The following is a 69,525-nucleotide window of genomic DNA, read 5'->3' as shown; positions in this document are numbered from 1 at the left end:
AGACCCCACCCCACCCCCACCCCCCGCCGCTGCCTGTCCTTCTCTCTCTGTGTAATTCCAACTTTCAAATAAATAAATAAATCTTTCCTTTAAAAAAAGGGTTTATGGAAATGCATGTTATGAAAAAACTGTGCATGGGTTTCTAACTTTTTGCACCATGACAACTCATCTTTGGATTCCATTTTCTGGGGACGTTCTGCAGCACCCTCACAGCACCTGCTGCCTTTTCCTCAGCCCCAACCAGTAGCACAGACCACCAAGGGAAGGGGGACTCCCGGCCCACTTTCCCACAGGATGCCCTTGGAAGGAACGGTGGCAGCACAGGCACGCGGAGCAAAGCTTCCTCTCCAGCTGCTGCCACTCGGCTCCGCGGGCCGCACAGCTGCCCTACCCTCTGCAGGTGTCCCGGGGCGCCTCGGTTCTGCATCGCTGGATACTCCCCTGGCTCCTCCGGACAGACTCCAGCCTGGTTGCAGGTGGGGACCCCTGCAGAGGACCCCAGGTGCGGGCAGAAGAGGAGGCAGTCCGCGGACTGGCCCCTCCTCCGCTTGGCTTCCCGTCCTCCTCCTCCCCCACCCAGATGTCCCCTCCAGATTTGCTCTCTTCCTGTTTGCTTCCGAGGCCCTTGCTGCGTTCTTACTCCCATTCATCTTCGGTTGCTTCCTTTTTGTTTCTAGGGAAGTCGTCCTTTTTGCAAAGCAAATCCATCTGCCTGTCTTTGCTGTCATCTTCCCAGCCTCCTCCTCCAAACCCTTTCCAAACCCTGTGAACACAAGTAAGGCTTGCACACTGCCCCCTTGAGGTCAAAAGTAGAGGCCAAGTTAGGCACTGCTTGATAAATTACTGTCCTGTATCCAAGCACCAATTCCCATCCCTAATGCACCTGGGGAGGCTGTGGAAGATGGCTCAAATACTTGGGCCCCTGCACCCATGGGAGGGAGACCTGGATGGAGTTCCTGGCTCCTGGCTTTGACTTGGCCCAGCCCTGGCTGTGACAGGCATTTGGGAAGTGAACCAGTGGATGGAAGATTCTCTCTCTCTCTCTCTCTCTCACTGTTGTCCCACCTTTCAAATAAAAATTCAAATAAGTAAATATTTTTTTAAACACAGAGGCACAAGTATAAATAATCCTAACAAGAAAGAATTGCTAGTGCTATCCCAGACACATCCCGGATGCTGTGGGAGCAGAGAGCAGAGGTGAGGGTGTTGGGGAAAGTTTCGCAGGACCAGGGAGGGGGGTGCGGTCATGTGGGCTGCTTTGAAGGATGAGGAGTTCCCCAGGTAGAGACAAGGAAAGGCATCACCCAGGCCGAGAGGCAGCGAGCTGAGACACAGAAGCATAAAAACTCAGGGTCTGTGTGGGGCTGATAAGGAATTGGATGTGGCCAGAACTTTGGGCTGGAGATGAGACTAGAAAATTGGAAAAGAAAAGATGTGGGGATGAACAGAGCAGCCACCACACCATGGCACAGTCCCGCTCAGTCACGGCCCCCCGGGCTCCCTGAAGCCAGGAGTAGCCTATGAAGTGGGAATGTTATTGTCTCCATTTCCCAGGGGAAAGCTCAGGATCCTGGACAACACTGAAAAGCTTCATGTTCGGACCAAGCAAGCGTCATATGCAGATGCGTATTCTCTAAGGACCACTCTGAATCCTATAGTTATCATTGAGGAATTGACAATCCAAGCCAACTTCAACCCGCCCCACAACAGTCATTCACCCCACAGATACCTAAGTGGCAGAGTCATGCATGGAGGTGCCGAGAAGTCCACAGAAAGCAGGGTGCCCAGCCAGCCTGCGTGGGGTCAGCCCTAGGGGCAGGATTCGGCATATTCCAGATACTGTGTGGTGACCGAGCGCTGGCCCTTAGCTACTCTGCCTTTCATGTTGGGCAAGCTTCACTGTATGACGCATCGTCAGAAAACAGTTCCATTTCACAAACAAGCACACTGGTAGTGCAAGATAATTCTTGTATTTCTTTAAACTTCCCCTTCAGATACTGAAAAATCCACTTAGAGTTGGCAGCTGGCCTCTCTCTCTCTCTCTCTCTCTCCCCCTCCCTCTCCCTCTCCCTCCCCCTCTCCCTCTTCCTCTCCCCTCTTCAGTCTTTCCTCCTCTCCCCTACTCTCAGAGACCCTATTCTTCCTCCTCTAGCTCTGACCTGTGATTGTAGGCAACCGATTCCTTCTTTGATTTAGTTCTCTTTTAAAAAAAAAAAAAAGATTTATTTGTTTGTTTGAGAGGCAGAGTTACAGATAGAGAGAGGGTGAGACAGAGAGAGAGGTTTTCCACCCACTGGTTCACTCCCCAAATGGCTATGATGGTTGAGTTGGGCCAATCTGAAGCCAGGAGCCAGGACTTTTCCCAGGTCTGCCATACAGGTGCAGGGGCCGAAGCACTTGGGCATCTTCTACTGCTTTTCCAGGCCATAAAGAGAGCTGGATAGGAAGTGGAGCAGTCAGGACTTGAACCGGCACCCGTATGGGATTGCAGGCACTGAAGGCAGTGGCTTTATCCACTACACCACAGCTCCAGCCCCAGTTGCTCTCTTTTTAGTATTTAATTGTGTGGTTAAAATCACATATATATTTATGGTGTATTTTTTTAAGGGGTAGAGGTGGCTCTCAAGCGTTCCTTGGGGACAGGCATTTAGCATACAGGTTAAGATGTTGCCTGGGGCCTTTGCGTCTCATCTCAGAGTACCTGGGTGGAGTGAGTTCCAACTCCACTTCCCATCCAGCTCCCTGCTAACAGGTACCCTGGGAGGCAGCAGCAATGGCTCAAGTACTTGGATCCCTGCTACCCATATGGGAGAACTGAATGGTGTTCCAGGCTCCCGGCTTCAGCCTGGCCCAGCCCAGGCTATTGTGGGCATTTGGGGAGTGAACTAGCAGATGGAAGATCTCTCTCTCTCCCCTTTACAAATAAAAACAAATAAATAAAGCCTTTAAAAAGAAGTCCTTTAGTTTCAAGATACAGAGCCTATAGGAGAAAGTGGCCCTAGCCACCCCCACTTCTGAGTTGAGACGTGTAAGATATGAACCTCTCTCTGCAGGTACTGATTGCCTTTTATGGTCTCAATCGCACTTACTCCTCCAGAGCCTCTCTTTTCCTGATCTCACCGAAGAAATTCTTCTTCTACCTCTACCTTGTCTGGACTGGGTCTCCAAGAAGGAGTAGGTCATGTTCCTACCCCAGCAACAGAGTGAGACCGAGCAAACCCCCATGTCCAGTCCCGCATCAGTGGTGGATGGTTGTTCTGAGCCGAATGAAGACTGCCATGGGGACAGAGAGAAAGGGGAGATTCAGCCGGAGGCAGCAAATAGAGGCATCGTCCCCCACGTTCCTTCGCCCTAAGGGAAGACAGGGGTCTACACCAGTATCCCTGTGACTGCTGAGACGCCGGATCTGTTCTGTCCTACTAGGGCCATCGCCGCCCCCCGCCCAGTCCTTTGTTCGCTGGGCTCCCGGCCCTGCCATCACCAGGCTGGGAAGAGTCTCCAGCGGTCTCCCTGGATGGTAATGGCTCAACGTGACCACCAGGGGGCACACGGAGACTACGCAGTTCCCTTCCACCAGTTTCCATGGCGCCCAGCTCAGAATGTCAGAGCCGCCGGGGCTTTCGCGCCGAAGGCTTCGCAAACTCTGTGCACAGACCCGCTAAGGAGGCTGCTGTGTGGCTCCTGAGAACGCACCGTGAAAGCACGCCCCCTCTGCCCTCAAGGAGCTCACTACCCAGGCGGGAAGACAGACAGGTGACCCCACAGCAGCAGTTCAGGAGGTGAACTTGCACAGAAAGGGCACTGACACACCACTTGGACAGGGTACAGACTTGGGTCCTGAGGGAAGCAGGAATTCCAAACAGAAGACACAGCGGAGTGAGCCCCACACAGAGCCACAGGACAGCCAGTGCCGGGAGAGAGTGACCGCTTCACAGGGGCGGCAGCATAGCCTAGGAAAGAGGCTGCCCTGGGGGTGGAAGAGGAGTAACAAGCCTGGGACAGAAGTTTGAGGTCAGGGGCCTGCGCTGTGGCTTAGCAGGTTAAAGCCCTGGCTTACAGTTCTAGCACCCGGTATGGGCACCAGTTGGAGTCCCTGCTGCTCCACTTCCAATCCAGCTCCCTGCTAATGCTCCTGGGAAAGCAGCAGAAGATGGTCCAAGTCCTTGGGCCCCTGCACCCATGTGGGAGACCCAGAAGAAGCTCCTGGATTCTGATAAGTTCAGCTCCAGCCATTGTGGCTATCTGGGGAGTGAACCAGCAGATGGAAAACCTCTCTCTCTCTCCACTCTTTCAAATAAATAAATAAATAAATAAATAAATAAATAAAAAGAAGTTTGAGGCCACTTTTTGGCTGCTGTTCACTCAGTCAGTCCACAAACATTAAGCATCCCAAGGCCATGCAGCACTGTTACTGATAATGGTGGTGGTGGGTGGTAATGAAAGGGTAGGAGGATAATGGGGGACACACTGACATGGCTGAGCCCCCAGGACTGGAGTACTGAGTCTGGGGTTCACTCCTCACATGCATCAGATACTACATCTCATTTATATTTCATTTATTTTCACGTTAAAATTATATGATATATATATATATATTTTTGGACAGGCAGAGTGGACAGTGAGAGAGAGAGAGAGAGAAAGAAAGGTCTTCCTTTTCCATTGGTTCACCCTCCAATGGCCGCCGCGGCAGGCATGCTGCGGCTGGCACCCTGCGCTGATCTGAAGCCAGGAGTCAGGTGCTTCTCCTGGTCTCCCATGGGGTGCAGGGCCCAAGCACTTGGGCCATCCTCCACTATACTCCCTGACCACAGCAGAGAGCTGGCCTGGAAGAGGGGCAACCGGGACAGAATCCAGCACCCCGACCGGGACTAGAACCCGGTGTGCCGGCACCACAAGGTGGAGGATTAGCCTAGTGAGCCGCGGCGCCGGCCCTGATATATATTTTTATGCTACATATTTTTAACTTTAAAATTTTATGTACATTTTTGTATTTCATTTCTATATTGGTTTATCTTTTATTTGCATCTTACAACTTTTTAAAATTTATTTACTTTAGAGTCAGAGACACAGAGAGAGAGCTCCTATCCATCGATTCACCCCTCAAATGCCCACAAGGGCCATGGCTGGGCTGGGCCTAAGCTGGGAGTCAGGAACTCAATTCAGCTTTCCCAAGCAGAGTAGCAACCCAACTACTTGAGCCATGACCATTGCTTCCCAGGATCTGCATTAGCAAGGAGCTGGAATTGGGAGCCAGGGCTACTGAATCCAGGCATTCAGGCATGGCTTGCAAGCATCTTAACTGCTAAGCTAAACACCTGCCCCATCTTCCCTCCCCTCCCCTTCCCTTCCCTTCTTTCAATCCACTGTGCTGATAGGGCAACTGCAAACATGGTGAAGTTTCCTAAAACCTACTGGAATTTCTGCAAGAACCCCACAAAGTGTCACAGCGCCAAGAAGGTCAAGGATTCTCCTTGTGCCCAGGAAAGCAGTGTTACGACAGGGAGCAGATGGCTAAGGTAGGCAGAGGAAGCGGACTTTTTTAGAAAAAGGCTAAAACTATAGACGATTGTGCTGAGACCTGAGTGCTCTGAACCCAACTGCAGGTGGATGAGAAAGCTGTTGAGACACATAAGCATTTTGAACCAGGAGATGAGACAGGGGCATGTGGGCAGGGAGGGTGTGACTTAGGACACCCACATTCCATATCAGACTGCCTAGGTTCAAGTTCTGGCTCAGTTCCACGTCCGATTCCAGCTTCCTGCTAGCGTGCACCCTGGGAGGGTGATGGCTCAGGCACTGGAGTCCCTGCCACCCATGTGGAAAACCAGGGCGGAGTTCAAGCTCCTGGCATCAACTTGGCCCACCCGGGCTGCTGCAGTCATTTAGGGAGTGAATCAGAGGATGGAACATCTCTCTCTCTCTCTCTCTCTTTCTCTCTCTCTCTCTCTCCCTCTCTTGCTGCCTTTCAGATAAATAAGAATAAACAAAAATTAGAAAGGGCAGAGTGATTCAATCCTAAGCTTCATTGCTTCATCTTTTGTTTTAGTTTGAAGGCAATAACATCTTGGGGTTATGTACACACACATACACAGAGTGAGTCTCTGCTATATGCTGCTGCTGCTCCAGGTGCCAGGGATGGAGCTGCGATCCGGAATCAAGGTCCAGGCCATCACAGAGTGTTCCTGCCCATGGGGGAGAGAGATAAGGTGCAAGCAAGGACATGCCCTTCAGGTGATGAAGAGTGGTCCAGAGGAAGTCACACAAGGCAGTACGAAAGGAAATCAGTGCAGATTCAGCAGGGTTGGATGGGCTGCGCAAGGGGAGCCTCTTGAGCCGCATGAAGCATCAGCGGTGGGAAGCACAGTCCTTGCAAGAACAGTAGCCAGGACAGAGCCCCTGCGAGGGACGGGAGCTTGGTGAGTCCCAGAGACACAGCGAAGGCCAGCGTGTGGGGGAGTGGGAGCACAGGGGAGCGGTGTGCATGCACGGGGCAGAGGGGCCGCCCTGCATAGGGTCACACATTGGATGGTAAAGGCTCAGAAGTGACTCATACACTTTACATTTTACAAAGACAACTCTGGTGGTGAGTGGATATGGCATCTGCCACCGGCTGGCTGTGTGACCCAAGCTACAGTTCACAGGCCCATGGGAAAAAGTGTCCAAGGATGAACCGCTTTTCTGAAGTCCCCCTGGGAGTGGAGGTGGGGGAGCAGAAGCTCTGCCCCTCCACCGGTGGTTTATGGGTGATACTTCTGGCTGGGGGCAGAGCTTAGGACCCGGAGGAAGGTCGAGCCCATCCAACTGCTTCCATCGTAGCCACACTGTCCCCACTCAGCTCTTTGGAATTGGGCCTGTGCACTTCCCCATTCTGTTTTCCAGAAACTTCTCCATCACAGCCATTGTGGACAGGTGGTCCCGGAAGAGAAGGCCCCGGAGGAGCAAAACCAATGAGGAATAGCCACAAAGCCACGGAAAAGGCCACACAAACAAATGCAAGTGAGCCTCCCTTTCAGAAGGCCCGTCCAGTCATTCCCACGTGTATTTCCCAAGCACCCACAATGCAGCAGGCACCATCCATTCTAATGCCATTCTGTGCATAGTATCTGGAGATCCAAAAAACAAACATGTTTTAAAATAATGGTAGGTCTTGTATAAATAACTGCTATATAAATGAGTAACTAACTTGGTTGAAGATGAGGATTTTTCATTTTAAAAACAAATCGGGGCTCGCACTGTGGCATAGAGAGTAGGGCTACTGCCTGCATCCCATATGCAGTACTGCCGCTGGTTCGAGTCCCGGCTGCTCCACTTCCGATCCAGCTCTCTACTATGGCCTGGGAAAGCAGTAGAAGATGGCCCAAATCCTTGGACCCCTGCACCCATGTGGGAGACCCAGAAGAAGCTTCTGACTCCTGGCTTCAGATCAACCCAGCTCTGGCCATTATGGCTAATTGGGGGAGTGAACCAGTGGATGGAAGACCTCTCTCTCTTTGCCTCTCCTTCTCTCTGTGTGTATCTCTGACTTTCAAATAAATAAATAAATCTTAAAAAAAAAAAAATTAGGCCGGCGCCACGGCTCAATAGGCTAATCCTCCGCCTGCGTCACCGGCAGTGGATGATGGAAGTCATTGGGCCCTGCACCCGCATGGAAGACCAGGAGAAGCACCTGGCTCCTGGCTTCGGATCAGCGCGGTGCACCGGCTGCAGCACGCCAGCCGCAGCGGCCATTGGAGGGTGAACCAATGGAAAAGGAAGACCTTTCTCTCTGTCTCTCTCTCTCACTGTCCACTCTGCCTGTCAAAAATTAATTAATTAATTAATTAACTTGGGGCTAGCATGGTGGTGTAGTGGATAAAGCTGCCACTTGCAATCCTGGCATCTCATATGGGTGCCAGTTTGTGTCCCAGCTGTTCCACTTCCCCTCCAGCTCCCTGCTAATGGCCTGGGAAAAGCAGCAGAGGAGGGCCCCTGTACCAGCATGGGAGACCCAGAAGGAGCTCCTGGGAAGCTGAAGCCAGGAGCCCAGAACTCAATCTGCTCCTTCCACGTGGATGGTGTGGACCCTGTCTTTGAGCCACATCTGCTACCTCCCAGGATGCACATTCACAGGAAGCCGAACAGGGAGCAGAGGAGCTGGAGCTGGAGCTGGTTCCAGGCACTCCCACAGGGAATAAGGTCGTCCCGAATAGCCACTTGACCGCTATGCCCAGGCCTACCCCTACTCCTTCTTATGTAGTGGCTTTGTGCATCTGCAGTTTGGGGTCTGTGGGGTCCTGCATGGCTCCCAGGGACAGCAGTCACTGTCTTTACTCAGTCATGTCCTGAACAGGGGTGACAACTGACACTTTAAAGACGGGTCCAACTTATACACAATAGGAGGAACATCTTTATTTAAAGGAGCTGTCAGATTAATTAATTAATTACCTTTGATTTGTTTTTAACATGTCAAAGGAGGAGTGCTTGAAGGAATGAAGATATTATTCACCAAGCTTTCTTTTAGCCTTATGGACAAAGCTGCGTGCTGACAGTAGACAAACAGTTGTGCGTCCCCTCAAGGAGAGCAGGTGACGCCAACCCAATGGGTAATACAATGTGCTAAGGGCCATAAGAGAGAGACGGACAAGGCTACCCTGGTGCCAGGGTTTGGGTATGGTCTGAGCGGCCCTCAGGCTGGTGCTGTGGTGTAGCAGGTGAGGCCACCGCCCACAGTGCCAGCATCCCATATGGAAGCCAGTTTGAGACCCGGCTGCTCCACTTCTGACCCAGCTCTCTGCTATGGCCTGGGAAAGCAGTAGAAGATGGCCCAGGTCCTGGCTCCTGGCTTCAGATCGGCCCAGCTCTGGCCTTTCGACTGCTTGGAGAGTGAACCAGCAGATGGAAGACTGACTCTCTCTTTCTTTCTCTCTCTCTCTCTCTCCCCTCCCCCCACCACACCTCTCTGTAATTCTGCCTTGCAAATAAATAAATAAATCCTTTTTTAAAAAAGAGAGAAATTTCATGAGCATGGAGAATGTGCAGCCTCAATCTCCCTACTGTGTAGAGGGGCCTTTCAGAAGCCATTGAGTGCAGCCCCATGATTGCATCCTGGTGGCTTCATTGGAAGATCAAGAGAGACAAGAAACATACACAGGAGTGTGCGGCTGGCACTCTCGGAGACCATCAGAGAAAGCCTGGGCCGAAGCAGCAGTGTTTGTCTTATTTGTCACTGTGTCCCCAGCACCCAGTGCAGTGCCCGATCCAGAGCTGGCCCTGAATCCCTGTTACATGACGCAAGGAGGGAGTGATTCCCTTGACCCCTGGAAGATCAGCGGGCTTGCCAGGCACAGGAGAGCATTCCAGGCAGAGAGAGAGCATGTGCAGCAGCAGGCAGGGCCAAAGAAAAAGCTCAGGTCCTCTGTAGGCAGAGCCCCGGGTCGGGAGGGCTGCAGGGCCCAGGGCTGGACAGGTGGAAGGATAGCAAAAGGGTTCCCTGCCTCAAATCTCCGTAGAACTCTCAAAAGACAAAAGGAGTGGAGGAGGAGAAAGGTGGCCCGAGCAGGGTGAAACACAAGAAAGATCAGGAAGTGGGAGCTCGCCTAGCCACCCTAAAGAGGCTAGCAGCTGGCCCTGGCGGAGGGTAGGTGGCCAGGGTAGACAGCAGGCAATGTGTGCATGCTCCTGAAGCCAATGCTGAAATTTCTGGGTTTTAATCTGTAAGCGATAGGACAGGCAATAAAGGGTTCTGAGTGGAGAAGTGATTTGATCAGATTTGTCAGTAGAAATGACTGGCATGGTTCCGTGACAGGTGTGAGAACAGACTGGGGCAGCCCGACCCAGGGCACATCTGTTACAAGGCTGTGGGGAAGGTTCCAGTAAGCAATGAGGACAGCCTTGCACTGCAGGGGGCCCAAATACATGGGCCATCTTCTGCTGCTTTCCCAGGCCACATTAGCAGGGAGCTGGACAGGAAGTGGAGCACCTGGGACTCGAATGGGCACTCATAAGGGATAATTGTGTCTGAGGCTGGGACTTAACCTGCTATGCCACAATGTCGGCCCCAGGGAGTAGCAATCTTAATCCACCTCTTAAGCCAAGATGGAGAAAGGAAAGAAGCTCTGTCCCAGCCCCTTGGGATGTGACTGTTTACAGAATTAAGCACTGTGTTAAACCTGAGCTCCCTGGAAGCCAAGGCAAAAAGGGAAGCATGATGACACACATATCTCTCACTTTTTGTTAAAATAAATATTGCATAGTCAAGGGAGAGAGACTGGCTGGATTGACTGGAAGTGATTAAACCTGAAAGGTGGGGAGTGGATCACGTGTGGAGGATTCTGAGTGCTCTGTTCTGGCGGTGTTGGGAGGGTGGAGGCACCGCAGTGGAATGGGGTGCCGATGCCTGTAAAGACAGCCAGGCAGAGTGGCTAAGCCTGGAAATTGGACTCCCTGCCGAAGCACAATGTGGCTGACAGCCCCTTCTCACCTCTTAGGCCTCCAATGTCCCCCCACTCTGAACACCCACAGGAGTGTCCAGGAGCTCTGTCCAAGAGAAGTTGGGCAGGAAGTCGAGGTCCCCAAAGGGGCCCAGCAAGTTAGGGACAGAGCGGGTGGGACAATGACCGCCCTCTTGCTCTCGGAGTTTGGGCGGTTCTGGTCTGGACAGAATGGTAACTCTCACTCCCAGCGTCCTGTTGATTCAAGCACTTGTTGAACACAGGGTCTGGAGCACCAGCTCTGGGGCGGGGAGGCGGGAGGTGGTGGCGTCAGGGCCCTGTCCTCTGGTGGGAAAGACAACCAGCTCTCACCACAGAACCGGTGGCCATTACTCCCAGGCAGGTGCAAGCCTCCCCCCCGCGGAGCAAAGGAGCAGGAGGGGAAGACTTCTAGGGGGTGGCAAAGGACTCCCTGGCCTGGCTTTCACCTGGGCGTGAGGGGGCGACGGACAGCGGGGAGACATGGCCGGCCAATGGCCAGTCCACGACCTGGAATCGTGCCCCCTTCTCTGTGCTGTGTGAGTGCTTCGATGTCCATTATCTCATCTTTGCAACAACCGCGGGAAGATGAGAAAGATAGCACGTCGCGAATGCCCCCGTTTTGGAGCTGGGGACAGACTGTGCGGCCTCGCCCACCAACCGCAGGAGGCGCGGCAAGTGCCCTGATTCCATCCAGATGCCTAGCTCCCAGCGCGCGGTGCCCCAGGCTGGCGCGGTCCCCGCAGCCCCCTGCCCCACCGCGAGCCGGGCACCGCCCCCCATCCCACCTGCAGGCTGTGCCGGGCCCCGCCCTCTGCACTCGGGGCGTCGCGGGGAGTCAGGGGTTAAGCCCCACGCACGGCCCGGTGGCCCCTTCCCCCTCCGCAGCCCCCGGGCCTCCCCTCGGCGCCGCGCCTGGAGCGTGCGTCCGGGAGCCCGGCACGAGAGAGGAGGGGGCAGAGTGGGCCTGCGTCTCGGGTGGCCAATCCACCGAGTCCGCCGTGCCCTAAGAGGAGGCGCCAGCGCCGCGCCAGCGCCAGGCCGGACTGCCGGCTTCCCGCGGCAAAGTACAAATGCGCCCGAGCGCGGCGCCTGGCGCCCTGGGCGTGCACAGCCGGCCCGCGCTCAGCCTCCCCCGCGGCCGCCGCGCCGCCGCCGTCCCGCCGCGCGACCCCGAGCCCCGGGAGCAGGGGGCGCCAGCCCCGCGCGGCGCGCCCCGCAGACCCCCGCGCTCGCCGCTCTGCCGCCGCCTCGGCTCCCTCGCACCTTCTCCAGCCGCCTGCTGCGTCCGCTCCGGCCGGACGGTCCTCCGCCTCCGCGCCCCTCTGCCTCCCGGCTCGGGGGGCTCTCTCCACCGTGCTCTCACCGCCCCTGCTCTGCCTCGGCAGTCTCCCCTCGCTGTCTGCCGACGCCCCGACCCCGGGCCAGGAAGGATGGTTCCCGAGGTGAGGGTGCTGCCCTCCCTGCTGGGACTCGCGCTGCTCTGGTTCCCCCTGGACTCCCAGGCTCGAGCCCGTGAGTAGAGGCGGAGGCTGGGTGGGCAGGGAGGGCTGCGGGCGAGCCCGGGACCTGGGACTCCCCCGGGCCGTTCTGACGGCCGTCTAGGCAGCACCTGTGCCGGCAGGGTTGGAGACTTCTGAGCGACCAGGACGGCCCGGTGAGTCCGGGGAAGGGGGCGGGGGGAACCTAGGGGAGAAACTTGAGGGGGCTGCAGCAATGGACTTGAGCACGCTGGGCGCTGGAGGCCGAGGGCTGTCCTAGGAGGGCGCCGGGTGCGTGTGGCTGCAGGTAAGGGGTGTGATGAGTGCGGAGTGGCTGTGGACGCCTCTGCGAAGAAGGAAAGAGCTAAGGAGGCTGTCCTGGGTGTCTTTCTTTTTTCTTTTTTTCTGCTTTTCGATCCTCATTACACTCAGGTGAGAAAGCTCGGGCTGAGGAAGGGGAAGGAGCGTGCTCGCATTGCTAGAGCGAGGGAGCCATGCGAAGCCAGGACCCCCTGGTCCCGGAGCCTCTGCTTTCCCCTGCTGCGCAGGATCTGGAAGGAACTCTGATGTGTAGAATGGGAGACTTGGGGAGCAGCAGGCGCGTGATGGAGCCCTGGGGCTGGACAGCACCCAGCCCCACCGCACCCCCGCTGGCTGGCGGGAGGTGGGTGTGCGAGCCTCAGTTTCCTTATCTGTCACATGGCAGTAAAAGTCTGAGGGCTGTCGCGAAGTTTACATTGGAGCAAATGGGTGCAGGGTAGCTGCTGAGAAAGGATTGGGTCCCTAACTCAGGCTTCTCCACTTAGACGCAATGTCACCTCCAGCAGGTCCTGGAATCTCCCTGAAGCTCAGGTTCCTTGCTGCCCCTCAGCGGGCTGGCGGGCCCCCTTCCTGCCCCTGCCAGGCTCCCGGAATGCCCCGAGGATGGGAAACCACGCCAGAGATGCTCCCAATGACAAGGAAAGAGCTTAGGTCAAACCCTGAACCACCTGCTAAGAAACAAAAGCCAAAAAGGGGCCGGGGGGGGGGGGGGGGCTTGCTGCTGGGCCACACAGGGCAGACCCCCACCTCCCAGACCCCCCATGCTCTTTCTGCTGCACAGCGCAGTTCCTCCTTCCAGATCTTTCTGTGTGGCACGGACCTTTCTGGAGCCAGCGTTGCTGGGTTTTGTTTCAGTCCTGTGCCAGCAGGCTGCACGTCGGTCCGATCAGCTGTGCCCTGCCAGCAGCATGAGACTGAGAGGAGTCTGTACTGTAGGAGAGAGCAGTGGAAAGAGCCCAGTGGTGGGTTCAAGTCCTGGCTCTGGCCCCTGTCGCTGTGTGAGTCTTGGTTAAGTCACAACTGCCCTGAGCCTCAGTGTCCTTCTCTGCCCCAGGAAGATTCTAACACGGAGCCTGAAGGGCTCTTAGGAGGCTGAAAGGAGGCAATGTGTTGAATGTCTCCTCTTCCTCCTGGAACCCCAGGGGGGTTTCCTCCTAACACCTGCCTGTTGTTTCTTAAGAGAGGCTGAGCACAGGACGTCCTCCATGCCTGCCGCCCTTCCACTTGGCACCGTGTCCTTGGCCCTCAAGCTCTCCCCAAGATGGCCTTGCCCTGATGCCTCTTGGAAAGATGGTCTAGACTCAGTCCCAGGTGCAGGACTGCTCATGTCCCGGCTGTACCTCTCTGCCTCATATTCTGCCAGCCCTTCACACCCTGCTTAGGGCACACCTGGGGTGGACTCGCCGAGTTACAGTGAGGAGGACTGATGCTCGGCGGGCAGTGTTAAAAGTCAGTCTAAGATGTCAGAGCTGGAAGATTCGCCTTTGCAGCTGCTCCACTTCTGCCATCAATTTCTTGATCTTTGCAGTTCAACTGAAGCCCAGAAAGGGCAGTGACTTGCCACAGGTCACACAGTAAATTGATTAAAGAACAGAACAGAGACCTGGATCCTGGACCCCGGTGTGTCCCTTGTTGGCCGTGTGAATTGGGACAAGTCCCTTCCCTTCTCTGAGCCTCATTTTGTCTTGCACGGAAAATCTTTGCATCTAGAAAGAGTCCTGTGCCAGGATCCTTTCTGAAGGCCTCCTGTGAAGGCCCTGGTCTTCCTTTCAGTGACTTCAGTCTCCTGGTGACTTCTTAGATGCCTTCCAAAGTGGTGCCAGCAGGGAGAAATCTGGTCTGTGTGGAGCCAGCCTCTGGAGGAGCCAGGCCCCGGGGCACGTGGGGGCTGCCTGCTCCCCAGTTACAGAACAAGGCTCTTCAGGCCAAGGTGGTTCTCTTACAGGCTCTGCTTCCAGCTGTAGCTTGAGCCCCAATTCCAATCCAGACCGAGTTTCAACTCCAGCCAGAGGCTGAGCCCTAATCTTACAATTCTGACCACAGATTGGACCCCGATTCCACCCCCAGGCTTGAGCCCTTACCCATGCTGGGTCCCTGACCTGGCCACTGACTGGTACTGACCCCAGTGCCAGGCTAAGCCACAAACACGAGTGATGTTGGCTGCTCTGAACGCCCCTTCCCGCTGTGGGGTGAGGAGCTGACTTCACTCCCTCTCCAGTGCATTCTCTTTGCCAGTGCCTTTCTTTTGTGCTTTTCCCTTACTACTTGCCCCTGTTACATGTCTGGCTTGCTTCCGCTTTCTCTTCCTCCCCAAAGGGAGTCATTTGCCAAGTGAAAACCTTGATCCCTCTGCATTGCCTCAAGGGTTTTGTGACTTATGGGAATTGATAGTGATGGAATCCCAGATCCTAGGAGTGAGCCTGAGGCAGGGAGGGGGCTCCCTTTGGTGTGATGTGTTGCAGAGGGCACACCTGGAATGGGCTCTAGCCCCACCTCTGCCACCAATCCCCACTGCAAGCAGAGCAGGTTGCCCGTGTCTGTACAGTGCAGTGGGTGCACACACATGGATGATCCCCAAGGAGCAGTCGACTTTAACAGCTGTGATTCTAAGTCTATAAGATCCAAAGATGCTGTGGCCTTGATTCTGACCACCCTGACCTTTGGACAAGTGAGTCGGGCAATGGTGTGTGCTCTGCTGCCCTGCCAGACAGGAGTGCTCGGGGTCCTGTGACAGTGGGTATCCATCAGGAAGACCCTGCCCTGTGGCCAGCTTAGGTTGAATTCGGCTGTCTAGATGCGCATCAGGCACTGGGGGACACCTGGGAGAAGGCCTGAAGTCCTGCTCAGCAGGCCCCTGTCTGCCTCTCCAACTGGGCTGGCCTGCAACTCCCTTCTTCCACCAGTAGAGGTCTCTGCCTCACTCCCTGGCTTGCAGGCGTAGGAGCCGGAGCCCGAGCCGGAGCAACAGCTGTGCAGCCGCTCCAGCTGTTGCACCTGTTGTCAGGACTGGCCTCTCAAGTTCCCCCAGCCGCCGGCCCCGGCGCCGGGCTCCAAGAGAGGGAGCTTGAATCCCTTGGATCCCTGAAGAATCCCTTGGACCAGGTGAGGGTGGTGCCCCTGGGAGGTGCTGTGCAGAGATCATTTGAGGTTTCCCCCTGCCTGTGGGCAGGGCCCTATCCCCAAGAGGGCTGTTCCATGGCCACCTTCTGTTACCTGTTCTCATGCTCAGGGGTTCCTCCTTATAGCTCAGCTGAATCCTTCTTTTTGCAAGCTAAAGCCATTGCTTCTAGTCCTGTCCCTTAGGGGTGGGCCTCCCTGTGACCATCCTCGCAGGTGAAGACTGACATTGCAGTTGGTGCTGGCAGGAGCCAGTAACCTTGGGCAAGTCTTGCTCCCTTTCTGGGACTCAGTTTCCAGCTACTTAAGACCAGGGGACTGGACATCATCTCTGAGATCTTCGCTCTCTGAGATGCTACAAATCCAAGTACAAGATGTCCCAGGCATCACAGAAGCCATCCCTCCCATGCCCTGCCACTTAGCAGGTGACACAGTCGCCTTTCCTGGTCTGACAGCCCCCTCCTCTGAGGCCCCTCTGTGCTCCTGTACCGCTGCCACATGCCAGCCTGCAAGGGGTCAAGTTCAGGGAAGAGCGGTCCCTTTGCCTGGGTTGCACAGCTCAGCCACTGATTCCCTTAAGAGGCCTCCCACTTTGGGTGCCAGGGCCCAGAGCACAGCTTATGTCTCCGAGCAGAGCAAGTTTGTTTGTGTGAAGAGGAGACTATAAATAAATAGAGAGGGAGAGAGAGAGGAGAAGAGAGGCTGTGTGGGCGTGAGGCAAGAGATGTAAACCTTCTCACATTCCTGAGCAGCCTGGCTCACCCAGTTTTGCTGAGTTCCTGCAGGCTGGGGACAAGCCAGCCACAATTCTCAACGTCTCTCCATTCTCAGGGCTTTGGCCAGCCTCTCTCCAGCCCAGAAGCTTCTTTCTGGCTGCCTTTTCTGCTTCCTCTTGAATGGATTCCCTTCCACACAGCTCACGCCTACCTGACCCCTCTACCGGCCTTCGTCATAGCGTGAAAGCTTCAAGTCAGACTTCGGGAATGACGTTGGTTGGGAACAGTCTGGAAATTCTGACTTCCACCTGAGGATCATGGAACCGCTCCTCCCCTAGCTGCCCCAGCTGCCGACCTTTCTGCCACATGTTGTTGTTTGGCTTGGCACGTGGTTTGGGAGTTCAGATGGTCGGCAGCTGGTTAGGGAAGGTCAGAGACCGGTTGCTGTTGGTTGGCCAGGGCTAGCGTGCTGAAGGGGAGCTGGCTCGCCCTTGCGCAGTGAAGAGGCCTGGTAGCCGGGACCGCCGGTCAGCTTCTCCTCTAGCACCTCACATCAAGCACAAAACCCAGCGAGATCAGTTCTTGCTCTGAGAGGCTCACAGCTTAGTGAGGAAGACAAACCAACTTAACAAGTACTTCCGACCCACTGTGGCGAGAACGCGATAGAGGTCGGAACTGAGTTCTGAGGGAAGGCAGCGGCCCGGATGTGCCCCGGCCGCACCGGAAGGAGGGCGTGGCCTCCGGCTTCTGTAGGACCGGAAGTTTGTCAAATGCTGGAGATGGGGCCAGGTGCTGCAGGCTAGGGAACCGGCCTGTGTGGAGGGGCCTGGGATGAGAGGTGGAGCAAGGAGACGGTCGGCGAGGAGGAGGGAGGCTGGAAACAGGGCCACCACATTCACCTGTTTAAGCTCCAATTCTCCGACCTCCCCACTGTGCCTTCACCCTCCGCCCATAGCCTAGCCGGTTCTCCTATCCAGCCTGCTCCAAAGGCTTCCTGCTGTGCCCACGAAGCATTTCTTGGAGCTGTACTTTTGCTGTTCGTGCTGCTTCTCTCCTGATCCTGGCCACTGGTCTGGGCCCAGTGTTGTGACCACATCAGCCTGTCTCTGGTCTCTCTGCCCTTGGTGTCAATTCTCCATGCCTGTGGTGACAGTGACTATCCTAACTGCAGACCTGGCCATGTGACTCCTCGTGGACAGCATTTCCATGGCTCTCCTGCCTGCCTTCCTGAGCCTCTGCCGCTCTCTCTTACCAGCCTGCTCTCACCTTCCCGTTCTCTCCCCCAGCTGTCTGAACTGCTGGCATCTCACATCCTGGTTGGGGACTTGGCGGGTACACGGTGGGATTGATGGAACCTGGTCTGGGTCGCAAGTAGGACTAGATGTGTGCAGGGAGCCCCAGGAATGAGGGCTGGTGCCCCTCTATGTAAGCCCTGGGAGAGGTACCCATACTGGGTAAGACAGTGTTCAGTAATAGGACCCTGGGCACTGCCACATGGAATTCTGGGAGTAAGAGAAATACCATGAGAAATAGATTATTAAGGAAGCTCCAAGTCAGTGCCCAGATCTGGGTTTTTTGGTCTTTTTTTTCCTTCTAATTGAGCATCTAGTATGTGTCAGGCACTAAGCATTTTATGTGCATTATCCAACTTGATTCTTGACTGGTAGAGATTGTTACTAGACCTATTTAACAGAAGTGGAAACAGAGACCTGAAAGGGTTAAGTAATTTGTCTAAATTCAGACTGCTCATAAAAGCCAAGTCCATGTTCAGAACTCCAGTCTACCTGATTTCCCAAGGTCCTGAGAGCAGGACCCTGGGCTTCTGAGGGATGGAGGGAGACATGGATGGTGGGACAAGGGGTGGCAGAGTGGGAGGAGAAGCAGAGCAGGCCACTGAAGACAAAGGGAGGGAGACAGGAGTCACCCCCCACCCCCCACGTCACTCAGCCTAGCCCCAGAGGCTGCTGGAGGCTCACTGCACGGACCCTGGAGCCCAGGAGCCAGCACGGCTGGGGCCATCCACACATCCACGAGTCGTGGAGTCTTGGGATTATCAGATCTTAGAACCACACACACAACACCATCCAATTCTAGAAGCTTCCGGTCCGATGAAATAGAGGCTCTTAGGAATGTGGAATTCTCATTCTTGAACCTTAGCAAGCTAGAACTGGGGACTCTCAGCACCTCAAAGTCCTGGTTTTGTAACCTATGTATGTAGGAAGCCTTTGAAGAGATCATAACTTGCCCTCCCCCTTAGTTTGCAAAGGGGAGGCTCAGAGAAGGGCAGAAAGGATAGTCCCCAAGGCCACACAGTGAATTTGCAGCTCAAGGAGCTAGCACTCCTTCCACCAACCGTGCACAAGGGCCAGGTACAGCGCCAGGGCTGCAGGAACCGAGGCTGTCTGCCGCCTGGCAGTTCCTCCTCCCGCCTGGTTTTGGCTTGGCCTTGGGCACTCACCTCCAGGCAGTGCCACGGATCCTTGCGCCTCTCACCTTGGAGGGCATGGTGGGGAGGGGACTGTGGCCACTAGAGGCCTCCTGCCAGGCCCCCCACATTCTCAGCCTCTGCCAGGTCGCCTGGTGGGGGCGGGGGAGGGCTCCTGGCCCAGGAATTGGCTGAGACTCCCTGGCTTCATGCTCTGAGCAGGCGGTGAGCCGGACGGGCTGCCAACTGGCACGGGGGCCAGGGCTTCAGGGCCGCCCCAAAGAAGGTAGGACAGGCTGTCTTCAGCAACAGCCCGAGACCTAAGGTGGTGGCGGTGTCGCAATGGCCCCTCCCTGCAAGGGGGAGGGGACCAAGGAAGAAAGACATTATTCACTCCTTAGAGAGTTGGGCTGGCTTTGACCGGCACCCCAGCTGGGCCTGTGTTCCACCCTCTGCCAGTGGAGGCTGAGAGATAAACACAGCTCATTTGATACGGGCCAGCCGGCTTGCAGGGAGCGGGATCTGCTGTGTGACAGCTCCTCCACGCTGGGGGCACTTGGTGTGTCCCTGCAGTCCTCAGACCTCTCAGGTCCTTGTCCCTGGAGGCCCACGAGGGCAGAGTGGGAGCAATGGGAGGAGACAGAGGGAGACCCATTTCTGCTTCTTAAAAAGAAAACTTTCTCATGGTTGGGATGGTCAAGGAGCTCCTTTCTGTTCCCTGGAGCTGTCGGCCCGGGGCCGGTGCATTGTAGGTGCGCCCCGCCCCTGCTGGGCCCTGCTGTGACTGCCCAAGGATTCGGTGGGTGCAAATGTCAGAGAGCATGGGATCCGGAGGGGTGAGAGCCCGTGTCGCCAGGATGCTCAACCCTGGAAAGCCAGGAGGAGGGAAAGGCAACATACAGTTTAGGCCACGTGGGCCCAGGGACTGGGAAGTGTGGCCCGAGAGGCTGAGGTCAGAAGCCAGAGGTGCTGGGGTGAGCTCAGAGGAGCTCACAGCCTGCGTTCCAGTTAACTTGGTCTCTGTGAGCTTTGGTTTTCTCGTAATTGTGGTAACAATCCCAAAGCTATTCCAGAAGATCAGGATGTCCACTTTGCAGTGTCTTTGTGATTGTTTCTGTAATTGTCTTAGTAATGGTGTTCAACCAGATGTCAGGAACTGAGCAGGCTACTCACCTTGCAAACATGATCTAATCCCCAAAATGATACTGCTCATGCAGGCCTAAAGGCTAAGCCATCACTGCTTGGGATGCCTGTGTCTTCATCCCGAGTGCCTGGGTGTGATTGCCCGCTTGCTTGCTTTTCATTCCAGCTACCTGCTAATGTGCTCCCTGGGCAGCAGCGGGTGACAGCTCAGACAGCTGGGCCCTTGCCACCCACATGGGAGGCCTCGACTGAGCTGCTGACTTCAGCCTGGCCCAGCCCTGGTTTTTGCAGGCATTTGAGGAGTGAACCAGCCAATGGAAGAAAATCAATCTCTCTCCTCTCAAATAGATAAAAATTTAAAAACCAGTAATGTGAATGATCTACATAACTTACATACAGAGAAGACAGTCAATATGAGCCTTGTATTTCCATCTCATTTAATTCAACAAACCCTTGTCTGGGCACATGGCTTGTGCTGAGCCACAGGAGCTCGGGCAGGGAGAACGCCCCCCCAGCACTGGAGCACCCCGGGACTAACGGAGCACGGGTTGCTTTGCCAGGCCCTGACATGTTCTGCCTTTTCCACGGGAAGCGCTATTCCCCCGGGGAGAGCTGGCACCCCTACCTGGAGCCCCAAGGCCTGATGTACTGCCTGCGCTGCACCTGCTCTGAGGTAGGTTCCTCTGGCCACCTGTGTCAGGTATATCTGGGAAAACCTCCGGAGAATCACTCCTGAAAGGGGGGAGCCTGGGCGACTGGGCACTCTGGAGCCAGGCCCCGTGGAGTTGTGCTGTCAGCGGTCACTCTGTTACCAGGGTGCCTTTATAGGAGCTGATGGCCAGCGTGCCCCTCCCAGGGAGGTCCCACCTGCTGGGTCTCTCATCCCAGCCTCCTTGCCAGCTCGCGCTCCCGCCAGCCTCTTCCCTCCACTCCTTCCTCTGGATTCCCTGTTCCCCTGCCATCACTGACCCACAACCCCGTGGATGAATGACCCTGCCTGGAGGTAGTGTCTCCCTGTCCCTGTCTCCTGGCTGGGATTCCAGGGTCCAGCTGTCTGTGGCTATCAGTGACTGATGGCCCCTCCTAGACTGAGCCTGAGAACAGGTCCAGCTGGATCCTCACTTGTCCCCAGCACGATGCTTACTGAGACTCCCTGGGGCGGAGACCATGGCTCTGTCACCACCTCCCACGCCACTGCCCCCAGCACCCTCACGGGGGCCTGTACAATCAGCCAGGTGGTCTGAAGGAGACCTCCGTGGGTCCAGAGGTAGGAAGATGGGAGGGATGAGAGAGGGGGCAGTGGCTTAAGAGGCATGAAAAGCCCTTGGCCTTAGCTTAGGCACCCAGGGTGCAGTGTGGACAACCCCAGCTTCTGTGGTGTGGGTGCTGGTACATGAGGAAAGTGGGTAGCTGGTGTCCAGCTGGAGCCAGCCCAGCTCACCCTGCACCCAGCCAAGAGCAGCCTTGAGAAGCGTCTGGGGTTGGAGCAGAAACCAGCTCCTGAGGAGACCTGGGAGGTGGAGAGGGGCGGGACAGCCTGCACCTGCCCACTCCTCCTGGGGTCTTGGCCTGTGGTTCCCCAGTTTCCACTGTGTTGGCCCCAGCCAGGACTGGGACACCTATGGGAACCTCCTCACCCCCTTGGTTTCTCCCGAGCACATCTGGGGTCAGCCTTTTCAGAAAGAACGGATGACATACCACCAGAGAAGGGGAAGGAAGCATCACAGAACATTCCAGATGCAGTGCCTGGCCAGGCCCACGTCTCACGCCCCGGAGTTCCCACACACACAGCGTCCTCAACCCGAGGGCCTGCTGCCGTCATCTGCAGTGTCCCAAGTCCTTCCCTTCCCCGCCGTCATGACTGCATCCCCTCAGTCTGTCACCTGAGCCACCTGGACTTCCTGATGGGCCTCCCTGCTCCCCTGCACCCACGCCCCTCACAGTGGCCATCTTTTCTGAACCTAGAATGGATCGCGTGGTTCTGCTCCTCAAACCCTCCAGCTCCTGTTCCCTGCGGGTGGCCTGCCTGGGCTGACTCCTGCCTGGCTCTGCGGCTTCACCGCCTCCCTGCCCTCTCCGCTGCAGCCCCATGGCCCTACCGCCCACTGCCCAGGTCCTCTGCACCTGATCCTCCCTGTTCACAAGTGACCCCCCATTACGAGGACTCCCCCAGTAGCCGGCTCCTGTTAAGGCAGTCACAACAGCCTGCTTTGTGGATGTCAGGAGTCCAACATCCGGAATTGGCCCATCTCTACTCATTTGTTGTTTTATGGTCACTCTCCCGTTGCTAGGATGTGAGTTTCTTGAGGACAGAAACCTGGTGGGTGGTGCCCAAGGCTGCGCCTTGCCGTGCTCGGGACAGGGCCTGGCGCCGAGGCATACGGAGCAGGTGTTGTTGAATGATGAGCCCAGCTCAGCCTGGAGGGTAGTGTGAGGGCCCTGACCCCCAGTGCCATGTGATCCTAAGATCATTTCAGCAGAGTGGGACCCGCCTCCAGGGTAGTTGACAAGATAGAGGGAGATCATCATTTAGAAAATAAACCCCCTGCCTACTAGTCACTCAATAAACCATAGCAGGACCTTTCCTGAGATCCTGCTGGGCTGCCCCGGCTTCACCGTGTGCCTGGCCATCCCCACCCTCATCTCTATCTTGCTCCCCATCCGCAGCTCCTCCATGGCCTGCGTGAGAGAATTCTGTCTTCAGGCAACCCTGTCCCTCACTCCCCCTGGGTGTCGCATAGGAGGGCCCAGTTCACCCCCCCACTTCCTAAGCACCCATAGGTGCTGGGCCTCTGGACAGCGCTGGGGGAGCGCAGACCCATTCTGCAGCCTCTGTGATGTGCTCAGCTCGGTGAGCCCTTGCCGTGACCCCAGTAGGCCTGGCGTGGGGCACTAGGCTGCCTCTGGGAGACCTCCTGTGGTCAGAGCAGGGTGGGAAGGAACTGGGTGGTGGGGGCCAGTGGGCTGGAAACAAACTTTGCCACCATCAAGGTTTCGGACGACACAGGCTCCATTCATCTCAGAGACGCCTCTGACTTCCTCCCCTTGCTCTCATTCACCACTTGGCGTCCCTCCATGGTAGCAGGTGCTCCCTTGTAGCGGGGCCCTGTGCTGACAATGCATTGGAATTCTGGGGTCGCCCCGATGCTGGCTGCTGGTGAGCTTGTCCCAGAGGACAGAGTGGGCTGGGGGAAGGCCTAGGAGGGGCTGATGGACTGTGCCTGGAGCATCCCCTCTCTGTTTGCGCTCAGCTCTGCGTCTGTGTACTCTGCCCTGTTCTCTCTCATTGGCTGTACTCAGAAAAGTGGGCCTATCCTTCTCTGTTGCACCACACTCCAAAGGCATTGTCTAGGGTCACCCACAAACCTCCTAGAGACTCAGGGAGTGGGGTCACAAGGCCCCAGGTCTTCCTTATGCCAGCTTTTTAAGTCTTGTCCTATCCTGGTCACCATGGGTGGCGTTCTTGTCCTGATCATTGCTCTGTAAAAGAACAAAGCTCCCAGGTACACTGGCATGAGGCCCCAAGATCAGTGTTGGAGCCACTTGGGGCTTTCACGGGTATTTCTGCAACACCTGAGCAAATCAGTAGACAGGACACCCCCTCCAAGGTGGGGAGGGCCACAAGTGGGTGAGCCAAGGGAGACCCCCTTCGCGGGCAGGGGGAAGGGGAGGAACCAGGCACCTCGTGGTTGCCATTTTTAATCTCATCACAGGCTCAGAGCAAGTGCAGAGTTCCCAGGCCCGGTAGGGTTTGGGGAGAGGACAGGTGCAGGTGGGAGGCAAGGGGGCTGTTGGGAAGCAGGACTGATCCCTGTGTTGCCCTCAGAGTGCCCATGTGAACTGTTACCGCCTCCACTGCCCGCCTGTCCACTGCCCCCAGCCTGTGACGGAGCCGCAGCAGTGCTGTCCCAGGTGTGTTGGTAAGTAGCCTCTCCCTTGCCCAATGACCTTGGTGTCCTGCCCAATGCTGGCCTCCTGCTGATTGAGGCTCTATTAGGAGAGAGGCTGTCTCTACCCAACAGGCGCGCTCAGGGCTGGAGGAGCAGCCAACTTGTCAGTCTTAAGTAGATAGATGTGCACAGCCAGAATGGGGCGGGGAGCGGTGGGGAGAAGCTGTGAAGTAGCTGATGGGACAGGGGTGTGTGTGGCCTGTGGACTGCCATGCTTGGGCACCTGTCTCTGGCCAGAGCTGGAAGCCCCTGGGGCTGGGGGTGGGGGGACCAGGAGTGTGGGTGCCTGTCTTCCAAGATCCCCTCCAGTGCAGATTCAGGGTCTCTGCCTCCCTACACTGAATAGCTGTGACTCCATGATTTGAAGCTTCCAAAGACCCCTGAGCCTGGGATTCCAGGGAAGGGAGGTGAGAGAGAGAGAGAGAGAGAGAGAGAGAGAGAGAGAGAGAAGGTCTGAGGAGCAGCTGGCCTAACCAAGAGGCCACTGAGGGGCAGCCAGGGGAGGCCAGCTCAGAAGCCGGGGCGATGTTGAAAGAAGAATCAGTGTGGAAGGATGCATCAAGGAGGTGGTGACAGAGGGACTCGGATTTGGGTCTCAGCCCCAGGCGCTGGAGCCGGGGCTCCCTGGTACATGCACGGGTGTCGATGGGTTCATGTTCTCTCACTGGGAGCCCAGCGGAGACCTGACCTTGGCTCTGGCTTGGGTCACAGAGATTCCTGGCTCTGGGTTCCCAACATCATTGTGCTTCCCCTGTGTGTCCAAAGCTTGCTCCAGGGCTTCTTACCCCTCCTTGCTGACTTTGGGACCCTCCTCTGCCCTCAGATGCCCATCACCCTGCCTCTCCCCTTCCCTTGTCCCATTGCCTGCTTGGCTATACCTGGTCTGCAAGACTTAGCATAGCCTGGGCCCCTTTCAAAAGTATTCCTGGACCATCCTATACAGCACATGGGGGGCCTGTGCCCACCCTGGCCCACCTCACACTGCAGGCACCCAAGGGGTTTGCGAGATTCTTGATGGCAGGGCCTAAGCCCTACTGCTCATCCACTCTGGTGCCTAGCGTGGCGCTGCAGGGCAGTGTCCCTGCTCACGAAGAAGCCACTGAGGGTGGGCTTCCTGATGATGGAGGGGCTTCTCTCGGGACTGACTCACTGGCAGGCCGTGGCCCATGAGTGACAGTTGGCATGCAGCGCCGGGACAGCAGAGGGATGCTCCCAGCCGACTGCACTGGAACGCAGCTTGGTGAGGACAGGGACTCTGTTTCGTTCCCTGCTGTATCCGCAGCACCCGCAGCAGTGCCTGGCACTAGGAGGTGCTCTGTGGATGCTGCTTGGGTGGACAATGAACTGAGTCAGGCCCGTGGGGACTGCGGCTTCCAGCCTTCCCCTCTTGCTCGCATCAGCCCAGCTCAGACACGGGCGGTGGAAGGGAGTGAAGCGGTCAGACGGCGTGTCAGTGCCAACCTCTCAGCTGGTTGCGGAGGGTCAAGGCCAGAGCTAAGTTAAAACACCAAGAAGGCTAAGGGGCAAAGTCTGCGGAAACACGGCCAGCTCCATCCGGCATATACCTCACCTTCCTCTTCTGCCTGGCTCTCCCCATCTGCAGAACCCCACACACCCTCTGGGCTCCGGGCTGCCCCAAAGTCCTGCCAGCACAACGGGACCACGTACCAGCACGGAGAGATCTTCAGTGCCCACGAGCTGTTCCCTGCCCGACTGCCCAACCAGTGTGTCGTGTGCAGCTGCACCGTAAGGCCTCCCGCCGGCGTCCCGGTAGCCGGCATGGCGAGCATGGTGGGGCCTGGAGGGAAGGGGTGCAGGCGACCCTTCTCTGGGCTCCCACACCCTCCTGAGCTTCCTGAGTGGGGTGTTGCAGGCCCCCTGCTGCTCCCTCCCCTCCCAGCCTCAGGGGAGACCCCTTAGCCATTCGCTCCCAGGGAAGGGGATGGGCCTAGCCCCCAAGGCTGGTCCTCATCAGACCTCATTTCCCAGCCCATGTGCTCTGTTTGTCAGGAGGGCCAGATCTACTGCGGCCTCACCACCTGCCCCGAGCCCGGCTGCCCCACTCCCCTCCCGCTGCCGGACTCCTGCTGCCAGGCCTGCACAGGTGCGTCTGGCCCTAACACTGATGGTGCCCACTCCTGTGCTCTGCCAGCGATGTGAGCCAGGGTGGCCCTGGGGGATAGCCAGCATGGTGTACACCGTTCCTTCCTCCAGGCCTGTGGTGGCAGCTGATGTGCCACTCTTTCTTTTTAATTGCAGTCACAGGGAGCAGGAATGGGGGGAGGGTCGGGGAAGGAGAGAGAAGCAACACCAAGTGCTGCTGGTTGGCTCTCCGTGGCCTTGGGCTTCTCAGAACAGCCTGGGGGCGGGAGAGAGGGAGGAGAGAATTTGGCCACTACCTCCTGCTGATCAAAAGTGCACCCCAGGGAGTTAGTTCCCTCACACCTGCCTCACCACCTATTGTGCATGCATGCGTGGGTGCTCGTAGCCCTGGGAGCAGCAGGAAGGGGGGAGGCGGGAGGAGAGGGGCTGGGAGCTGCGGCCATGTGGAGGGCACTGTGGCAGTGCCTGTGACGAGTGCACTGAGTCCTTGCCATCAAATGAGGCTGACAGGACCCAAAGTGGCACCTGAGGGGGGTCTGAGGAAGGCAGGTCCCAGACTGCGTTCCCTGGGGCTCAGAGCACATCTGTCAAGCAGAACCCAGGAATGGGCTGGTGACGGGAAGACGTGGCTTGAGCCGGATGAAGCGGCGGTTCTGGTCTCTGTGGGTTGGGGCAGTCAAGGAAAGCTTCCTGGAGGAGGCAGGCCCAGGGGAATGCTCTGCATGGGTCACACCGTCCGATGTTGGAGTTTTGGAAGGCATATTGGACCAGGAGTCTGGTGATGTCAGCTTAGTCTTGGGTCTTTTGGCTGACTCCACGGTGGTATGAGGGTGGCCCCTGGCATGACCAGTGGATGGGCTAAGTTTGGGTTCTTGCAAGGCCTAGGGGGACAGAAGCCTGCTTGGGGCATCAGCCGCAGGGCTTGGTGGCTTCTGTGTGCTGGTTCCCAGGGGGCTGGGTCCAGGAGGGCAGGGCCCTGGGTGGGGTGTGGAGACCCCAGCGATGGGATTCTGGGCCCTCCCTCGCACTATCCATGGAGGCGCTGAGGGGCATGGCTCAGCGTCCCAGAGAGGAGACCTTTACCTAAGGGCTAAGCAAGATGCTGTGGCCCAACCAAGCGGCTCAGTCCTGATAGTGACCATGAGGTCGGTATGGGGAAACTGAGGCAGCACCCCAGTGGCAGGGACTTTGTTGACCAACTAGGATGAAGGGAGGGAGGCTATAGTGGGAATAAGTCCCCACCGAGGGCAACGGGCCCTGCTGTAGGGGACGGGGTGGCCTCAAGGTCGCAGCCAGCAAGGCTGAGGGGCCTGAGCCCAACCCCGCCTCCACTCGCGTCTGCAGATGGGGCGAGTGAGCAGCCAGCTGAGGACGCCTCTGCGGAGTTATCCCACCATGGAGCGGTGAGCGCCGGCTTCCCTGCTTGGGGGTGGGGGCAATGCTTGAGGTCCTCATCTCACGCCTGCGCCTGGGTCTACTGCCTAAGCCACCCCTCCCCCTAGCCTCCCGCCACGGCCCCCGTCCTGGCTGATGCACCAGGCAGGGCAGGCGCAGGCCCAAGACGGCCTCCTGGACGCTCCTCCACGCGGCCTGCGTCTGGCTGCGCCTATCATCCATTCAGCTGCTGCCGGGAACGCGGTGCCCCAGGAACGGCCTCTCAAGGACACAGGCCCTGCACCGGGTCCTGAGGCTCCGTGGTCCCAGTCTCTCTCTCTGGCCCCTCTGTGGCTGTCCCACCCCATGTGAGGGAAGAGCGGGCTGGCCCCCTGAGGCCCTGTGTGTTCTCTGTGCTGCTGCCATGGGAACAGCGCGACCCTGGACCCTGGGGGGCTGGAGACTGGACTCCCCTTCCCAGGGCTGCCTCAGGGCTGTGGGCCCATCATGCCTTGTGGGGGGTGGCACCTGCCCTGCAGGCCTGCCCTCTCCCTGGAGGCAGCCAAGGGTCAGACACCTGCTGACTAGGGCAGGCCACACTCTGGGCTCGAGCTCCCAGTTCCTTCTCATCTCTGCAGTATTGGGAGAGCTTCACCTGGGAGATTCCGCTGGGCCCGCTGGAAAGCCTGGGATGCTGTCCACTGTGGAAGCCCTCGTGGGCTCACTCCAGGCCATCAGAGAACAGGGCAGGAGTGGCCGCGGGACAGATGTGCTGACGTTGGATCAGCAAGGGAGGAAGCTGGCCCTGCTTTTGGCCACCAACCAGCCTGTTCCTCTCCCATGGCCTAGGGCTGCCCTGACCCTCAGACACTGACCTGTGTGCAGCTCCTGCCCCAGGCGGCTGCCCTCAGCGTACACATTTGCTGTCACTGCCAGCCCCACCCCCAGCCCCTGCTGAGACCTGCAGCACAGGGGAGGGGCTCTTGTCCCTGGGTCTTCCTGTCTGTGGGGTCCTCAGATGCCTGTCCCCGTGTCTGTGTCGTCGTCACTGTGTGCTCTTAAATAGCCCTGATCAGTTCCGTGTCCCAGATTAGCACCACAGCATCCTGTGTGCCCCCCCCCCCCCAGCCCCAAGGCCCAAGAGGCTGGGTCTCCAGGTCCCCCTCCAGCTCTCCCTGTCCCTAGGCGTGCCCTCCTCCCTGGGAAGTCACACAGGTGTCCACCGCCAGGCCTCCTGCTGCTCGGCCACCAGCCTGTCGCGCTCACTCAGTGGTCTGCGCCTTCCCACCACTTGCAGAGACAGTCTCAGGACCCGTGTGCGGGGGATGGCGCGAGAAAGAGAGGCCCAGGCACCCCGGCCCCCACCACGGGCCTCAGCCCCCCTCTGGGCTTCCTCCCGCGACACTTCCGACCGAAGGGGGCAGGCAGCACCACCGTCAAGATTGTGCTAAAGGAGAAGCATAAGAAAGGTGGGGACCGGGCTCTGCTGCCATCTGGGAGGCAGGGAGGGGGAGCCCCGATGGCCACCCGCGCAGTTCAGCGGTTCCCCAGTCCCAACGTGGCCACGAGCCTGTGGACTCTGGGACGTGGGAACTGAAGGCGCTCAGGTGTGCAGGACCCCGAGACTGAGAGCCGAGACACAGGCAGTCCTGCAGCGGGGCCACCTGTGCCGGGGCCCAGGGAAGATGGGACTGAGGGGCGGGAGACAGACGTGAGGAGACGGAGCTTTCATACTAGGCAGGGCTAAGGGCAACTGTTTGATGGAGGAAGGAGGGAGCCGAGCAGGGCGGTGGGGGTGGGGTGGGGGGTTGATGCTGGTGGGCAGCCATGGCCGCAGAGGGGGCGCCCAGGAGCCTTGCTGCAGGGCCGCCTGACCAGTGGAGGAAGAGGAGCTGGGGGCACTGAGTCCCAGCTCCCCTTTTACAGATGGGTCACTGTAAAAGGCAGTGGAGGGAGAGGGACCTGCCAGGCCGGGGCAGGTCCCTCCCTATCCAGAGGCTCCTGCTGGGCTTGGCCCAGTCCCAGGTGCCGGGAGAGGGGGCTGAGACCTGCCCTCCTCTCCTCCCCCTGCCAGCCTGCGTGCATGGCGGGAAGACCTACTCCCACGGGGAGGTATGGCACCCGGCCTTCCGCTCCTTCGGTCCCCTGCCCTGCATCCTGTGCACCTGTCAGGATGGCCACCAGGACTGCCAGCGTGTGACCTGCCCCACTGAGTACCCCTGCGGTCGTCCCGAGAAGGTGGCCGGGAAGTGCTGCAAGATTTGCCCAGGTGCAGAGGGGTGCTGGGGGGAGGGGGCTCCGGGCTCTCGCAGCTGCACTTGAGGACCGACCGGTGCATGCAGGGCCCCGCCCGGTGTGACAGTAACACACTCACAGGCTCTGGGCGCACATGGAGTCCGGATCGTGTCATTCAGAACACATGGACTGTCAAGAGGGGCAGCCGGTGTAGACTGAGTCCTCATGAGCTACTTGTTTCTCCCAGAGGACAAGGCAGACCCTGGCCACAGCGACGTCAGGTTCAGCAGGTGTCCCAAGACGCCGGGCCGGGTCCTCGTCCATACAGCCATCTCCCCGAGCCCAGACAGCCTGCAGCGCTTCGCCCTGGAGCACGAGGCCTCGGACCAGGTGGACATCTACCTCTGGAGGCTGGTGAAAGGTGAGTGCTGGCCACACCCCCTTCCTGGGCTGCGACCCCACAGGGGCCTTAGGGACCAGGCGCCTCTGGCCGCCCCTCCAGGTGTAGGAGTCTCTGACGCCAATGCAGGCAACAATTTCAGTCTGGGATTCTGTTGCTTCTGATGAGGCTGCTGTGCCAAGGCCTGGAAGTGCTCCCTCTCCTGGGGGAAGGGGTCATTGCACAGCCTGCGCTGATAGAATTGAATAGGCTGCTGGTTGGGTGGTGGGATCTCTGCCCCGGGAAGGGCCATCTCCCCAGGGGGGAGGGGTTTCAGAGCATCCCCTAAGCGGGAGGGCAGCGGCTGGTCTCACCTCCCCCTTTCTGAATGGCTGCGCCTGCCACTGTAAGCCAAGTCGATATCACAGTACACTTCTCATTGAGAAACTGGACTTGTGTGATAGGCTGCCCGTGTTACAAGCTGAAGGTTGGGAGGGGTTCTCCCTGACACAAGAATTGCCGAGAGTTTGGCTTTGTGGCACTTGTTGTATTAAAAAAAATATTAGACTCCCCGCATAGGGCAAAACAGGAAGCCATGATCCAGACTCAACCCTTTAAGTTGCCTTAGTGCTCAGGGGCACGTTGGAGGGGCTTGGCTGGGGGCAGGGGGAGTGGAAGAGGGAGCCATGGTGATGGCGACGGTGACAGGCAATGTGGGCAGCACTGAGAGCCCCCAGAGTGCTTCCCCTGCGCCGTCTCGTTGGACCCTCCACGATCCTGAGAGTTAGGAATGACTGTCCCCATTTTACAGATGAGGAGACTGAGGCTCAGAGAGGTGAAGTGCCTGGCCCAAGGCCACACAGCCAGTAAGTGGAGGACGGGAGCTAGAGCCCTTGTCTTGTGGCGTCAGATGCGGCTCTGTCCCTGCTCTGCCCTGCCCCCTGTCGTAGGAGGATGGACGAAGAGAGTGACGCGGTTCAGCCCGGAGGACGGAAGACTCAGGGACAGCACTGCCGGCCTCACGGCGCTGAAGGGCTGGCCCAGGCAGAGGGAGCAGCCGTGATCTCAGTGACCGTAAGGGTCAGGCAGCAAGTAGGGCCTTTGGGACCTGGCAGACCTGGGCTGGGGGCCCAGCGCCGCCATCTTGAATTCTGGCTTTGCTTCTTCTTAGCTGTGTGGCCTTGGGCGTTTTCTCCGCGTCTCTGGGCCTCTGTCTTCTCTTCCATTCGCTGGGGGCGAGGGCATTTGGAGGGTTAGACGTGGTGGCGCGGGTCCAGCCCCTGCCCCTCCCGCCATACCTGCTGGTTACAGCAGCAGGGAGCGGGTTCCAAGCCAGTGAGAGGAAGAACTGTCTGCTATCACGAGCCTGCCTGCTGCCTCGGGGCGGGGGGGGGAGGGGGGGGCTCAGAGGGGGTGGGAGGGGTGGGGGTTCTGCTAGCAGCTGGGGAAACGCGAGGCAGCCCTTTCAGTTGCTTTGAGTCTTAAGAGTCCATCAGTCGCTGGCAGCTAGCTGCTGGCTGCGTGTCTTCCGCTCCCCTGCCCGCAGCAGGTGCTGGGACCACAGAGGGTGCTAGGCCTAACCCCGTCCTTAGGGCTCACAGCTTAGCAGCAGCAGCTCTCTGGGAGGGAAGGCTTCCGTGGAGGATGGCCCTCTGCGATTTAGAGGGGTGGGCGGGCAGGCAGGCGGGCAGCGACGGCCTCCAACCCCGACGCCGCTCCTGGGCCCTGTGCTCCGTGATTGGTGCGCAGCAGGCACCACGTTTAATCTGCCTCGTTTGATTCTCATGAGAAACCTACAGGCCGTGTTTTAATGTCCCCGTTTTGCAGATAAGAAAATAAGAGTCTCAGAGAGCACATGACTGACTTACAGTCACACAGCTTAAACCAAGAAACAGAATCAAACCCAGGTCCCACCATCCCCAGCACTGCCTCAAGCTTTTGAGGAGTGGCCGAGGGAGGCCGAGGTATGCAAGGATGTAGCTCATGGCCAGTCTCATCGTCACCAGGCCCAGCAGAAAGGAAGTGAGGCTGAGAGACTCGGCACTCTCCCAGTGCTGGTCTCCACCATCCCGTCACCAGCGCCCAGCCCCACCGCTCACCTCCTGACCCTGCAGAGTGCCTAACTGTCCCCCTCAGCCTCTGCAGGGCGACACCCCCCGGGGCTGCCATCAGTGGGGAGCACCACTGCCCCTCACTCGCAGGAGTGGAGGCAGAGACCAGGGGGACGCAGAAAGCTGTGCCACGGAGGCTCCACCATGGGGCCAGCGCCAGGCACAGATGTGGGCAGTGTGTTGGCCTGGGGTCATTAGCTGTGGACAGAGGACCTCAGGGGTCTGGATGGCAGGCCCCCGATGCCCTCTGGCCACTGACAGCACACACGCCCACTCCCACTCCCAGACTGGCCATCCACTTCCAACACTCTGCTGGCTCAGCCCGGAGAGGGGTCAGCTGCACGGCGAGCAGAGGCTTTGCTGTGGGGCTGCACAGGGCCAGCTGCCCCCAGCCCTGGCACAGCCCTTCAGAGGGCAGGGGGCACAGCCATGATGCTCAGAGTAGCTCCTGACTGTGGGCCGTGGGGCCCAGTCCTTTCAACCACACCTTACAGAGGACAGCGTGAGGATGCACCCTCACCCGTCACCTGCTCCCCGGTATTTGTGTCCCGGGGAGGTGCAGGCCTGTTCAGAAAGCCCCATCCCCATGTCATCATGTGCCTCAGGCCTGCCACGGTGATGTAGCCCTGGGTCACTGGCCTGAGTTTCTTCCACGTCCTGGTCCTTGAGGTCCCAACTGGACCTTCCCTGGTTCCTGGAACTCAGTCCAGGACCAGAGTTGTTTGTTCCCTCTGTGGGGTCCCATTCTGACTCCCAGGGCCAGTTCTGAGTTTTCTTGAAGGCAGGGCCTGTCCAGCAGAGGCCTTGCTGGCTGCATCTGTTCTTTCTGGCCGGGGACCTTGGTGGGTAACAGCTGGTACGGCTGTACTATGTACGGCTGTACTACTATGTGCTAAGGGCCTCTGTGCCACGTGTGGTGCCAGTGGCCAGCTCCCCAGGAGATGCAAACATCAGAGGGTCCAGCTAGCATCTCGCTCCCCCTTGGCCTGGCCTAGCCCGGGTCCACATATTATTTGTCCCATTGTCCATTCATCCAGGAATTCATTGATTCTCCGTGCCTTTTATGGGCCGGGCTTAGGGGGCCGAGACAGGGGAGGCCTCCAGGGGTTCTCAGTCTGGTGAGGGTGGCAGGAATAGTTCCAATGATGGCACGTGAGAAATAGGTGCCACCACAGACAGAAGCTGTGGGTCCCCAGGGAAGATGTCCCAGCTGTGGGCTGGAGGAGTAGGAATGCACCTAGAGCATCAGGAGTGGAAGGCAGTGGTAGAAGGTGTCTGTGAAGGCTCGGCCTCCTGGCCCGGGCAGGGGCAGGGGCACGGGCTGAGCTCTGTGCTCTGACACTCGCTGGTCTCTGGGGTCTGAAGCAGCTCGCCTGTTGGTTTGTATCAGATGCTCCACGCCCAGAGAAAAGCTTGAGCAGTCAGATGGCCTCCTTCCTCCCCTCCTCCTTTCCTCTCTGCCTGCTCCATTTCCCACCGCCCCTCCCTCCCTGTGCTGCGGCAGGTGAGCAGGGCGAGCGCAGGTGCAGACAATGCTGGTGATAGAAGCAGGGTCACAGAGGGCCACAGGGGGCCTGGGCGGGGACCGACAGGGCAGTGTGGCTGGATCAGGGTGAGTGAAAGGGAGGCTGGACAACGGGGGCTCTGGTGAGGAGAGGGGGCACTGGGTGGCAGGACAGAAGGGAGAGACCGACAGGATTTGGGGTCAGCCGCGAACCGAGGCAGGGAAGAGGTGGCTGGGCAGCCCTGTGTGGAGCCCACCCTGCTGCTTGTCTCTGCCCGCAGGGATCTTCCACTTGATTCAGATCAAGAGAGTCAGGAAGCAAGACTTCCAGAAGGAGGCACAGAACTTCCGGCTGCTCAGCGGCACCCACGAAGGTGGGCCCTGGGGCTGAGGGCAGCAGGGCCTGGGGCGGGGAGCTCCCAGCTGCTGGGCAGGAGGCGGGGGGGGGGGGGGGGGGGGAGGAGAGCGGCCGTGGGCCACAGACGTCAGTTCCCAGAACAGGAATCCAGTGGGCGTCTGGGCCAGAGATTTCCCAACTCGGTTCAGGAGCTGGAAGCTGAAGCAGAGCTGCCTGGATTTGGTCTCCAGGGTGGGGGTGGGGGGCGTGGCTATAGGAGGGGGGTCCAAGTCTCCGAAACAGTGCTGCCAACGCTCTGTCTACTGCAGCGTTTGTCGTAGAAGCCCTCCTAACATGGTCCTCCTGCCGCCCTCAATTTGCCCTGCGCCACTCTGGAAGGTGGGCCCAGGGGAGGCTTTGGGGTGGGGGTCGGGGGAGACACAGATGGGAGAATGGCCAACAGGTGTCAGGAGGCCGGCCCAGTCCCCAGCACGAGTTGTCAGAGGACCGGGTCATGTGCCAGCACTGTACCAGGGGGCCGCGTTCCTCTGGGCTCCCCGTGGGCTCCACATTGCAGCCCTCACACTTCTTCCCACCCTGAGCACTTCCGGCCGGCAGTCACCGCCTGCTGCGCATGCGCGCGCGCTCACTGCCCCTTCTCTTCTGCCTTCTTCCATGCAGGCCACTGGAACATCTTCCTAGCCCAGACCCCAGAGCTGAAGGTCACGGCCAGTCCAGACAAAGCGACGAAGACTTTATAACAAAGACCTAGAGAGCTGCAGATACGAGCTTTATCATTTTTGTTATTATATATTAATAAATAAGAAGTTGCAATACCCTTAACCCTACCTTGCTAGATTCATATCCAGTGTTCTGTGTGCTCTCCTGGCAAGTTGCATGGCAGGTCTGGTTATTCCCATTTTACAGGGGGCAAAACTGAGACCCAGAGGGGCAGAGCCTGGCCTCAGTTCTCGCGGTGATTCGGCACTGGAGCCAGGGCTGGTTCCCGCAGCCTCCCCACGCAGTCCCTTGGGTGCCAACGTGCTGCCATCCCCTGCCCTGTACTGTATCTGCCTCAGGCCCCCGACCCTGGTGCCTCCTGCTCTTAGGGCAGCCCCGCCCCAGCTCGGAGGCACTAAGCCCAAGAGGACTGATTCTCCCTAGCCAGGAGAGGCAGCCTCAAAGTGCTTCACCCACAAATATTCCAGAGACTCTCGTCCTTGTCAGCCGCCCTGCACGAGGAGGAGCGGGAAGTAGGCACTTGCCTGCGGCCACAGAGCTGCTTGGTAGCAGATCGGACCGGAAGTCAGGCCTCGCTCTTGCTCCAGGCCTGCGGTTCTCCGCCGATTCCACACGGTGGCGAATCTTAGGAGCCCGAGTAGCCTCACCTCCAGATTCCAGAGACTCTGTGGTCCCCGTGCCAGCCTGGCACTGTGGTCAGAGGGGAAGCTCCGCCAGTCTCGGTTAGGGACAGTGGCAGTGATAACTCATCCTGCGCCCAGGTGCACGCCCTTGCTGTTTCAAAGCTGTTCCAGGGCCTGTGGTTTCACTTAACGGTGAACGGTGGGGGACTTACGTGAGTTTGGGGAGGAGCCCACAGAGGCGCTGGGGAAGAGGTGAAGCAGGTGCAGCCTAGGCCCCCGACACCCCGCGGGGCTCCCTCTACCCGCCCCGCCCCTGGGCCTGCAGGAAGCCCCAGAGACATGGCTGTGCTTGTGTTGCTTCTAAAGCCTTGCCCTTGACCCTAGGGTTACTGGGGTCCCTAGAGTCAGCTTGGCAGCCCCACCCTGCCCACCTCCTGAGTGGGACGCTGTTGCCCTCCCCAAGCTCCCTCTGCCAGCTCTGGGGGCCTGGTTTGAGATCTCACCTGGGGTACCAGGAGCATGGGTGGACCCTCCCACCACACGAGGCATAAGACCACGGCCCCCTCCCTCATGGCCCCGCCCTGTCCGTCCTAAAGAAGACTCACATTGGGCCTGGCTTGTTTGTCACATGGCGGCGGCGGCAGGGACGGGGGTAACTAGCAACCAGCCAGGGGTGGTTCTGAGCACCCCAGGTTGAAAGCATTTAACGCACAGCAAGATGAAGGTTCTGCCATTCATATGGCGAGCTCTGGTCATGCAGTCTTGCTCAGACGGACGCCTCTCTCCCGGGGATGCCTTCCCGGAAATCCCCCACCACCTGCTGAGGGAGGGCTCAGTACAGGAGGGGACTTCCCTGCACACCCTGCCCTTCTGGCTTCTCTGGCACACTGTGAAGTCACCCCCAACCTTTTCCCCCCTGGCAGGGGGGATGGGGACACGCCCAGCACATCAGCCCCTCCTCTGTTTGCTCTAGACCTTTCTGAGTGTGTAATTGCAAGGCTCACCAGGTCAGCCCCACCATCCTGGGGTGTGCGCACTGCCGGGCTGCTGACTTGGTGTAAGGACCGGAGCTGCCCTTCCTGTCCCTAGAGAGCCCAAGTCCCCAAGAGGAGGTGAAGGAGACAGAGGCATGGCTGCACCTGAGAGCTGAGGGTGGTGATGGCAGGGGCCACAGGGAACGCAGCCCCTAGCCTAGACAGACGGCACTAGCGCTGGCTCTGCAGGATGAGCTGGGGGAGGGAGACAGAGGTGCCCGGTGAAGGCACACTGAGAATCACAAAGAGCTCCCTGCTGCTGCGTAGCAGGTTGAGGCCAAGAGCAGAGGGAGGAGAGGCTGCACCTGCACGCAGAGGCCGTGCGGGAGGCCGATGCTTTGGTCAGGTTTGTGGATTAGAAAGCTGGCCCTGCCTGCTCACAGCAGGAATGAGTGAGCGTCGTGGCAGAGCCAGGCTCAGACCAGGGGGAAGCTGCCATGGGAGGCCCCGGAAGGGGTGACGAAGCCCAAGTGGGAGAGGGACCCAGGGAAGGCAGAGTGCCCGGCAGCCTGAATGTGGGGTTGAAGGAGAGGGAGGGGCCACGTGTGTGCTGGGGCTCTCACTCAGAGACACCTCCTGGGAGGAGACACTGGAAGCTCCCACAGAGTATACCTGGCAGGTGTCTCAGGAGACACCTGCAGCCCTTGGGGACGTGAGGATTTGGAGAGGAGGCTGGGCCACAGATGGGGAGGTGGGAGCTGCTGGCTCCTAGGTGGTGGCTAAAGCCAGCAGGGGGGAGGGATCACTGGCCTAGGAGAGACTGTAGAGTGAAGAGAAACAGATGGGGCCTAGGTCCTGGGCCCCTCCACCCATGTGGGAGACCAATATGAAGCTCCTGGCTCTTGACCTCAGCTGTTGAGACCATTTGGGGAGCGAACCAGTGGATGGAAGATCTCTCTCTCTCTGTAACTCTGCCTTTCAAATAAATGAGTATCGTTAAAAGAGAGAAAGAAACAGGCGACCAGCACAGAACTCTGAGCACCAGTAGAGAAATAGCCGTGGAGGTGAGAGAACGCAGGCGAGCATGGCAGTGAGGGGTCCAGGACGTGAGGCCTGCAAAGGGTCTCCCACGGGGACAGGCAGGGTTCTGGTGCCCACAGCAGGGCAGCTGTGAGGCAGAAGCTGGATTTTAAGGGACTGAGGTGGTGTTTTAAGAAATTTGGTGGGCCAGCTGGCGCCGCGGCTCACTAGGCTAATCCTCCGCCTAGCGGCGCCGGCACACCAGGTTCTAGTCCCGGTTGGGGCGCCGGATTCTGTCCCGGTTGCCCCTCTTCCAGGCCAGCTCTGCCAGGGAGTGCAGTGGAGGATGGCCCAGGTGCTTGGGCCCTGCACCCCATGGGAGACCAGGAAAAGCACCTGGCTCCTGGCTCCTGCCATCGGATCAGCGTGGTGCGCCGGCCGCAGCGCACCGGCCGCGGCGGCCATTGGAGAGTGAACCAACAGCAAAGGAAGACCTTTCTCTCTGTCTCTCTCTCTCACTGTCCACTCTGCCTGTCAAAAAAAAAAAAAAAAGAAAAAGAAAAAGAAATTTGGGGGGCCAGCACTGTGGCATAGCAGGTAAAGCCACCACCTGCAGTGCCGGCATTCCATGGGGGCGCCGGTTAGAGACCTGGCTGCTCCACTTCTGATCCGTCTCTCTGCTATGGCCTGGGAAAGCAGTGGAAGATGGCCCAAGTGCTTGGGCCCCTGCACCCACGTGGGAGACCCAGAAGTTCCTGGCTCCTGGCTTCAGATCAGCGCAGCTCTGGCCATTGAGGTCATGTGGGGAGTGAACCAGTGGATGGAAGACCTCTCTCCCTCCCTCTCTCTCTGCCTCTAACTCTGCCTTTCAAATAAATAAGTCTTTTTAAAAAATTGGCAAAATGAGGCAGGGGTGGAAGATGGGGAGTTTGGGGATGAGCGCGACTGAGGCAAGGTTCAGTAACAAGAAGCTACTCAGGGAAGGGACAGGAGTGGGGCTGGAGGAAGCTAAGGTGTGGGTTCGAGTTAAATTCCACTCTTCCTGGCCACTAACTTGCTGTGTCGCCCTGGCTCGTCTCCCGGTGAATGTGAGGGAGGAGCTGGGCCATGGGTGTCCCAGAGCTGCCAACTCCGCTCCTCCCCGTGCTCCTCCAACTCCAGCAGGGAGTCCCATGGGAGCCACCGTCCTGCCTGGTGGCCAGGTTGGCCACAGCATGGGCTCGGGATGGGGTAGGCATCCCTTCCCACAAGCCTGGCTGTTGTTCGTTAACAAAGCATATTCAAAGCCACCGATTCACCTGATTGCTGGGACGAGCGAGGCATGGAGTATCAACCACATCATAGAGGTGAGGCCCCTGAGGCCCAGGGAGGGTGGGGCCAGCCAAGATGCACTAGGGCACAGCAGGTTAAAGCACTGCTTAGCGAGCCCGCATCCCATATCAGAGGGCCTGGTTTGAGTTCTGCCTACACTGCTTCTGTTCCAGCTTCCTGCTAATGCATCTGGGAGGGAGTAGATGATGGCTCAAGTACTTGGGCCCCTGCCACCCGTGTGGGGACCCTGATGGAGTTCTGGACTCCTGGCTTCAGCCTGGCCCAGCTCTGACTGTTGTAGGCATTTGAGGAATGGACTAGCAGATGGAAAATCAATCTCTTTCTCTCTCTGTTGCTCTACCTTTCAAGGAGATGAAAATAAATCAACATTTAAAAATAGCAAATGGAGGAGTTTGATTCCAACCGATCCTATGATTCAGCACACTTGTAGCCCCAGAGCACTGCAGGGGGCCAGGCCCCGGGCTGGGGCAGGTGCAGCTGACCTGAGTTCAGGGTCTCTGTTCCATGCAACCCTCCCAGGTAGCTCCGTGACCCCAAAACTCGGTCATCCTATCATGATACCAGGCCTGACCCCCAGGTTCAGTGGAGATGCTTCCTCTCTCTTCTCCCGGGACAGCTGTGAAGTCACCTGTTCCCATCCCCCACGAACCCTGTGCTCAGGGAAATGGCAATCTTTCTGAGAAACGGGACAGAGCCTGTGGTTTGGGCTGGCCTGGGGCCCCAGCGGGCACAATGGCATCGCTCTCTGGGGCTGGCTCAGCAGCCTTCCTCCCCTCGCCCTGCTGCCTGGCACACACCGCCCGCTGCCTCCTCCATCACAGTGAATTCCTGGAAGACAAGCAGGAGCTACCACAGGAGGCTCGCGGGGGCTGGCAGTGATGTGAGTTTCTATGTAGACGAAGCGTTCCTCAGACCTGTCTCAGAACAGGGATCTCCGGCCCCCAATTCAGTGCAGGTTCAGTGGCCACATGCAGTCTGCTTCTCTCCCTAGGCCACCTGTGTCCTCCTCTGGGACAAACCAGAGCCCACCCAACTTGTCCAAAGCCAAATGGCAATCAAGAGTGGGAGTCTATGGGGATGCACAGGGTCTGAGCCCACGGCTGGGGCAACCCCTGCCCCATAATGTTCAGGCCAAGGACGTTTCAGCCTTCTCACCAACAGCCGCCTCTCCCCTGCCCAGGGAGGCTTGCCCACCTGCCCAGAATCACTGCAAACGCAAATGTGGCCATGCCTCTCCCTCATCAGGCGCCTCCTTGGAAGGCTCCTCACTGCCCTGGGGGGAGGGGGGACACCAAGCTCCCTTTCCTGGCCCTTTGTGCTCCGGCTCCCGCTGCCTCTTCAGCCCGATCCCCCTGTTTATCGCGCGAGGTCTAGTTTGCTACACTCCCTGGCCAAGTTGGGATGGATCTCAGCTCCAGGCAGACCTGAGTCACAGCCTCTGACGCCACCAGGAGGTTCTCCATCCATTCCCAAGCCTGCTGCCCCTGCACGTCTCCACGTCCTCTCCAGCCTACTCTTTCAGGGGGTGCACAACTCCCCGCGCACCGCTCCGCATCCTAACAGCTCCCAACGAGGTGGCAGGCAAAGGATCTCCTCTTCCAGGCCCAGTAGAAATATTCCGAGGAGGGACTCTTATTGGTCCATATTGGGCAACACAAAAATTGACCTCGGGGTTAGGGAATGAGGTCCCGGCATCGTGTGACTGCAGTGAGCAACAGCAGTGCCTGCAAATAAGCAGCAAAACGCACAGTGATCACAAACACGTGCTCACCAGGGGGATCCCTGTACCCAGGCTGCCACTGCTACCAAGCTGACGACTGTCTGAACCCATGTCCTCCCTTCTGTCCCCTCCACATGCTGTTCCCTCGTTCTGGAATGCTGCTCCCCACTTTCTCCCTATACTTTTCCATCTCATCCTTCATCCTCACCAATCCAGTCCCCGGCCCTTCCGGCAGCCCCTGTGCAGCCGAGCTCAGCCTCTGAGCTGCGGGGATCCCCCAGGGAGCCTTCCCCACACTGGACGTCGGCCTCCCGCACCAGAGCCCACATGGTGGCATCTCTGCATGCCAGCCGCTGGTGTGGTCCCCAGCCCCCGGAGGACATGCAGTACATGTTGCCTGGAGAAGGAAATGAAAGAAGGAAGAGTGACGCCGATGGTGAAGGTGACAGCAGGATGGATGACTGACAGCCGGTGCATAGTAGCCGCTCCATAAGTGGTTGCTGAGTCCTTGAAGGGTCAGCACGCTCACTGCCCCTACCAGCGCCACCTCCACCGCTAGGACCACTGCCCCCAGGCACAGGGCCCAGGCACGAGTACAGATGGAGCCGGCAAATCACGTCCTAACTTATAAACAAACGGACATGGCCGGCGCCGCGGCTCACTAGGCTAATCCTCCGCCTGCGGCACCAGCACACCAGGTTCTAGTCCCAGTGGGGGCACCGGATTCTGTCCCGGTTGCTCCTCTTCCAGGCCAGCTCTCTGCTGTGGCCAGGGAGTGCAGTGGAGGATGGCCCAAGTGCTTGGCCCCTGCACCTGCATGGGAGACCAGGAGAAGCACCTGGCTCCTGGCTTTGGATCAGTGTGGTGCGCCGGCCGTGGCGGCCACTGGGGGGTGAACCAACGGAAAAGGAAGACCTTTCTCTCTGCCTCTCTCTCTCTCACTGTCCACTTTGCCTGTCAGACAGACAAACTATTAAACAATCATGCTGTCTTCCCCACCTTGACAAACAGAACTTCTTAATGACCTGGAAACTCAAGGTAGGAGTTAGAGTTTTCTGACTTCTTTGTCAAAACATGGAAGCATGGGGAGAGCCAACCCCGAACCCCTGGCTCCCAGCTCTGCCCTGTATTGTGGGGGGCCCACAAACATGCATGGACACCCCAGCCTACAAATCTGTGGGGCTTTTACATCCTGTTCTTTCAGACAGCTCCCATTGAAAGGTATGGGTTGGCCATGACCAGTTTGCACGGATCAGAATACAGCAGAGATGATCCTGACAAGGTCCAGGACCAGGCCAGCAAAAGCAACGCGGCCTCTGCTTTTTCTCCTGAGCTACTCGCTCTTGGAGCCCCAGCCACCGCATATGAGGTCCAGCCATGCTGCGGCTGCCACACTAGGAAGAAGCCCAGACCCCAGGGACAGGGCCCACACCCATGCTCCAGGCAACAGCCCCAGCTGAGCTCTGGGCCAACCCCAGAAACAGCAGCCAGACACATGAATAAAGACCCCTCCAGCCAATCCCAGCCCCACGTCATCACGTCCTCCCAGCTCAGGCCTTGGACGCTGTGGAGCAAGGACAAACCATTCCCCAAGTTCCTGACCCACAGAATTCACGAGTGTCAGAAAACGCTTGTCTGGGGTGGGTGTTTGGCACAGTGGGTAGGATGCCACATGAGAGGCTCATACTCCATACCAGAGAGCCTGGGTTCAAGTCCCATCTCTGCTTCCAATCCCAGCTTCCTGCTAATGTGCACCCCGGGAGGCAGCAGGGGACGGCTCAAGCAGTCGGGTCTCTGTCACTCACATGGGCATTCTGGGTTGAGTTCTGGGCTGCTGGCTTTGGCCTGGTTCAGCCTCTGCCATGACAGACATTTGGGACACGAACCAGTGAATGGAAGATCTGTTTATCTCTTTGCCTTTCAAATAAATAAGTGAATACTTTTGACCCCTGCTGCCCCAGCCAACTGTCCCTCAGCTTCAAGCTGAGGGAGGAGGGCCGCGTGGTCCTGGAAGCAGATCTGGGGCTTCTGGGGCCGAGGGTGCCAGGACCCCGGGGCTCCAGCACATGCTCCCAGGGTCTCCTGTGCTATGCATTGTGGGAGCAGCTGGAAAGGGGTCAGTGTAGCCCCCTCTAGAGGGCCTGGCCTACCTTCTGCTATCACCACCACCATCATCCTGTGTGTCCACCTGTGCCCTCCAAAGTCCCGGGGCCAGTGAGGGGGCAAGAGGCAGAAACAGTGTCCCATGCTCAGACAGAAGAAAGCACTGGGGGCGCTGTGATACACCACAGCTGGGGCCCAGGCACGGGGCTGTCAGGGGAAGCTTCCTTGCAGCAGGGACCCCACATAAGCCAGCTTGGGAAGTGAAGACATTGTGTTCCGGGCCTCAGAAACAGCGAGGGCAGAGGCCTGGCGACAAGCAAGAAGTCGTACCCGGTGGTGGGGAACGGGCGGTACGGCCAGGGTTTCTAAGGAGCAGCCTGGAGGTGGCAGAGGCCGGCCTTCCCGGGGCTGCCCACGCCAGGAGCCCCCTGACTGTCCAGGGCCTGTTTGAGCCCAGTGGTTACTGAGTGTCTCCCCAACTTGGCCCAAGTACTTGGGCCAGCTGTTGCTGCTCCTTTCCCCGGGGTATTTGGAGGGAGCTGGATTGGAAGCCGGGTAGCTGGGACTTGAACCTGTGCTCTGATACGGGATGCTGGCATTGCACGGTGAGGCTTAACCTGCCTCACCACAGTGCCGGCCCGGGAGAGACTTCCTGATCCACCACTTCCCCAGACTCCTCTTCTCAACTCCCACTTTTGGGAATCCCCCACCTGAGAAGCCTAAAGCTTCCCAGCATACACAGGCCTGCACGGCGAAGGCCTCATGGCAAATTTGCTCAAACGCAGGCTTCCTGCAAAGCCTGCGGGCTTTTTAAACCTGCTAATGAACTGAACTAAAAAACTTACTTCTGCAAAGGGCTGCGTCCTAAACACAGCGACCACAGCAGCTAACTACTCCCAGTGACTGAGCGACTCCTATGAGCCAGCCCCAGGCCGCACTGTCTCGGCCACCTCGCTTCACCGCCACCAGAATCCCACTAGGAAGACGGGGTTCGTATTAGCTGCTACGCTGAGCACCAAATGGCTGCAGCCCCAGCTGCTGCAAACCCGCTTCCCAGCTCCCGGCGCCTGCAGGTCTGAGTCTGGGCACAGGTCTCCCCCGCAGGGGCCCGCCAGCCTGCAGGGTAAGTGTGCAGGCATCAGAGGCTGGGGGTGGGGGGCACTCCCAAGCTCCCTGGCAGTGCTCAGGACTGGGTCCCTGTCTTCTTGTGGTCAGCGGGGGCCACTCCCAGTGCCTGGAGGCCATCGGCAGCCCCCGCCATGTGCTTCTCTTGATAACAGCTACTTCTTCAAAATCGGGAGAGGGCAGGGGTCTCTGACCCGGTGAGGGGCTGCTCCTTGAATGCTGCTCATCTACACCAGGCCCACCGAGGACACGCTTCCTTTGGAGTTGCTCAAAATCGGCTCACCTGAGGCCGGAATCACATCTGCGAAATCCCTTCACCTGTGCCAGGGTCCTCCGGCCAGAAGCAGTCACAGGCAGCACCCACACTCACAGAGGGGTTATGGTGGCTGTGAACGCCCTAGGGCACCCCCCGCCTCAGGGGCTGCCTGTCACACTATTACAATTCAAATTGTGGGGCCCGGGTGTGGCACAGCTGGTTAAGCTGCCTGCTGATGCTGGCTTCCCATGTGAGTCCTGGTTGCTCCACTTCCTATCCAGCCCCTGCTACCACATGGGAGCCCTGGATGAGGCTCCAGGCTCCTGGCTTCGAGCTGGCCCAGCCCTGGCTGTTGCAGCCCTTTGGGGAGTGAACCAGCAGATGGAAGATCTCTCTTTCCTTCTCTCTGTAACTCTGCCTTTCAAAGTAAATACATAAATAAATATTTTTTTTAAAAAAATATATCCAAATTGTATAACTGGGGAAACTGAGGCAGAACAGGTTTGTTGTTTTTTTTTTTTTTTTTTTTTTTTTTTTTTAGTTGAGAGTTATAGACACAGAGAGAGAGACAGAGAAAGGTCGTCTTCCTTCCATTAGTTCACCCCCCAAATGGCCACTACAGCCGGCGCTGCGCTGATCCAAAGCTAGGTGCCAGGGGCTTCCTCCTGGTCTCCCATGCAGGTGCAGGGGCCCAAGCACTTGGGCCATCCTCCACTGCCCTCCCGGGCCACAGCAGAGAGCTGGACTGGAAAAGGAGCAACTGGGACTAGAACCGGCACCCATATGGGATGCCGGCACCGCAGGCAGAGGGTTAACCAAGTGAGCCATGGCGCTCTAGTAATCCTATCCAAAATCATGCCCCCAACAAGTAGGGGTGGAGCACAGCTCCAGTTCGCCCATTCTAACAGTGACTCTACCCGGCCCAGACGCTGTGCCAGGGCCACTCCCTGCCTTCGGTCCCAGAATCCCCTCAGTCCTCACGAGGACAAATGGACGCTCAGAGAGCTCGAGGGTTTTGCCCGTGTTCCCACAGCAGGGGAACTGGGACAACAGATGAGGGTTACCAAACTCCCACACCCAAGATGGTGAGCAGAGGGAGTGCTGAACGGGTTCAGAAGAGACTCCTAGGACCCCTCTGGGAGCCGGGAAGGGGCGAGGACGGAGAAGGCAGCCTTTCCATCCGCTCCTGGACAGATGATGAAACCAGGCTTCTTCACACTGCGAAATTCACATCAAGTAAAGGCGAGCAAGCAGGAAAGCCCAGGTCAGGTGCTGGGCATGGACTGGGTTGGAGGGTTGTTTCAGTCCACGACAGGTGACAGGGAGGAGGCAGGCTGGGCAGGTCCCGCTGCGGAACACCTTTATTTTGAAGGCAGTGGGGAGCCACAGAAGGTTGTGGAGCAGCGGCAGGCATGTACAAAAGTGCCTTTAGGAGAGCTAACAGCAGTGTGTGGAACACAGGACTGTTTAAGGTTTTCCCACTCAAGGGTGCCCGTGTCAGGAGGGAGGGTGAGTGAGTGCAGCGGTGGCCATGTCAGGGGTAAGGAAACTGAGGCCCACTGAAGGACACGAGGCCGTGTGACAGAAGCGAGGCTCGGTGTGGGAGACGGGGACCACAGACCATGGTGCACCCATTCATGCAGGAGAATCAGCGCGAGGCAGGGGCTGTTTCAAAGGTGCATTCCAGGGGTCCCAGGCCCAGAGTTCTGATCCAGCAGGTGTGGGACGGAACCATGAGTTAGCATTTTAAACAAGTGCCCCAGGCCGGCACTGGCTGCTCCACCTCCAGATCTAGCTCCCTGCTGATGTATCTAGGAGAGCAGTGGAGGATGGTTCACGTGGGAGACCCAGAAGAAGCTCCTGGCTCCTGGCTTCAGGTGGGCCCAGCTTCGGCCCTTTGCGGCCATTTGGGAAACGAACCAGCTGATGGAAGATTCCTCTCTTGCTCCCCTTGTAACTCTGCCTTTCAAATAAATCAATTAATCTTTGGAAAACCAAAAATACAAGTGCCCCAGGTGGACCCAAGCCAAGGTCCAGGGTGCCCTTGAGAACACCCTCAGTGCCCGAGGGTCCAAACCTGGGTCACACAGGCGCAGTGACCCTGCCAGGCAGCTCAAGCTACAGCCGGCGCTGTCTCTTCCTAGGCACCTGGCGAACACCTCCCGGACTGTACCCCAGATGCAGAAACCTCTTCTTCCCTAAAATGGGTGTGCTGCCTCTGGCCCCAGGGCCAGCACACCTGTGAACCTGCTACCTCCGGCCGGCGGAGGCGAGGGCCGAGGGCCGTGGGCCGTGAGCAATGGGAGAAACCGAGGCTCGGAGCGCCGATCTGACCGCTCGCCCCCGGGACCCCACGCTGTTCCCGAGGCAGAATCCGAACCGGCAGGGCTCCGTTCTCCGCGACCGCCGGCAGGGGTGCGCGGAGGCCCGGAGCTCAGCGGGGCGGGGGCCGGGGGTCGGCGCGGGGGCGCTGGAAGAACGCGGGCTTTGATTCCCGTCCCCCGGCGCAGACCCAGACGCTAATTAAAGTCGCCTGGGCCGCGGGGGCGGCGGGGCGGGCACAAAGCCGGCTTTGAGCGGGCGGCGGCGGCGCACAGGGGCCGCTTGTGGGACGTGTTTGTTTTTGCTCGTAAAGCCCGGCGGCCGCTAGCGGTGCCCGGGCGGCGAGGGGGCGGGAGCCGGGCGAGGGCCCCTGAGGCCACGGCCGCTGCCCCCGCCGCGCTCGGCCCGCTGCGCCCCCCTCCGCCGCCCCCGGGGGCCACGGCGCTCGGTTTCCCCTATGGTTACGGTGAAACAATGGTGTACCGTTGGGAGCGCTTCCTGTGCGCCGGGCTGAGACTCGTCTTGCTTCAGTCGACTGAAATTCCCCCGCCCCTCCCCGCGCTGATCACAGACCCATTCTGCAGATGACGCCCACGGAGCCTGAGCATTTGCCCAAGGGCGCCCTGTTCTAAACACCTGGGCCTGGGGTGCAGGACCGGAACTCCAAAAGTCCGAGGAGGGACGGCAAGGCCACCTGGGTGGGCTCCAGAAAGGTGGGCTCCAACAGGGAACATCTACCTGCTGGTCAGGGCCTGCTCCCACCAAGCAAGTTGCCCAGTGGAGAGTGGGCTCCCCAGCGCTGGGGTCCTAAACAGGACTCATGGTGGCTCCTGGGGGTTCCCCTCCTAGCTGAGCACCGGTGGCACTATCCTGCAGGAGAGACCCCTCCCATCCCCCAGGGGCCTTGCAGAGGTGCAGGTCTGTGTCTGGTGGGGAACAGGAAAGAAGAGCTGGCCGCCTCCTCCAAGGGCACTGAGTCACTCAACTTGAGGCTCGTGCTCCTATCTGGGGGCCTTTGCACCTGCTCTTACCAGGGACTCCTCTTTTACCGACTTTCCACTCCTCCTCAGCTTTCGGTTTTCAGCTCAGAGCCGGGGACACCCTGCAGCACGCACAGCTTCCCTTTCTGAACGCAGAACCTTTGTCTTTCTGGCCAGACCAGAAGGCCCTGAGGAGGGGACAGCAGGGGCTTGCTCCTGCCTCTGCACCCAACCCGCTCCCTTCATAAAAGGGTCCAGGAAGATGCACTGGGCAGTGTTGCCTCTTGTGCCTCGGATCTGAGCTCAGCCTGGGCCTGAGCAAGGCTCAGTCATCAGAGCCTTGTCACAGGTGTCATCAGAGAAACTCAGAAGCCCGTGGGGACCTAAACTCCCTGGCTACGGAGGTGGAGGTCAGGCGGCCCACAGTTCGCATCCCCATCCAGCGCCTGGCGCCCTGTGGTGGGGTTCCTGGCTCCCCGGCGAGACTGGTCCTCCAGCAGCTATATGCGTCTCCCCCTCCGCACTCCGTTTGCTTGCTCTGTGGATGGCTGGCTGGCAGTGGCCAAGGGGGGCTCCGACCTGGATGAAGTCCCCTGCTGATCCCAGCCACCTGTGAGGAGGGCATCGAGGAGGAGGAGGAGGAGAAAGAGGAGGAGGAGGAGGAGGGGAGTGGGGAGTTCGCAAAGACTGGCTTCCTCCCTAAGCCCTGGGAGCCAGAGTTTGGACAGAGACGCTATTAACACAAAATTTGCAAACATGGCTTCTAAAAATAGCCCTGGCTGGCAAGGCCCACCTGGCATGGTCTGCACCTTTGCGGCGGCTGGCCTGCTCCCCCTCAGCGCTGGCCAGCCATCAGTCTGTCAGCAAGCATGTCACTCTGCCCTCCCCCACCCGTGGTGAGGGCCGGGGCAGGGTGGGGGGTGGATATGGAGGAGAGACCCGGGTGAGGATGAGGCTTCACCCACTCAGGAGAGAGGCAGGGAGGATGTGTAGGCTGAGGGGAAAGGGAGGTCTTATCTGTAAGGTGGGGGGCGGGGAGGATGGCACTGCCCACCCAGGGCTCCCGCAATGTGCTTCGGGGGCAGGGGCAGGGCGCCCTTGTACACGATGAAGACCAAAACAGTGTTCAAACCTCTGGAAAGGAAGATGGCCCAGCCAGAGTCGAAAACACCAAGACGACGACGGCAAGCATGAGCAGAAGCGATTAGGGCCAGGAGAGGGGTCCCAGGGTCTGCGTAGACCCAGATGGGCATTGCCATGGACACCCTCGCCCCAGCAAAGCCCCTGGAACTCAGGGCCTGGAGCGCCCCTTGTCTGACTCTTTCACGGAGCAAGTGACAAAACGGGGGCCCTGGCTGGCGATGTGACTCGCCCCAGGTCCTCGGCAAGCCAGTGGCACCTGCAGGCCAGGCAGCAACCCCGGAGGTCCCTGGTCTCACCCCCCGCCCCCCCATTGGTGATGGCAGTCGCTGCCATTAATGATACATCTCGAAATGCTCCCTTCTCCACTGTCAGTTTATGGAGAAAACATTTACCGAGCACATATTGTTTGGCAGACACTGGGTTCCCAGAGGTCCCTGCTTTCCGGTAAGTTCCGTCGCAGTGTGATGGCAGGAACGGCTCAGGTACCGACTGTGATTGCATTGCCCAGCTTGGTTCCCCAGTGCTGAGGCCCAGGGCAGTCAGGAACTTTCCCAAGTTCAGCCCGGAGCTGGCGCCGAAGGCCCCGTGTTCTCTCCGAGTCGTGGGAGACAGGCTTGCAGGAGGCTGCTCACTTGCTCCCAGACGCCCATTACTCTGGGCTCCCTGATGGAGGCCAGCGATGGGGGCACAGAGGCCCCACGACCTGAGCCTCTGATCCCCCCACAGTGCTGAGCTTTGGGCCAGGCTCGGCAGTGACGGACACACCACCCAGGCAGATGGCTGCCCTCGGAGAGCTGGGGGAGCCGCTGTGAGCTGTTCTCCCTGTCGGGGAGTTTCTCTGACGCTCGCCTTCCCTCAGGACCCATCAAAGCAGAGGGAAAGGACCATTTCTGCACGGGCCCAGTGCAGCTGGAGCTGCGACCCTCCTGGCCCTGACACGGGCTCCCTACAGGGTCTCCGTGGGAGGGGCAGTGGTGAGCAGATGGGCAGCATGAGACCTCCCTCAAGGGTACCTGGCCATGCTGGCTCCCTAGAGCAGCACCTGCCCTTTGCTTCTGTGCTCCACAGGGTTCCAGGCCCACACCGGCTGGGCACCTGTGGGCCACTTCTCCTGCCTTCTGATGCCACATGGCGTCCTCTCTGCTAGGCTTTCATCCAAGGAGACCTTACCTGCACATCTACTCCAGCCATTCCCCCACAGACCCACAGGGCCACTTCGCACATCCCCACCTCCCCGCTGGCCACATGGAACTTTCCAGAACACCATGACGCAATCCTCGAGTCTGCCCATCTGTCACACATCTTGTGGGCTGACAGGGCCCTGACTGCAGGCAGAGGGTGTAAGTGGCTGTTCATTCTGGCTCACGGTCGCTGCCTATCCCTGCAGCCGAGTGCACTGCTCTGCCCTGGGCAGGCTGCTCCCCGCACGGACAGCCCCTTCTGCTGGACGTGGCACCCTGGACACACGCGTGGTCAGTGCAGAGTTCTGCCCCTGCCACTCTGGCCACATGGCAAAGGCACCCGTTGCTAGGGCTGTCTCAGGGGGCCCAGCTCTGGGACATGGAGCGTCCCAATCTGAAGACACTACGGGTGCTGGTGGCTGCACCCACCCAGTTCACTATTCTCAGGCAACAGCTTCCCACCCTATTTCAGGGAAGCGGTGCTGGGCAGGCCTTTGCCCAGGGCAGCCACTGCTTGGACCAGCTCCCAGGCCCCTGAGCCCCTAGGTGGCCTCTGGGAATGGTCAGCCAGCAGGTGATGAGCTCAGCCTGTCTGACTCTCCTCCAGGGGGCCGGTCTGGGGCCGGCTCAGAGCAGAGAAAGATGACATGAGCAGAGGTTGCCTTCCCGCCTGAGCCTTTCGCTGTCCCAGACCACATGTGTCCTCCAGAGAAGTACTCCTGAGATGGCCTGAGCGAGATAGCCTGTGCTTCTTGCATCCAAAATGCTGTCTGTCCAATGGATTCTGGCTCTTAGGTGCTTTAAGTGGCAAACCCGGAGGGCATGCAGCAAAGAGAACCGAGAAGGCTGAGGCAGGAGCTGAGGCCACCCTTCTCAAGGGCCCTGGAGGGGTCACCTGGCCAGCAGAGCTGCAGGTCAGACATGGCCATCAAAAAGGCTGTGATGCCTGCAAGTCCTCCCGAGCTGCCTGGCTGTCCCCACATGTCCCCACAGCATCTTGGTGGTTCTCCATCCCTTGCAACCCAAACAGCTTAAATTACCACTGGCCGCCTGCAAATCCCTTGGGTGGGGAGACGGGGGCCCCAGCTGGGGCAGGAACTGCCAGGTGGCCAAAATCAGTCACTCAGCCCCTCCCGGGCTTGATTTTTCTCATCTGGACACTGGGGAGCCCAACCCCGGCTTCTCCATGTCCTCCCACGAGATGCGATGCTGGGGGGTGGGGGAGCAGGGGTGGTTGTGAGAATACAATGAGATCATGAATTGGAAACCACCCCGGGGCTCAGTATCCAGGTACAAGTGATTCATCATGCGTGACCTCATCCACGGGAAAACACCAAATGGCAAATCCCCACCGGCTGCCCCTCCCCCACACGGGGTGGGTTACATGCTTGATGCCTAAAGAGAAGTCCCTTTTGAGTGCCAGCACGACCCTCCAAGGACGCAGCCTGTGTGTGGTGATGGGATTCACATAAACACAATCGCCGTTGGGGGCGCGCCTACTGTATGCTGGCCCTGTGCAATGCATTGCCTTTAATGGACCAACTGCATTATTTCTTTATTTTATTTGAAAGGGGGAGCGAGAGAGAGAGAGCGCTTCCATCATCTGGTTCACTCCCCAGATGCCTGTAATAACCAGAGCTGGGCCAGGCTAAGGCCAGGGAACTTAATCCAGATCTTGCACATGGGTGGCAGGAATCCTACCACTACTACTTTTTTTTTTCCTTTAAGATCTATTTATTTGAAAAGCAGAGTGACAGGGCCAGCATTGTGGTGTAGTGGGTAAAGCTGCCGCCTGCAATGCCGGCATCCTGTATGGGCACCGGTTCGAGTCCTGGCTGTTCCACTTCTGATCCAGCTCTCTGCTATGGCCTGGGAAAGCAGCATCAGGTGGCCCAAGTCCTTGGGCTCCTGCACCCACATGGGAGACCTGGAAGAAGCTCTTGGCTCCTGGCTTTGGACCAGCCCAGCTCCAGCTATTGCAGCCATTTGGAGAGTAAGCCAACAGATGGAAGATTCTCTATCCGCCTTTCAAATAAATAAATAAATCTTTTAAAAAGACAAAAGATTAAAAAAAAAAAAAGAAAAGAAAAGCAGAGTGACACACAGAGAGGGATAGGCACAGAAAGAGAGATCTTCCTTCCACTGGTTCACTCCCCAAATGCCTACAACAGTATGGGCTGGGCCAGGCTGAAGCCAGGAGCTTGGAAGTCCACCTGGGTTGCTTATGTAGATGGGCAGAGGCCCAGGGACCTGCTGCCTCCTTGACACATCAGCAAGAAGCTGGACTGGAAGCAGAGGAGCGGGGAGCTGAACCGGGCACACTGATCACACCGGGCACACTGGGCGTCCCCAGCAGTGGTTCACCCTGCTGCACCACAACACCCACCCCGGACCCAATGACTGGAACCACCACTGCTGACCCTCCAGGGCGCACACTGACAGGCAGCTGGAATCAGGAGGTGAGCTGGAATTTGGACCCAGGCATTCCAATATGGGATGCCGGCTTCCTAAGTGCTCTCCTAACCAGTGCTCCCAGTGCCTGCCCCAGTGTGGTACTACCCTCCGTCCCCAGTCTGTGGATGAGGAAACCATTCAGGGAAGCTCCTGGGAGGCTTGTTCAGCATCAGACAGTTACCTGTGAGGAAGGCACACATGCACAGACCTTCAGAAAGCCCATGGAAGATGTAACGAAAGGAAAGTTTATTTTGGTGGGAAAATATTTTGAAACCCAAGCATATAGCAGGTCTTCAAAAAGTTAATGGAAAATGTATGTTGTGGGAAAAAACTACAGAGGTTTCAAAATTTTTTTGCAGCAAAATAAACTTACCTCTCCATTCCATTTCCCCATGGATTTTTGAAATTCCCCCTACACGTGAGGTCTACATCTCACACACACTCATTCACACTCACATATACGCAGAGGACAGCAGAGAGAAACTGCCTGGCCTGTCCTTTCACCGTGAGGATCCGCGGCTCATGGTGTCCCTGAGAAGCGCTGTAAGAGCGGCCCCAAGGCCTGAGAACCTCCCATGCCTTGGTCCCCTGGCAAAAACTTGGACACACAGATTTCCCGGTGCACCATGGGACTGGGGGCCAGTCCTGGAGATGTGAGCCTGAAGAAAGCAGGCTGAGCTGAGCTGGAGGGGACCCAGCATGAGCTGTGAGGCTGAGGCCTTCGGTCCTTGCAGCATCCCTGGCTCCCTGTGACGCTGTTGAGAGCTGGGAGCAGCGAGGGACTCTCCCACAGTCACTGCCTGAAGGCTGTTCTGGCCTGGCCCCGTGCGGGGCACGGGAGCAGATTCTCGAGTTTAGTCCCTCGAGAACTTGTGCGGTGGCCACAGCTGCCCCAGCTTCCCACCTCCCGTGCTCCCTCCCAGTGCAGCCAGCCCTGTCTTGGCTCATCTGACCCCTCACCAGTAAGAACCACAGCTCCTGGGGCCAACGCTGTGGTGCAGTGGGTTAAGCCACCACCTGGGATGTTGGCATCCCATATAAGCACCAGTTCCAGTCCCAGTTGCTCCACTGCCAATCCAGCGCCCTGCTAATGCACCTGGGAAAGCAGTGGAGGATGGCCCAAGAACTTGGGTCCTTGCCACCCTCACGGGAGACAAGGATGGAGTTCCAGGCTCCTGGCTTTGGCCTGGCTCAGCCCTGGCCGTTGGGGCCATCTGGGGAGTAAAACAGCAGATGGAAGATTTCTCTCTGTCTTTCCCTTTCTTTCTGTAACTCTGCCTTTGCAGAGTTGTTAGAGAGGATGTCTCCCCCTCCCTGTGCCTCTCCACAGGGCCATGCACACAGTGCAAGGCTTGGTGAGGTCTGAGGGTTTGGGTGCAGCTCCAGGTCTTAGCAACACAGCTGCATGTGAACCCGGAAATCTTCAGGAGTCACACAGCTTCCTTTTGCCATAGGTAGAAAAATGTGTGCCAGGCTCTGTGCTGGGCCCTCTCCCTGCACATTAAATGTTATTACTGAATTTTACAGAAGCTCAGAGAGGTTTAGTGACTTGCTCAGAGTCACACGGCTGGTAAGTGATAGAGCTGGGCCTCAATCTCCTGCCTTTTAGGTAAAGATCAAATTCTTCACCCGGTGTTTAAGACTGTTTGCAAGGTCATCCAGACCGTGCCCCTCACAGTGCCCAGGAAGGCCTTCCCAGCTGCACACATCTGTCCTTGCTCTTCTCCACCACTGAAGAAAGTAAGGGGCAGGGGGGAGGAGGGTTAGGAGAGGAGGCAGGAGAGTGGGGTATCTCTGAGGAGGAAAGAGGGGACACATGCAGGTAGGGAGCCAGATCGGTGTCTCCTTGAGCGCCCGTCACAGGGCAGAGGCCCCAGGTTGTGCAACAGTCCCTGGCTGAGCCTCAGGTCCCTCCTTGCTGGGAGGAGCGGGCTTAGCGCCTCCAGGACCTGGTCAGTCCAGATGTGATAGCCCACCCCCGGAATTCCCCAGCTGCGATGCTCCAGATGGGGGCTCCCCCCAGCATGCACACGCGTGGACAACACACGGGTCTTCTGGGCGCAGGCTCTAGGGAGGGCTGGAGTCCCGGAGGCGCTCCCCTGGGGACAGGATGCAAGAGCAGTATGAGGTCTGCTCCAGGGCCCACCCTGCCAGACAACATATGGTGTGGGACAGATTCAGCCTCCCCCAGCTGATGGCCTCGACTAGAAATGGGGTGGGGGGGAGGGCTGGTCACCTCTGCAGGTGCTTCTGGGCCCGAGCACCCGTGAGTTTCTAACAGAAATGAAGGCACTTCAGGCATCAGTGGGGAAGGCTGTATAACCCTCGGGAAGCAGGACGCCTGGCAGGAAGTACCTGGCTGAGCCACGGGGAGAGGAGGAGCTGGGACAGAGATGAGGAGAAGGGTCAGAGGCGGGACATGGGGACTGAGGGACAGGGCAGTGAGGCTGAGGTGAGACAGGGAGAGGCTGGGAGGCAGAGGGCGGTCTGCGGGTGGGAAGGGAACGGAGCAGGGGCCTCCCTGAGCCAGGCCCATAGCTGCACACCTGTGGCTGGAGCTGCCCAGAGTGGAGTGACACCACCTGGCCATCAGGAGCCAGAGGTGTGAAGGGGAGCCAGGCCAGAGATCCTTTCCTTTCTCATGAGAAAAAAAAAATCAGCAGCTACTGACTGTGGGAGGCTTGGAGACCCTCTGATGCTTCTCTCCTGGACTCACAGTGACATCAGCTGAGCCAAAACGAGATGCATAGAGCAAAGCCTGTGGGACCTCCAGGCAGGAAGGCAGGCAACGCGCTGGTAAGAAGCTTGGCAGCCTTCGATACAGGACGTCATTTCTTCTGCTGAGGTGGGAACATGGGTGTGGATCATAGTGTTCGTATGCTTTTTCTCTTCTTTTCTTTTCTTTTTTCTTTCCTTCCTCCCTTCCTTCTCCTCCTCCTCCTCCTCCTTCTCCTTCTTGAGTTACAGAGAGAGGTAGAGCCAGAGAGAGAGAGGTCTTCCATCCACTGGTTCACTCCTCAAATGACTACAACAGCCAGAGCTGAGCTGATCCGAAGCCAGGAGCCAGGAGCTTCTTCCAGGTCTCCCACGTGGGTGCAGGGGCCCAAGACTTGGGCCATCTTCTACTGCTTTCCCAGGCCATAGTAGAGGCTGGATTGGAACAGCTGGGACTCGAACTGGCGCTCATATGGGATGCTGGCACTGCAAGCAGCAGCTTTTTTCGCTACACCACAGCGCCAGCCCCTCTTATGCTTTTTCATATGTGGAAATATTTTTAAATCCCTAAAAACTTTTAAAAAATGTATAGGGGAGCGCAGGTATTTGGTGCAGTGCTGGATGCACCCCATACAGGAGCACCTGGGTTCAATACTGGCCCCCACTACCTACTCAGGAGGCCCTGGGAGGCAGCAGTGGTGGCTCAAATGACTGGGCTCCTGCCACCCACGTGGGACACCTGGATTGAGTTCCCAGCTTCTGGCTTTGGCCTGGGCCAGCCCTGGCTATGGTAGATGTTCGGTGAGTAAACAAGCAGATGGGACCTCTCTCTATCTCCCTGTCTGTCAAATAAACAAATAAAAAAAATCTTTTTAATCCCTGTAAGGAAACTTGCCAAAATATTAACAATGGTTCTTCACGAGTATGAAATTATCATGATTTTTATTATCTTCTTTTTACTTCTGATGTTTTCCAAATGCTCTACACTAAGCAGATATGGAAAAAATCGGTAAACCTTTTAAAAGAAAGATGAACTCCTCCTGCTAGAACCATGATCTTAGTCTTCCGTGGAAATTAAACACAACGGGGGAGGCACCGCACTCTCACTGCCTTTCCCCAGCAGATCCACGGGCGCAGTGAATCCCTCACCCCTCCTTCATTCTCCATCTCTACCCTTCTCCAGGGTAAAGCTTCCAGCGTCTTAGCTCCCAAGCCCAGCACCCACTGTGCTTAGAGGAAAGATTGCATGATAAGGAAGAGCTGAGTTTGAACCTTGGCTTCAGTAACCACTATAAAGCTATTCCCAAGTGTATGAGTGAACGTTTGACAATGGTTAAGACCCCTGCTTGGGATGCCCATATCCCGGATCAGAGAACTTGGCTTGAGTTCTAGTGACTCCGCTTCTGATCCAGCTTCTTGCTAATGCACGCTGGAAGGCAGTCAGTGATGGCAAAGGAATTGGGTCCCTGTCACCCACATCAGAGAGCCAATTAAGTTCCTGGCTTTGGCTGTGGCCCGGCCCAGGGCCAGCCCCAGCTGTTGCCAGCATTTGAGGGAGTGAACCAGCAGACGACAGATCTCTCTCTGTCTCTCAAATAAAACTGAATTTAAGAAATCTGTCTCCCTGCTTGTAAAATAATTCAAGATTTTTGTGAGGACCGAATGAAATAATCCATATAAAGCATTCAGCATTAACTAACAGAGCCTGCCACATAGCCAGTGTTTCACACCCCTCTAGGAGATGATCATTACCATCTCTTCTAGGATGCCTTCTTGCACTGACGAAATAATATTTCAGTCTGATTTGAGAACTGAACTGGCCTTCTCCCCCTTGCAGAAGATCTGGGCTCTGGTCTCCCCAGCTGTGTCACCATATGACACCAAGTGAGTTCCTTCCCCTTGCTGCACCTCAGCTTCTTCATCTGCACAATGGAAGACTTGGGCTTCCTGCTCCGATCGTCTGTGGTGAGGGTTAAACTGCATCATTTACCTTTCAAACCAGAATCCTTTTGAGAGTGAGAGCAGGTGCTATTGCTCTCCAGATGACAGGACTAAGCCAGGACAGTTCCGGGCACCCTGCAAGTCTGGCCACTATAGATGCTAGCCCTTGGCAGATACCTCCCATCACCTCCTTGCCCACCAGTGTGACAGGCAAAACAGGCCACTTTCCCAATTTCTGGAACCTGAGGACACATTAGGTCATGTGGCAGAGGGGTCTATGGTTATAGATGGGCCGACCTCAAGATGAGATTTCCCCGGGTCATGTGGGAGAGCCCGGTGTGATCATGGGAAGACCCAGGGTGACACGGGATGACAAAGACCTGGCTCTGAAACTGGAAGGGGGCCCTGGGCCCAGGGATGCAGGCAGCCTCCACCAGCTGGAGAAGGGGAGAAAACAGGGTCCCTGCTGGCACCCCCAGAAAGGAATGCGAGAGACCCATTCTAAACTTCTGGCCTCCAGAACGGTGAGCTCATAAATCTGCGTGTGGGTGTATGCCATCACGGTGTGGCGCTCTGTTCCAGCCACAGCTAGAAATTCATACGCCAGGAGGGCTCAGGCTCAGTGGGTCCCTCTGCCTGGCTGCTGTCCTTGGTGCACTAGGGAACAAGATGAAGCTCCCCAAGAGCTGGATGTGGTCCCTGCCCTGATACCAACTCTGCCTGTTGAGCCCTCTGAGCCTTAAAGGGCGAGAAGGGGTTCACCAGGCAAAACAGACCAGGTGGGGCCGGGAGGGGGCAACCTGCAGGTGGCCCCTGTGGGAGTGACTCCAGCAGAGGAACGAGCAGGAGCGAGACCCCGGAGGTGGGAATCAGCACGGCACAGGCACAGCAGTGCAAACCTGTGGGTGGGGCTGGCTGGGGGAGTGTGGATGTGAGAGAATCTGGTGGGGTGATGGGTATCCCCCACCCCAGTGCAGGCAGGAGATGGTCTGTAATGCAGAAGTCCTCTTGACCCGACTTGAAGCCATCTCTGCTGGTTGTCTCACCCTCACATTTCCCCCAGACATGTGCCAAAGGCCTGGCAGCTTCCCCAGCTGGGGCGGGGGGGTGGTGGTGGGGGGTGGTGGCAGCGTGCAAAATCACAGTCACTGTGAAGAGACCGGCATGACCTCAGGAGCTGGGTTTCATCATCCCGAAATCATGCTCCTGGCCTTAGTCAAAGCTGGAGAGGTGGGGAGGAGAGGGTGGGAAAGCAGAGTGGGTGGCAGCAGGTTTGGGCAAAGTGCCGGGGCTGCAGAAGGAACCAGCTGGGACCAGCAGGGGGTGAGACTCCAGCCTGGATGCCACTCCTCATGCTGTGTGACCACAGGCTGGGTCCTTGCCCATTCTGGGCCTCTCTGGGCAGCTCAGGTCCTTGATGCTCTTCTCAGGGTCTGTTCCCATTGGAGCCTCCTTGTGGAGGGCAGGACCCCCCTGGGGGGGTGGTCTTTGTGGATGAGGAGGAGCCCCCAGGAGGCCTGCCAGGGTTTGAAGTGGGCTTCTGCAGCAGGCTGTGCAGAAAACGGGCTCCTTCTGGGGAAGTCATGCAGAGCCAACCGGAAGTCTGTGAACCCATGCAGAGCCAACCGGCTTCTGTCAGCAACAAGCCATGGAGCAAGCTATCTCTAAGCTTTGGTCATGCGGCCCGCACTGCCCAGATGTGTTCCCATCTGCACTCTGCGTCCTCAGCCAGTTCTTCCAAGCTGGAGCTCCTGCACGGGGCTGGATGTGTTCGTTTGCCAGCATTTGGCCATAACAAAGTACCATAGGCTGCTAACTTAAGCAGCAGAAATGGATCTCCTCACAGCTCTGCAGACCAGACATCCAAGAGCAAGGTGTCGATGGGGTCGGTTCTTCCTGCGTCCCCTCCTTGGCTGTGCCAGTGTCTTCTCCCTGCATCCCCACCTGCTCTTTCCTCCATGCAGTGTGAGCCAGGGGCCTCATGGCTTCCTCTGAGAACATAGGTCATGTTGGACTAGAGCCCACCCCTTTTAACTTAATTACTCTTCACAGACCCTATCTCCAAACACAGTCCCCTTCGGAGGCTCTGGGAGCTGGGACTTAATGGATCTTGGGTGGACACAGTTCAGCCCACAACATGAGGCTTTGGAGGCACCAGTGGAGCTTTTCCAAATGCAGGTGTCTGGGCCCCTGCCCAGGGATTCTGGGTGTGAGCTCCCCGAGGACAGAGGCTTTGCCTGTAGGGGTGTCCCTGTGACTTGCCACGGTGTCCCATGCGTGGTATGCACCCTATACATATGTCTGTGCAATGTATGGAAGTGTTAGTTAGCTGGGGGCAGTGCTCAAGTTTTCATCTTCTGGAAAGTTCCATGGCTGATTTGGAGTCATTCTGGTTTAGGACAGGTCCCCTCCTGCCTATTGCTGGAAAGGAAGCCTCAGGGCCAGCAAGGGAAACACTGAGCCTGGCCCTCCATGGAGCAGGTGGGCGCAATGGACCCACCCCGGCCTCTCCCCAGGAGGCCCAGGGTTGAAGGGGATGGGAGGTGGGAGTTGACACCCTAGGCCACTCAATGCCAGTCCTGCCCTCTACCCTAGAAGCCAGAAGGGTGTTTGTAGAACACACACTTTATCCATCTCCCCTGATCAAAATTCTCCAATGGCTTTCCTATCAGTAACAGGACCACGTCCAAACACTAGCCTGTCCTTAGCACCCTCCCGCCCTGACTTACCCTCCAACCCCTGCAGAGCCTGTGGTTTGAGTCAACCAGAATCCAGCACTGGGCCCTTGAGCCTGTCATCCCTCTTAAGTCTCATCTCACTATAGGCTTCCTGGGATGTCTTTTCCCAGTTTGTCTAACAAATGTCTCCTGTTTTTCTTTTTTTTTTTACTTTTTTTTTTCTTGCTTGTTTATGTTTATTTGAAATGCAGAGAGACAAAGACAGAGAGAGAGATCCCATATGCTGCTTCACTCCCCAAATGCAACAGCCAGGGTTGGGCCAGGGCCAAGCCAGGGGCCTGGAATTCAATCTGGGTCTCCTAAGTGGGCAGCTGGGACCCAGGTACTTGAATTGTCATCTGCTGCCTCCCAGGGTCAGTGTCTGCAGGAAGCTGGAACTTAAAGCAGAGCCAGACGCGAAGCCAGGCACTCTGATATGAGATGCAAGCATCCCAAATGGTATCTTCACCACTGCAGCCTCCTCTCAGAGTCCTCTCTCGCCAGCCCAGGCTGAGGGGTCAAGGGACATCATCTCCGCCTCCAGAGTCCCCTGCTCTCTCCCGTGTCGTGGTGTTGATCACACGGGTGGCCAGTGCCCGTCTGCTGTCTCCTCCAGCTGACCTAGAATACCCAAAGGCAGGGCTGAGCTGGTGCACAGTCTCTGCCCTAGCCCCTCAACAGGGCATGGCACGAGGTCAAAGTTCCTCTGCAGGGCTGTGCTGAGTGCAGAAGGAACACAGAACGGAAGGCCACGTGCCCTGGGGGTAGTGTAAGGAGGGACAGGAGAGGCTCCCAGACAAGACCTCCGAGGACGAGCTGTTTCTCGACAGCTAAGACTCCAAGCCCTCTCCTGCCCATGGAGTGGCACCCTGGGCCCTCGTGTCGCAGCTCCCCTCGCCGGCCTTCACCTCCTCCACTTCCACTCTCCCAGGGCCACAGGAGCTGCAGAGGCCAGCCAGTGCAGGGCAAGCAGAGCCGGGAAGCAGCCTTAGCCTCGGGTGGGCTCCTCAGAGCTGGCCAGGACACTGTGGGAGGGATGAGAGGGCAGCGGGCCCCAGGGGCAGCAACTGGGAAATATGAGAGATGAGGAGAGAAGAAGGGGCAGGGAGAGCTACATACACAGTGGGGCACCCAGAGACCTGACGTCTGCTCCCAGCCCCATGGGCGCCTGAGCAGTGCCCTGCCTCAGGCCTTTTAAGTCCCAGCTCTCTCTGGGCCTTGGGCTCCTCAACTGAACAGGAAGGGTCTGGACGAGCTGGTCACACAGCTCCTTGTTAGCTCTGGCCAGGAAGTGTGGCACCTTAAAGGTGTGCTGGAGGGGACTGTCCCCAGGCTGGCACTCAGATGGCAGGAGCTCAAATCCAGCCAGGCAGCTGGGGGGAACGTGTCTCTGGGCCTGGAAAGGACTGGAAGCCGTTTCCCCAGGCCTCCTGCACTGGCCCCTCTCCCACAGTTCTGGCAGGCCCAGTGCGGCCCTCAGCACTAATGAGGCCGGCCACCTGGAGATAGAAACCGGGCCTGGCCTATTTTGTGGGGAGGCCGTGGTCCCTTCTCTGCCTGCCCCCGGGGGTGATGCTCCTGAAAGTGGCCTAGGGCCTGGGCAGCACCCTTCATGGGCCACCTGGGACCCTGAGAAGCACATCTGACTGGGCCGGGCCTAAGGGCAGTTCCAAGCCACAGGAGCCCAGGGACCGGGTCTCTGGCCATGTGGACAACCTCTGTTGGCCCAGCAACTCCCTGGGACCCGCCCCCGCCTGGACAGGGCCTGCTGGCCTGGGCCTGTGCCTGCAGCCATTCCCTGGGCCATGATTTCAGATTCAATTGGTGAAGACAGGCCCCCTGGGATGAGCCAGTTGGCTCCTTGCTGTTATTTGCTTCTCAAAGTTGGAAAAACTACGCTGTGCACCTGGCAGTACTTGCTGCTGCTGGTTTTTCTTTCTTCCTTTTTTCAGAAAGTAAGCCCTGTGCTTACGGCAACCAAATCCATTTTATGGGCCTCCTGCATCTCCCGCTGCAATAATAATAGCCCCTTGCATTTGACGAGTCTCTAACCGTTTACAAAGCACTTTCTTATGCATTCTCCCTTTCGGTCCTGCTACGATTTCACGATTTCGGGGTGGGAGAGAAGGCTGGCATTATCAACCTTGGTTACAGGTAAGGAAACTCAGAGTCAGACATGTAGCCGCCCAAGGTCATAGAGCAAGACGGAGCTAAAGCAAACTCCTGGGGCTTCTGACTCAAGTGTTCACCCTGCATCACACACTGCTCGTATCACGTGCATGTCCAGGGTCTCAGACACTTGCTTCCCAAACCAGGAAAGGGCAGAAGGCTCAGCCCCTTGCCCCCTGCTTTTTTTTACTTCTGAACTCTTCCCTTTGGTGGACTTAACCATGGCCTCCAAGCCAATGACTACAAAAATCTGTGCTTCCCTCTGGGGCCTGAGACCTTCGGGTCCTCCCCTGCCTCTCCTCTGCTGGTTGGGCATTTCCTCCTAGGGCTCCCTGTGTCTAGCCGTAGGCCTGAGTGGCCAGCATCTGTCTAAAAGACAAGATCAAGGCAAAAATAAAAACTCAATATATTTCCCCCAACTCCCCCCCAGTACCTCCTAACTGCTGCAGGCCTCTGCCCCTTACTCACTCAGTGCAGAAAACCCAGCGGTGTTGCAGTCTAACTTCGCCTTCTAAGTCCCATTGGCCAGGTCCTGGGCATGACTGAATAGCCGCTCGCTTATTCATGTAGCCAGTACCGATCATGTGCTAAACCTTTGCAGTCTGCTCTGCATCCCAATGCTATGTAGTCGTAGTGTCTGACTCCTTGCACTTAGCAGAATTAGCAAGGTCCATCCATGTTGCAGCTCCTATCGGTGTTTCACTCCCTTTCAGGGCTGAATAATACTGCCGTGTATGGCTCCACCACGTTTTATTATGCACTCATCAAGTGAGGGACATTTGGGTTGTTTCCATGTGGGGGCTGTTGTGAGTAAGGCTGCGAGGAACACTTGTGTGTAAGCCTTTTTGTACATGCATGAGGGGTCTTCAGAGTCCAGGGAACACCCATACATTATCTTTTGATTCCATTTTCCTTAAACTTTTTAAAGTGCCCTCACATGTTTTGCATCTTTTGGTTACATCCCCTAGGAGTGGAATTTCTGGGTCATGTGGTAACTCTATCTTTAACATTTAAAAAAATATTTATTTGAGAAGTAGAGAGACAGACACAAACAGATACAATGTTCTTCTCTGCTGGTTCACTCCCCAAATGCCTACAAGGCTAGGTCTGGGCTGGGCCAAAACTAGGGGGTAGGAGCTCAATCTGGGTCTCCCACATGGGTGATAGGAACCCAAGGACTTGAGCCATCCACTGCCTCCCTGGGTTGGCATTAGCAGGAAGCTGGAGTCAGGAGTTGGAGCCAGATGACAAAGCCAGGCATTCTGATGCGGGACATGGACATTTCAACTGGCTTCTTAACTGCTAGGCCAAATGCCTGCCTTTACAGTTAACATTTAGAAGAAATGCCAAACAGTTTTCCAAAGTGTCTACACCATTTTACACTTCCACCAGTGAGATACAAGGGTTTCAGTCTATCGATATTCTTGTCAACTTTTGTTACTGTCTGTTTTCGGATTTCACAATTAAGATTTGCACTTCTTTTGTTAAATTTACTCCTGGGTGCTTTTGTTTTCTTGATACTTTAAAATGGATTTCCTAATTTCATTTTCAGGTTGCTTATTTCTAGTCTGCAGAGACATAATTGGTTTTTAATATTAACCTTATATCCTGAAACCTTGCTGAACTTATTTGGCTTAATTTTTTAGTGGATTCCTTAGAATTTTCTATATGGAAGGTTATGTCATCTGTATATAGTTTTACTCTGTTCCAGTGTGAACCCGTTTATTTATTTTTCCTGTCTAATTGCCTTGGCTAGAACCTCTAATGCAATGCTAAACTGAAATAGTCTGAGCAGACATCCTAGTCCTGATCTTTCGGGGAAAGCTCTCAGCCTGTCACCTTAAGCGTGATGTCAGCTGTGGGCTTTCATGTATGCCCTTTACTGGGGTGGGGTACTTCCTGTCTATTCCTCATCTTCTTGGGAATAGTTTTTCTTTTTTAATATGAAAGGGTGCTGATTTTGTCAAATGCTTTTTCTGACAACTCGGATTACCATGTATTTTTCTTTTTTTGGTCTATTATTCTACCAATAAGGGTATTACTTTAACCAATTTTCACATATTAAACCAACCTTACATTCCTAGGATAAATTCTCTTTGTCACAGTGGAAAATTATTTTTATATGTCAATGGATTCAGTATAGTAACATTTTGTTGAGGATTTTTTCATCTATTATCCAAAATCTGTTATTTTAAAGAAAGATGTATTTATTTACTTATTTGAAATTCAAAGTTCCAGAGAGAGAGAGAGAGAGAGAGAGAGAATCTTCCATACACTGATTCATTCTCCAAATGGCTGTAACGGCCCAAGGTGGGCCAGGCCAAAGCCAGGAGCCAAGAGCTCCATCTTGGTCTCCCACATGAATGCCAGGGGTCCAAGCACTTGGGCCATCCTACGCTTCCTTCCCAGATGCATTAGCAGGGAGCTGAATTGGAAATGGAGCAATTGGGACTCAACCTGGTGCCCATATGTGTTGCTGGTGATGCAGGCAGCAGCTTTACCCTTTATGCCACAATGCCAACCCCTTAATTTTCTTTTCTTATTGATAGTTTTGTTTGGTTTTGGTATCAGGGTAATATGGCCCTTATAGAATTAGTTGAGAAGTGTTCTGTTCTAATTTTTGGAAGGGTTTACTTTGTGCAAAAAATTTGGAAATATGCACAACAGCTTTCTTATCAATGTATACCTTCTGTGAACTTTCTTTTTAAAGGTTTATTTATTTATTTGAAAGTCAGAGTTAGAGAGGAGAGGCAGAGAGAGAGAGAGAGAGAGAGAGAGAGAGAGAGAGAGATATCTTCCATCCAATGGTTCACTCCCCAGATGGCCGCAATGGCCGGAGCTACGCCGATCTGAAGCCAGGAGCCAGGAGCTTCCTCCAGGTCTCCTATGCAGGTGCAGGGGCCCAAGAACTTGGGCCATCTTCTACTGCTATCGCAGGCCACAGCAGAGAACTGGATCAGAAATGGAGCAGCCGGGACTAGAACCGGTGCCCATATGGGATGCCAGCGCATCAGGCCAAGGCGTTAACCCGCTGAGCCACAGCACTGGCCCCTCTGTGAACTTTCTGAAGATGTTTCATATTCTTTAAATGTTTGGTAGAATTTATTCTTTTTACTGATGAGTTGGCTTCCATTATATGAATATACTGCAGTTTGCATATCCATTCACCTGTTTATAAGATATTTGAGTGGTTTCCCATTTTGAAATAAAGCTACTATGAACACCAGTATACAAGTCTTCATTTGGACACCTGTTTTAAAAATCTTGGGTAAATATTTACAAGTGGCATTGCTGGATCATTTAGTAGGCACATGTTAGCTTTGTGAGAAAGTTCCGGGTAAATTTTCAAAGTGGTTGCATCACTTCGCACTTCGCATGAGTTTTATTTTACATCCTTGCCACAGTAGGTGTTGTCAGTCTTTTTATTTCTGTCATCTAATGGGCATGTCATGATATCTCAGCATCATTTTCATTTACATTTTTCTGATGAATAATGATATTACACTTTCATGTGTTCATTGGCCATTTATATATCTTCCTTTATACAGTATCTATTAATATCTTTTATCTAAAATGTATTTTAACTGAGTCTTATTAATATTGAGCTATAAGAGTTAAGATATTCTGGGTAGATATAGCAAGAGATGGATAGATAGATGATAGATAGGTAGGTAGATAGATAGATAGATATAGAGATGTATATATATTGAATCTTCATTCCAAGTCTGTGGCTTTCCTACTCATTTTTAAAAATTTTGTATTTATTTATTAGAAAGAGAGTACTTCCATCCACAATGCTGGTCCCAATATTGCACTGTCTCAAATACCACAGCATTACTGTATGTTTGGAAATGAGGTAATGCAAGTTCTTCACCTTTGTTCTCTTTTAAGACTACATTATTCTACATCTTTTGCATTTCTTTATAAATTTGAGGGCCAAATTGTCAATTTCTACCAAAAACCTTGCTGGAAATTTGACCGGTATTGCTCATAACCTATTGGTTCACGTGGGGAGAACTGATAAGTTAACAATATTGCATTCTTCTAATCCATGATTGTGGCGTAGTTCTCCATTAATATAATTGCTTTCATTTCTATCAGTGTTTTATAGTTTTAGCATAGATATCTTGTACATATTTTGATAAATATATCCTTAACCATTTTATGTCTTCAATGCTATTAAATGTTTTTAAATTTTTCTGTTTTCCAATTGCATATTGCTAGTATATGAAGTACAATTGATTCTTGTATATTGATCTTATATTCTGTCAATCATTTATTGGCTCTATTAGGTTTTTGGGGGTAGACTTCTTAAACTTTTCCACATATATGATTATGTTCTTTGAAAATAAAAATAATTTTACTTCTACCTTTCAATCTGTATGCCTTTTACTTTTATTGTTTATTGCATTGACTATGACCTCCAGTAACATAATATTGGAAGAACTGATGACAGCAGATACCACTGACTTCCCAAACTTAGTAGGAAAGTGTTCAATACTGCACCATGAAATATGACATGTGATGTTTGGTTTTTCATGGATTCCACTTAGCAGGTTGAGGATGTTTTCTTCTATGCCTAGTTTTTGGAAAGTTCTTTTCTTTTCATCAAATTTAGGTGCTGAATTTTATAAAAATACACATGATTTGGGGCTGGCGCTGTGGTGCCATGGGTTAAAGCACCAGCCTGTAGCACTGGCATACCATATGGGCACTGGTTCAAGTCCCAGCTGCTCCTCTTCTGATCCCAGCTATGGGCCGGGGAAGCAGTAGAAGATGACCCAAGTTCTTGGGCCCCTGCGCCCACATGGGAGAGCTGGAAGAAGATCCTGGCTCCTGGCTTTGGATAAGCTCAGCTCTGGCCATTGCAGCCATCTGGGGAGTGAACCAACAGATGGAAGACCTCTCTCTCTCTAGCTCTACCTCTCTCTGTAACTCTGTGTTTCAAATAAATAAAATAATTCTTTAAAAAAATACACATGATTGATCTCCCATGTGTATCTGAAAAGAACAGGTGTTTTGCAGTTACCAGATATGGCATTCTGTACATGTCACTCAGGTGAAATTTGTTGTATTTTATTAATTGCTTTTCCCCCCCAAAATAGGTCATAGTTTCCTTTTTCTTTGCATTTCTCAGTGTTTAGTTGAAATTGAATATTTTAGATAATATTCTAGTGATTATGGAGTCTGATACTTTTCCCCCTAGGAGTTGCTATTGCTTTTGTTAGTAACTTGCCTAGACTCAATCCATGCAGCCTTGATGTGGGACCATTGGTGTCTCTCACTTTATGTTTTGGTTTTGAAATTCTCATCTTTATTTTTAGGTTTTGCTTCCCAGAGATTGTACCCATGTCAGCATTGCTTACTGGTCAAAGACTGGTCAGATTATGCTCAAATGCCTTGAGTCAGTAGAACTTCCATATTCTGCAGGGATCCTATCTTGAATCCATGTGCGGGTTGGTGGTTGCATCAATATTCATTCAGCTGACAAATCTTCACCAGCACTGGCTTTTTCTTGTGCACTCTCACATCCCTTCTACCTGTTTGCATGACCTCAACTTTTACCAGGAATATGAAGATAGCTGAGGAACTCTGGTTTTTCATGCACATTTGCTTTGCCAAGGACACGTGGGAGCTTATCAAGGCTCACCATTGTTGTCTCCTCTGTATCTCTCTGGTCTCTTACTTATACAACCTAAGGTTAGCTGGGCTGTTGGTATTGCATATTTTTGTTTTTCCACTATTCCCTATTTTTGTTTTTTCACTGAGATTTCTTTCTTTCAATACCTGTGGTCATGCAGTGTTTTCAAGCTCTGCTCCAAAGTGAGTCCCTTCCCATAGCGAAGCTTCAGTTTTTCACGACTTGCCTCTCCCTGTAGAACAATTACCATGGTGACTGAGTTGGGGCAGGGGATTGTGGGAGGAAGAGGGTTGGAAGCAGCCCCAGGCTAAAACACCACAGACTCCCACTGTTCTCAACCGAAGTTCAGCAGTTTTTCATGAATAAATGCTTCTCAATTTGTTGTCGGACTTTGGTCAATTTTGTTTTTTTTTCCAGTTTTAACATTTTGGTCTTTTGATTTTTTTAAAGAGAATTTTTCCAAGCTCCTTACTCTACTATTCCAAAAGTCCTGCTCTCATCACTTGATAGTCTTCTAAAATGTTTATTTAATTATTTCTTTTTTAGTTTTGTCCATTTTTATTTCACATTGTTAAACATGGGCATATTTAGGAGTATTGTATCTTCTGGATGAACTGATTCCCTTCCTTTTTAAAAAAGCAGTTTGTTTATTTTCATCTACTTGAAAGGCAGAGAGAGAGAGAGAGAGAGAGAGAGAGGGAGAAATCTTCCATCTTCTGGTTCACTCCCAAAATGCCCACAATACCAGGAGTCCAGAACTCCCTCTGGGTCTCCTAAGTGGTGGTAGGGGCCCAAGACTTGAGTCATCACCCACTGTGTCCCAGGATGCTTTAGCAGAAAGCTGGATTAGAAGTGGAAGAGCCAGTCAGAACTGGAATGCTTGTATGGGATGTGGGCATCCCAAGCAGTGCCACGGAGCGCATCTTTGATTCTCTTATGATTAAGAAACACATCCCTCTATATCTGGTAATACTCCTTGTCCTGAAGTCCATCCACTCCATCAGGTAGCTGCTCCAGGTTTCTTATGATTTATGTGTACATGGTCTTATCTTTTTCTATACTATTACTTTTACCCTATGTCCACCTTTATTTTTTTTTTATTTTATTTTTTATTTTTTTTGACAGGCAGAGTGGACAGTGAGAGAGACAGAGAGAAAGGTCTTCCTTTTGCCGTTGGTTCACCCTCCAATGGCCGCCGCGGCCGGCACGCGACGGCTGGTGCTCTGCGCTGATCCGAAGGCAGGAGCCAGGTGCTTCTGGTCTCCCATGGGGTGCAGGGCCCAAGCACTTGGGCCATCCTCCACTGCCTTCCTGGGCCATAGCATAGAGCTGGCCTGGAAGGGGGGCAACCGGGAAAGAATCCGGCACCCCGACTGGGACTAGAACCCGGTGTGCCAGCGCCGCTAGGTGGAGGATTAGCCTAGTGAGCCGCGGCGCCAGCTCTCCACCTTTATTTTTAACATGATCTCTTGTGAACAGTATGTTTGAGTCTAGCTTTTATTTTATTTATTTATTTATTTATTTATTTATTTATTTATTTTTTGACAGGCAGAATGGATAGTGAGAGAGAGAGACAGAGAGAAACGTCTTCCTTTTTGCCGTTGGTTCACCCTCCAGTGGCCACCACAGCTGGTGCGCTGCGGCCGGCGCACCGCGCTGATCCAAACGAAAGCAGGAGCCAGGTGCTTCTCCTGGTCTCCCATGTGGGTGCAGGGCCCAAGCACTTGGGCCATCCTCCACTGCCTTCCCGGGCCACAGCAGAGAGCTGGCCTGGAAGAGGGGCAACCGGGACAGAATCCAGCACCCCAATCGGGACTAGAACCCAGTGTGCCGGCGCTGCAAGGTGGAGGATTAGCCTATTGAGCCGCGGCGCCGGCCAGAGTCTAGCTTTTAAAAAAAAATCCAATCTGTCAATTCCCACCTTTTAACTGAAGTGCTTTCTCCATTTTCATTGAATGTTAATACTGCTAGGTTAAGTCCACCATCTTCCTAGTGCTTTCCATGGATTCCCACTTATTTATTCTTGGTTCTTTTTTTCCAACATCCTTTGAGTATTTATTTAGTATTCCATTTCATCTCCACTATTGACCTATTAGCTATACTTTTGAGTTTTGTAATTGTAGTTTTTAGTGGTCACTATCAAGTTTATTTTTAAGTAATATCATATCACCCCCAAAATAACATAAGAACTGCACAAGGGGCTGGCGCTGTGGTACAGCAGGTTAATGCCCTGGCTGAAGTGGCGGCATCCCACATGGGTTCCAGTTCTAGATCATTCCAGCTCTCTGCTATGGCCTGAGAAAGTAACAGAAGATGCTCCAAGTCCTTTGGGCCCCTGCACCCATGTGGAGAGATCCGGAAGAAGCTCCTGGATCCTGGCTTCAGATCGGTGCAGCTCTGGCCGTTGCAGCCAACTGGGGAGTAAACCAACAGATGGAAGACTTCTGCCTCTCCTCTTCTGTGTAACTCTTTCAAATAAAATAAATAAAATCTTTAAAAAAAAAAAAAAAGAACTGCACAAGATTAGACTTTCCTATTTCTTTCTCCCATACTATGTGCTAGTTTTGTGACATTTTATTTCTACTAATGTTATGGAACTCACAATACCTGATTATTTTTACTATTAACAACCTTATTCTGATTCTAATGACAAGGTATGGGAATAACTATAACAAACGAGTTTCCACCACCAAACACTGTGCTGGGAAATATACTTGAAACTGA

General features: G+C 56.0%; 1 protein-coding gene across 11 annotated transcripts; it reads left to right on the top strand.

Annotated features, from left to right (window-relative positions):
• The first annotated feature begins 11,051 nt into the window (after positions 1-11,051).
• CHRDL2 (chordin like 2) lies at positions 11,052-34,487 on the top strand. 11 transcript variants are annotated; one of them, XM_051851072.2, is made up of 13 exons: positions 18,300-18,452; positions 18,731-18,794; positions 20,212-20,324; positions 23,478-23,571; positions 25,205-25,347; positions 25,612-25,705; positions 27,049-27,107; positions 28,376-28,547; positions 29,153-29,347; positions 29,561-29,734; positions 30,504-30,558; positions 33,589-33,681; positions 34,326-34,487. In XM_051851072.2, exons 3-13 carry the CDS (start codon positions 20,220-20,222, stop codon positions 34,414-34,416), a joined length of 1,275 nt encoding a protein of 424 aa, XP_051707032.1. In that variant the 5' UTR covers positions 18,300-18,452; positions 18,731-18,794; positions 20,212-20,219; the 3' UTR covers positions 34,417-34,487. The 11 variants fall into 11 exon arrangements, 10 of the variants coding, with proteins under 10 accessions (XP_051706995.1, XP_051707000.1, XP_051707005.1 ...); XR_007921402.2 differs by lacking the exons at positions 18,300-18,452; positions 18,731-18,794; positions 30,504-30,558 and adding exons at positions 11,052-11,893; positions 30,643-30,766; XM_051851035.2 differs by lacking the exons at positions 18,300-18,452; positions 18,731-18,794 and adding an exon at positions 11,052-11,893.
• The last annotated feature ends 35,038 nt before the right edge of the window (positions 34,488-69,525 follow it).

The sequence above is a fragment of the Oryctolagus cuniculus genome, chromosome 1, assembly GCF_964237555.1.
Source record: "Oryctolagus cuniculus chromosome 1, mOryCun1.1, whole genome shotgun sequence".
Taxonomy (NCBI): Eukaryota; Metazoa; Chordata; class Mammalia; order Lagomorpha; family Leporidae; genus Oryctolagus; species Oryctolagus cuniculus.
The sequence above is the reverse complement of the archived record's forward strand: the minus strand, read 5'-3'. Positions and strand labels throughout refer to the sequence as shown.

Coding starts and splice junctions, on each gene's coding strand:
- CHRDL2 (XM_051851035.2), top strand. CDS start 11,146: ATGCCTAGCTCCCAGCGCGCGGTGCCCCAGGCTGGCGCGGTCCCCGCA. Junction 23,572..25,204: donor GTGCTGTCCCAGGTGTGTTG/GTAAGTAGCCTC, acceptor CCCCATCTGCAG/AACCCCACACACCCTCTGGG. Junction 33,682..34,325: donor GCTCAGCGGCACCCACGAAG/GTGGGCCCTGGG, acceptor TCTTCCATGCAG/GCCACTGGAACATCTTCCTA.